Source organism: Eubalaena glacialis, chromosome 9, assembly GCF_028564815.1.
Source record: "Eubalaena glacialis isolate mEubGla1 chromosome 9, mEubGla1.1.hap2.+ XY, whole genome shotgun sequence".
Classification (NCBI taxonomy): Eukaryota; Metazoa; Chordata; class Mammalia; order Artiodactyla; family Balaenidae; genus Eubalaena; species Eubalaena glacialis.
The window spans coordinates 26,518,023-26,590,111 of record NC_083724.1 but is presented as its reverse complement, the minus strand read 5'-3'; the positions used below and the strand labels follow the sequence as shown (position 1 = coordinate 26,590,111).

At 44.9% G+C, this 72,089-nt stretch overlaps 1 non-coding gene across 1 annotated transcript; it reads right to left on the bottom strand.

The window, feature by feature from the left end:
• Positions 1–42,465: 42,465 nt before the first annotated feature.
• On the bottom strand, positions 42,466–42,538 carry TRNAW-CCA (transfer RNA tryptophan (anticodon CCA)). Its single transcript has one exon. It is a non-coding gene; the product is annotated as a tRNA-Trp (tRNA).
• Between the last annotated feature and the right edge of the window lie 29,551 nt (positions 42,539–72,089).

Sequence of the window (72,089 nt, the reverse complement as noted above, 5' to 3'; positions counted from 1 at the left end):
CACTTGCAAACTCCCTTCCAGCACTGGCCTCCTTGCAGCTCCTCCAGCACTCCTGGCATCCTCCCATCTTAGGTCTTTTGCACCTGCAATGTCCTCTCTCTAGAAGGCTCTTCCAGACACCCAAATAGCAGACTCTCTAATTTCAAGTCTGCTCAAGTACCAACTTATCAGCATAACTGGCCTTTAAAATATTGCAATCTTCTCTTCCCGCACCTGGAAATCTCCATTCCCCTTGCCAAGCTCTTTCTTGGCACCATCTGACGTATTTTTTCTTTGTCTCAGTTATCTTTTTTCTTGTCTCCCTAGAATGTCAGCTACACAAGAGCAGGACTCCTGTGTGTTTCCTTTACTCTGCATCCTCATGCCTAGAACAGTGCCTGGCACATGATAAGGGCTTAGAAACTATTTGTTGAGTAAATGAATGAATGAATGAATGACTTTGCTTTTCCTGTACCTTCAGGCTGACATGCCTTCCCTTCCTGCGTCCAGCCGCTTCTGAAGGGCACATTCCTTCTTTAGATGCCTTTAGCCTAAATCAAATTTAGCTTTGCTCGGGAAGAGCCATCCTGGCCCTTTACAGCTTTGCTTATCTTTGTCCTAATGCTTTAGGGCATCTCACTGTCACCTCTAACTCCAGTCCTAGGACTGGCCTGCGTGAGTGGAAAGCTGCCCTCTGACACCCACGCAGCCTAGGGCCCTGGAAGTGGGTAACAGAAGTCAAGGTGGCTGTAACAGCTCTAGGAAGAAGGTGGGGCAGGTGGGGTAGAAAGAGGAGAGCCGAGTAACAGGGAGCCGGGCTGGGTTAGAGATTCAGGAGCAGCGGGCAGGTCATTCGGAGAGTGCTGTGTCCACAGTATTCGTTTCTGTGAAGGCCGAGCTCACTTACCAGAATGAATTCGAATAGAGCAGCTGAAGCTGATGTGCTTTGTGAGGGCAGGAGCGGTTGGGCCTAGTGGCCTGCAAGCTTTACTTGAAGGGACTTCTCCAGTGAGGGTCGGGGACCCACTGAGATGGCCACGCCCAGGCTGCAGGCCTCCCTGCAAGGAAGGGACTCACTGCCTCTAGAGAATCTTCTACCCTCTGGGCTGGAGAAAGGCCAGTCTGAGACGCCTGAAGCTGCCTATGTTGTTGTCGAGCTCTCTTAACACGTGGCTTTGTAACTGCTGGTTTGTCTCTCTATGTCCTCAACCAGACAAGGAGATCTCTGGGGACAGGAGACTCCATTTGCACCCTGCCCCCTTTTTCTGTAAAGACTTTTTTTAGACTAGTTTTAGTTCACAGCAAAATTGAGGGGAAGGTACAGAGATTTCCCATGAGCCTCCTGTACACACAGCCTCCCCCATTATCAACATCCCCACCAGAGTGGTACATTTGTTACAATCGATGAAACTACTTTGACACATCATCATCACCCAAAGTCCATAGTTTACATTAGGGTTCCCTCTTGGAGTCGTACATTCTGTGAGTTTGAATAAATGTAGAATGACATGTATCCATCACTATGGTATCATACAGAGTATTTTCACTGCCCTACAAATCCTCTGCACACCACCTATTCGTCCCTTTCCCCTCCCCCAAGCCCTGGCAACCACTGATTCTTTTCCTGTATCTCCATAGTTTTGCCTCTTCCAGAATGTCTTATACCTGTAGTTGGAGTCATACAGTATGTAGGCTTTCAGATTGGCTTCTTTCACGTAGTAATATGCATTTAAGCTTTCTCCATACCTTTTCATGGCTTGATAGTTTATTTCTTTTTAGCACTGAATAATAGTCCATTGTCTGGATGTACCACAGTTTTTTAATCCATTCACATATTTTTTTAAATTGTAATAAAATATATATAACATAAAACTTCCATTTTAACCACTTTTTAAGGGATGCTGTAGATGTATATTTATTGATGTAAAACCATTTTAACCATTTTTAAGTGTGCAGTTCAGGAGCATTAAGTGCATCCTCATTGTTATGCAACCATCACCGCCATCCATCTTCAGATCTTTATCATCTTCTCAGACTGAAACTCTATACCCATTAAACACGAACCCCCCATTCTCCCCTCTTCTCAGCCCCTGGTAACTTCTACTTTCCGTATCTATGAATCTGACTAGTCTAGGTACCCCACGTAAGTGGAATCATACAATATTTGTCCTCTTGTGTTAGGATTATTTCACAGAGCCTACTGCCTTCATAAAGGTTCATCTGTATTATAGCATGTGTCCGTATTTCATTCTTTTTTAAGGCTGAATAATATTCCATTGTATGTATACAGCATATTTTGTTTAGCCATCGTCTATCAATGGACACTTGGGTTGCTTTCCCATTTGCCTTTGAGTTATGTCCAGAATATTGGATAGGTGTTCATGAGCAGTTAATGGATGAACGAAGCTCAAATAGCACCTTGAGAAGGTCTGGGGTGGTGGAGAGTTAAAGAAATCTCCCCCCTTGAAGAAGAGGGTGCTGTCCAAGGAAGGCTGCTGTCACTTCAGAGCAGGGGGATGCTGATGAGTGAATGTATATAGGTTCTGAGACCTTTGTCACCTCCCATGTCTGTGTCTGTTGTCTCCTGTTCTAGCAGTGATTAGCAGTCACAATGTCAACACTCAAATGGCCTGTGGATCTGTTTTAAGGGATGACAAGGAACTGAGTAATGGGCTGAGTCTATCCAACTTTTAGCCTGCTCCAAGAAGATGAGGAGCCTCAAGGTCAAGGGCAAGAAGTTAGCATTTATTGAGCACCTATGGGCGCCAGGCATTGTGCGGGCCCTCATCCATCTGGTTTCACAGATTCCTCCTAACAAGCCTGTGAGGTCAGGCTGATCCCTCCCCCCCAGGTGCTCCCTGAAGTCCAGCCAGGGTCAGAGCTGGCCCAAGGTCACACAGCTCTTACAGCTGGACTTGGGCTGCTGCTGTGTACTGTGCTCTTGCCTCCAAACCCCACTGTCTCCAGGTGGGCTGAGCCATAGTTATGATTGGCATTTGGAAAACCCCTGGGGCTGGTGTAAGATCAGTCAGAATGGGGTCTTGGACATTGTGGCCCCAGAGTGAGCCAGACAGCCTCTGTGGCCCTTCAACCAGAGTCCCTTAGCTCAGTCCTGATAGCTTCTGGAAGGTCCAGAGAGGCTAGTGGGTCTGGGTGCTGACCCTCATTAACTGAGTACTTCTTGCCTATCTCAGGAGGCCCCAGATGACATGGAAAAGCTGAGGGTCAATTGGAAGTTGACTTGTCCTAGAAAAAGAATCTATCTCCTACTCCCTCATCCTGTGTCCTCTTCCCAATGCTCACCCCTGTGTCCTCCCCTCAGGCATCAAGAAATGAGGGGTGGGACTTCCCTGGTGGTCCAGTGGTTAAGAATCTGTCTTGCAATGCAGGGGACTCCGTTTCAATCCCTGGTTGGGGAACTAAGATCCCACATGCCGCGGGGCAACTAAGCCTGCATGCCGCAACTACTGAGCCCACACGCCACAACTAGAGAGCCTGTGTGCTGCAACTAACGAGCCTGCATGCTCTGGAGCCTCCGCACCGCAACTAGAGAGAAGCCTGCACACCCTAACAAAGAGCCTGCACGCCGCAACGAAAGATCTCGCGTGTGCCACTAAGACCCAATGCAGCCAAAAAATAAATAAATAAGTAAGCAAGTAACTAAATAAATAAATAAAAAGAAAAAGAAATGAGGAGTCACTCCAGCTGATATTCTCATTCTGGAACCTGTCAATTCCCAGCCATATGTCTATGGGCAAGTCATTTATCCTTTATGTGTCTTAATTTCCTCTTCTCTAAAATGGGGATAATTACTGTACCCACCTTATAGTGTTGTTGTGGGATTTAAAGGAGTTAATAAGTGTAAAGTGTTTAGCATGGAATCTGTATGCTGTGGCTCAATAAATGTTAGCTTACATTATTAGTAGTCCCTTCTCCATTTGCAATGTCCTTACTGTCATTTCTACTGCAGACCCAGCTCTCCCACAACCTCCTCCAAGAAGTCTTCCCTGATTCTGGTCAGAGGGATGAAGTGCTCCAAAGACCCCAAAGTGCTTTTCACCCTCTTACTCATGGTGTTTATCTGTGGGCATGAATCCTCTCTCTTGCTGATTTGCAAGCTTCTTTGGGCCAGGATGACGTGCAGGCTGTGCAGCGCCAAGCATGTTTCCCCTTCGATCTTGAGGCCATGTGGAGATTACAAGTACTGCACAGGGTGAGGAGACCCAGGACTCGGCAGAGAACTCCACGTGTAGTCGGCGTGGACACATCTTGTTCTGGGCTCCAGGTTCTCCATCTGCACGATGAAGACTCTGGATAGATGCCTTCCGAAGTCCTTCCAGGCATGACCATTTTATAAATAAATAGAAGGCACTAAATCCTTCAGAAAGTAATTTCTCCCATCTGCCAAGCTCGACTTCCCAGCCTCCAAAGTTCCAACTCAACATCCATGTGTTCATTGTTGGGTTTAGAGCTTGGGTGCTGGAGTTAGTGGAGACCTGGGTTGAATCTTGGTCCTTAGTAATGGCGGCTGCATGCAAGTTACCTCCTCACTTCCGGGAAACTCCCTTTCCTTGTCTGGACCTTGGGGATGATAATAACAACCTCAGATACATTACAGAGCATTATATGAAATGATTTTTAAAGGTCTGCCTATGATGGAGTCAATCAACTACAGCTGTTATCTCATTCTTTGAAAAATATGAGAAGGAAAGACAAACACTTTTGACTCCACTTCTGACCAAAGCTTTACCTAAACACATAAACAGTTGTGTTTAAAAGTGGGGTGGGAGTGGGGGAATACATGTCACCATTAATTAATATGCTAATGTATTTTACTAATGGTAGCCCATTGTTCGTGGGCTTTATTGCATAAGTATACCTGAAAGTATAGAGGCTCCCTAAAGAAAACATTTTCTAGACGAGTGCCTTCAACCATTTGACCTGGAAACCTTCCCATCATCTTGCCAGTTCCACCTGTTCCCCTAACTGCTCTGCTCAGGCTCAGACCCATGCAAAGGGAGGACTGAAGTTTTGTTCCACTGAGAAACTGATGGTCACAACTTCCCTTGAAAACCAGGTGATAACGATGTTGACTACATGAGTTCAGTCTGTGCCAGCCACCAGGCTAAGAGCTGCATATGACTTTGTTCCTTAAAATCTCCTTGATGTGCTCTGCCATAGGTGTTACTATGATCCCCATTTCACAGGTGGGAAGACTGAGGACCAGAAATATCAAGACACTTGCTTGAGATCACAAGGCTGGTGTAAGTTTTGAAGTCAGGATTTAAATGCAGGAACCTGATTCCAGATTCTCCAAGATTAGCTACTGGGATTAATTATTCCCTCGACTGACAGTTGATAAAGCTTACAGGTGGGGAAAGGCAGCTAGATGAGGTGATTATAGGGGACGAGAGGGAGGGGACAAGGGCAGTCAACCCCCCTCCTCACCTCCGCCTGTGCCTGTTGTAATTCCGCTGCTCAGCTGTTCTCCTGCACTGTTGCCGCAATTGAGCCTCCCACTGGTCCACACCTCCACTCTGGCTGCTCGGGGTCAACCTGCCACCTGGACAGCCAAGGAGATCCTTCCACTAGTGAATCTCACTATTCAACTATATCATCCAAAAACAGACAAATGAGTAGGGAAAGTATACATTCTTCAATAAATGGTGCTGGAACTACTGGCTGCCATTCATGAAAAAAAATTTACACACACACACCACACAGGACTGGAGCCCTAACTTCTGCAAAATAAGCTCCAAGTGATTTAAGTATTTAAAGATAACAAATGTAACCATATTAGAAAAATGTATAACCATTTTTATAATTTTGAAATAGAAAGCGCTTTCCTAAGTACTTTGCAAAAATACAGAAGTTATAACAGATGGACAGATTTTTTGCTATATAAACATTTCAAATTCATTTGTGTAGGAAAAAACCCTATAAATAAAATTAAAGGGGAAACACGAAATATTGGGGGAAATATCTGCAGTGTATGTAACACTGAAAAGTTAGTATCCTTGCTACATAGAGCCTTCTTTCAGAATTATATGAAAAATTTAATGACAGCATGGACAAAATATGTGAACTGCTAATTACAAAAGAAGAAATAAAAATGACCAATAAACAGATATTAAAAGTTCAGCTTTATTAGTGATCAAAGAGCTAAATGAAACAAGATACTATTTTTCACTGGTCGTGTTGATAAATGGGACATGTGTCCACCTCTTGTGGGAGTGAAAGTTGATCCAAACTTTCAGGAGGATGATTTTGCAGCTTGAACCTGTACGGAAATAAAAATGAGCATAGGGCTTCCCTGGTGGCACAGTGGTTGAGAGTCTGCCTGCCAATGCAGGGGACACGGGTTCGAGCCCTGGTCTGGGAAGATCCCACATGCCGCGGAGCAACTGGGCCCGTGAGCCACAACTACTGAGCCTGCGCGTCTGGAGCTTGTGCTCCGCAACAAGAGAGGCCGCGATAGTGAGGGACCCACGCACCGCGATGAAGAGTGGCCCCCGCTTGCCACAACTAGAGAAAGCCCTCGCACAGAAACGAAGACCCAACACAGCCATAAATAAATAAAATAAAATAAATAATAATAATTTTAAAAAATTTTATTAAAAAAAAATGAGCATAACCGTGAGTTCTAGGAATTCATTTTGCGGACATATTTAAGAGGCATCAGAAAGCTTTGGGTCTTTGGATGAGATAAGAATTACATGTTGTTTGTAGTATGTGCCTGTTTGTTTCTCCAGGAGCTCGTGAGGGAGGCCAGCATGGTCAGAAATGAATCTTTTTTTCTTTTTTAAAACTAAATTTTATTTATTTATTTATTTATTTATTTATTTATTTATGGCTGCGTTGGGTCTTCGTTAGTATGTGCGGGCTTTCTCTAGTTGTGGCGAGCAGGGGCTACTCTTTGTTGTGGTGTGCGGGCTTCTCACTGCGGTGGCTTCTCTTTTTGCCGAGCATGGGCTCTAGGCGCGCAGGTTTCAGTAGTTGCAGAACGCGGGCTCAGTAGTTGGGGCTCACAGGCTCTAGAGCGCAGGCTCAGTAGTTGTGGCACACGGGCTTAGTTGCTCTGCTGCATGTGGGATCTTCCTGGACCAGGGCTTGAACCTGTGTCCCCTGCATTGGCAGGCAGATTCTTAACCACCGCACCACCAGGGAAGTCCCAGAAATGACTCTTATTCCTAACGGTGCGCACAGGTTCTAGCGAAGGGCCAAGCGGAAAATACAGCTTAGGGAGTGCGTGAGACCCGGGTGAATGGACAGAACGAAGAAAAGGAATAAATAGAGGTTGGTACATGCTTTCCAGCCACACCGGCCCACTCCAGTCCGCTCTCCTGGGACCAGGGAGGAGGGAAAAGTTGGTGCAGACCCTGGTAAAAATTCAGTGGACGGACCAGTATTTACTAACTAGCCCCAGCAGTGTAGGAGAGCTTGGTTACTCCATATTCTTGCCAACACCGGCTATCAGCTGACTTTCCATTTTAGCCCTTTTCTCAAGAGTCCAGAGGTGTCTCTTGGTAGTTTTAATTTGCATTTCCCTCTGCACCTTTTCATATGTTTGTTGGCCATTTGGCCATTTTGTGTGTGTGTGTGTGTGTGTGTGTGTGTGTGTGTGTGTGTGTGTGTAAAGTGCCCATTCAAATTTCTCCTTTTCCTCCTCCTCCTTCTCCTTCTGCACATTTTTCTATTGGTTCTCTTTTTTGTCATTGACACGTAGGAGTTCTGTATACATTGTTTACAAGTTCTTTGTTGGGTATATTTTTGCAAATATCTTTCTCAGTCAGTGCTGTGTTTTCAGTCCCTAATGGTCGCTTTTGAGGAACCATTCTTATTTTTAAAGTAGTCCAATTTATCAAAAGTTTCCTTTATGATTAGCGCTTTTTGTGTCTTATTTATAGGAAATTTTTGCCTACTTCAAGTCATATTCATATTCTAGTGAATTTTATATATATATATATTTAAAACTTATTGTTTTCCTTTTAACATTTAGATCTATAATCCATCTGGAATTGATTTTAATGTGTGGTTAAACATTCTTTTTCATGTGTTTATCCAATTGATCTGGCACCATTTATTGAAAACATGGTTCTTTCCCCTCTGCATGGCAATGTTACCTCTATCATAAATCAAGTAACATATATTTGTGAATCTGTTTCTGAATTCTCTCTTCCAAGCTATTGGCCTATTTGTGCCCAAACTACCCTGTTTTAATTCATGTAGTTTTATAATATGTAGTGGTGTAAGACCTCCAGTTTTGTTTGAGATTGTCTTGGGTATTTCTCAGCCTTTTGTATTTCCATATAAATTTTAGAGGCAGCTTGTCAGTTTCCACAATCACCTTAAAAACTGTTTGGCAGCATCCACCAAAGCTGAACAATAGGACTCCTAGGTAAATACTTAACAGAAAAATATCCAAGAATGTTCATAGCAACTCTATTCATAAGAGCTCCAAATTAGAAACAAAGTGTCCATCAACAGTAGAATGGATAAATAAATAACTGCACAACCACAGTGGAATGCTGTGCAGCAAATGAGAATAGATTAACCAGCGCTCTACAAAACGGCATGGTTAAATCTCACAAGCATGATGTTTAATACAATAAGCCCAAACCAAGAGGGGTCACATAGTGATTCCATTTATACAACATGCAAGAAAACAAGCAAAGTTAATGTATGGTGTTAGAAGTCGGGAAAGTCTTGTCTTTGGGGGAGGAAGGGTCATGGTGCCAGCCTTCTGGGGGGCTGAATATATATTCTTTCACTTTGTCAACATTCAAAGGCTTATGATCCTGCGCCTTTTCATATGCACATTATACTTCAATAAAAAGTTTACTTAGAAATTGACTCAATGCAATGACTTATAGTGAAGGCTTACTGTATGCTGGGAACCTGATCCTGCCTGAGCTGGGGGTAAATATCAGGACAAATATAAATACAATGTGGTTATTGCCCTGGGGAGAGTTCAGGGTTTGGGGGCGGTGGGGGGAAGGGTTGGAGGCACAAACTTCAATTTTACGAAGCATTATGGGAGCAAAGGGACCATTCTTGTAGCCTTGCCTGGGGGTGGGGGAAGGTATGTTGGTTATTGAGTGCTAAGTAGGATTTCAACTACTGTAGTCAAGGAGCTCTTAGTGTTTCTGAGGCCAGGAAATAGAAACATATGAAACTAATGTGGCAAATTGTATTTTTAATTTGAAACAAGGTTAAAGTTTAATTTAAGGCCTGACTAATTTCCTTGGAACTCTGGAGTAATAGGTATGTTGTAATCAGGATGGCTAACATAAAAAAAAAAAACTCTTAAAATCTCTAATATGAAGAAAATTGATACATGGATCCCTTTATCCTCTATTCTTGGGTATACTGAACAATTGCTCACCAATCTCATTGGTTAGACGTGGCTTCACCAAGGAAGTAGTGAAAGGTAGTTGTATTTGCTAAAAAAACAACACCCCAAAACAAAAACATTCAAATTTCTCCGGATAGTAAGGAGTTGCCAAAGTAGGAAATCTACTCGTAGGTAAGGTAGGGGAAATGTTGGATACTATGAAGCAACCAGGGAGAGGGAGATGGAATTTTCTGTCTAATCGTTGGCAATTTGAGGACGTCCCAAAGGACCAAATGTTCTGGAAGAAATTTTGTGTAGTAAGAATGTCCCCAAATTAAACCTCTCGGCTAATTCAGGCCTTCTGGAACTCCCTGGCTTCGTGAAGGGTAGTTTGATTGCTTCCTTAGAAATGTAAAGGAACTCGATTCCACCAAGTGTGGGTGAGGGCCAGGCAGGGGAGGACTGGTTTCCTTGTACAATGGACTGGTTCTGCGCAGTTTCCAAGCTACTTTTTTGCGAAGCATCTCAGCCTTGTGGAAAAAGTGTGTAATGGAAAGGACTCTGTAGGCGGACAGATAAAGGTTCCAACCTTGCCATGGCCATTTGCAGATTCCATGACCTTGCGGACGCCACATCGCAACTTCCCTTTGCCTCAGTTTCCTTTTCTAAAAAATGAGGGTCATAACCTTCACCTCCAATCCCATAGACCTTGTGAGCATGAACTTGAATGTTTTTAAGTCTCTAAGCACAGAGTCTGGCAGAGTCTGACTCTAAGGCCAGAGTGAACAGGCCTTCACTCAATAATCATAATATTATTTTCACAATGCTTTCTGGCTGATGTCATGCTTGACAATAAATGCAGCGTTGAGCATCTCCTTTCTAGGTCATCGTGTCCACAGTTAGGGTTCATACTGTGATTCCATTTATACAAAGTTCAAAAAACAAGCCCAGCTAACGTGCACCATGAGAAGTAAGGAAAGTCCTGTCATTTGGGGAGGAGGGGTCCTGGTGCAGACCTTCTGGGCCCACCCTCTTTCACTTTGGGGATTAGGTCTATATATTCATGAGCCAAATCACGGGTTCACTTGGAGCTGGACTCAGCCTGCAGGCAAACAATGGGAAATTGGCAATTAGGCCAGGAGTAGAATGGCCCTATTAGTGGGTCTGTCTCTGCTACTGGCCTTGAAAACTCAACATAGTATGTTTTGAACTTTTTTAAAAAACAGTAATCCACAGTGAGAAATAAATTTTGTTTTGATCTCAGCACAAGCATGTCGATAGATGAAATAAAAGTTTCACAAGACAATACTTACCTATTAACTGCAATGTACCCAGATATTTTATATTCTAAACTCTTCTATTTCCCTTTAAAAAAAAATGTTAATTTCATTACATATCATTGGATTAAAACTTGCAGTCTGAAAATCATTACTCTCATCCAGTCCCTCCGATTACAGATGAGGAAACTGAGGCACAGAGAGGGGAAGGAGAGTTGCTTAAGGAAAGTGATGGGTGAAATAGGACTGAAGCCAGATGTGTGGACCCCAAAGCTCTGGCTATTTCCACAAACCACTGCACCCAGGTGTGTAAACAGTGGCACTCCGAACACGATGGACTGGAAGAGACGTTTCTTTTTTCTTTTTTTTTTAAATGATTAAAAAGATTCACAAAGGCTCTTAGGTACAACCTTTTCAGGAGCAGGCCTATTGCTAAAGGAGACACCAGGATATTTTCTCCTGGAGCTCAGAGCCCCGCCTTCACCTGCCAAGTGTAAGCAGCAGCCCCTAGAACCGCCCAAGCTGTGGTCAAAAGAACTGGCCGTTCTTTCCGAGGAACTGAGTGGTTTAAGATCTTGTCCTGCTTTCTGCAAATAGCAGGAAGCAGTTTGTCAATCTGCCCCCCAGGCCTGCCACTGTTTGCAGAGCTAGAAAAGGATGTCAGACCTGGCGGGGCAATCTTTGCAGTGATAGCAGGGAAGACTGGGGAGGTTCTCAAGGGCTGTTTTTGTTGTGAATTTCCCTACAGGTAGCACTTTCACCTCTACAGGAATGGAAAGCCTGGACTTAGCTTTAGATGGAGCTTCTGAATCCCTCCTCCGTGCTCCTGGAGAAGTTAGTGCTATTTTAGTACTCTTTTCTTACTCTGCTTTGTTAGTTATTCCCATTGTAGTCCTGTCTACCCTACGAGATACACTCTGAATCTTGTTCATCCTGCTACAGGACTTGGCCCAGTAAATGTGGGATGAATCAAAGTGAGCTTGTGCTATTTCCCAAGAATTTGTTTCCCTTGAGCCAGATTTTGTCTTTTTTTTTTTTATTATTCAGGGAAGGACATGGACTTTTGGCCTCGTATCCACGGCTGCACTAAAGCCCAGACATCAGATCTAAGTGGCTATGTCTGACCAGTAGTTCTGCCTAAAGTTACATGAGGCTGATGTTGCTGAAACTTACAGGTTTCTGTTGTGGCCGGAGCCTCTTGTGCCAATTGCTACCTACACCTTGGTCTTGCCTGCCATCTGCTTGTTGGCTAAAATGCCTGAAATTCTGCCCAGGTATGTGTGCATGCACAAGTCAGTCAGCTGGGAGGTGGGGCATTGCTTATCTGTCCCTTACTCATCCCCCTCATCATTAGCAATTGACACGTGTTCATTTGTTCCTTTGTTCTTAAATACTGATTGAGTGCATTGCCAGTGTTCCATTGCTGGAGATACAGTGGCCAAGTGAGACAGATAAAGTCCTTGATCTGATGGTGTTTATTTTCTAGAGAAAGAAAGGCACATAATAAACATGTAAACAAATGAGATAATTTTAGATAGCCTATAAGTGTTATGAAGAAAAGAAAAGAAAAGAAAAAGGGTAATGAGATAGAATGATCAGGGCTGGGCTCTGGAAGGAGATAACATTGATCAGAGACCTGAATTGCAAACAGGCAAGGATCTGGCCCAGGTGAAAGGAGCCTGGGGGAGTGAGAGTCAGCTGCTGACCAGCTCGTGGTGATGCTGGCGGAGATGCACGTGGGAGAGTAAGGTGAGAGCCCAGTCCTACCTTGAGTACCTTCTCTGTTCAAGAAGGTGCTCTTGGGCCCCTAGGAAGGAGCGTGGATTTTTTTCCCAAATGCAATGGGAATCTAATACTTTAACACTTTCTGACTTTTCTCCCTGCAAACTGCAGATTTCTGTTTCCACCTGCCTGAGACTTATAATCTTGAAGGCATCCTCAGAGCCAACTGCCACAACATTTTGTGCCACAAAAACCACAAGGGTAAGGTTTTTATATAAATATATATGTGTGTATATATTGGGTGGGCCAAAAAGTTCGTTCAGGTTTTTCGTGAGATGTTACGGATAAAGCCGAACGAACTTTTTGGCCCACTCAATTGTATACACATTTATATTAATATATATGACAAAACTGTATTCTTTGTGCAAACAACATTATGACAAGAACTGAAGAAAGGAAAAACAATCACTCCACATTTCTCCACCATAACTAGCAAGACAATTCTCATCTTCCATATGATGGTCCAGTTCTTGCCAATATGTATACTATTTATATATTTCATTAGGTGAGAGTGACCCACCGTACGAAGCAAAATATAAATAATTTACCAGTTACTACTTCTGTCTTCCTTTCTCCAACCCACCTACCTACTGAAACTGACATTGTTAGCTATTGCAGGGAGCCAGGCATTGTGTGAATTGTTTTAAGCGCATTATCTCGAATAATCATCATGACAATCCTGTGAGGTAAGTGCTATTATTATTCTCAGTTTACAGAGGAAAAACCCGAGGCTCAGAAAGATTAAATAAATTGCCTAAGATTATGCAAATTGTTACCACTAGTGACGCAGGCAGGATTCAAGCCTAAAATCTCAAAGCTACTGTGCTCTTGACCCTGATCCGGACCCCTTCCCTGCAGCTCCATCCATTATAGGGAGACTTCTCCAAATCAGGTTCTTTGAAAAAGAACTTCTGCTTCTGCCTAGTGGGGTTTCCTTCATATTCATCTCACACACTTACTGTAGATAATGCTGATCATTAACATGCATACGGGGCTCAGTAGATAGTTAAATGTTTACCAACGTTTTTTCAAATATATGAGCTCACTTAATGCTCTCACAGTAACCATGTGGCAAGGGCTCTCTCAGTATATCCAGTTGACAGATGAAGAGGGAGGACGGGGAGCTGAAGGGACCAGCCCAAAGTCATCCCGGAGCGCATGCCACACCAGGAGGACGAAGGCGGGCATGGATGGTGGGTGTTTCATAAGTAGATGCTGAAGTTCTTGCTTGCTTGCCTGTGGATCTTCCTGTGGTGGATATTACCACGGGAGGGGAGGTAGGAATAAGTGTTCTCAATTTGCTTCTGTATAAAGGGTTACTGCTGTTGAGTGCCCCCAAACTTGCCCCAGATTCTTGCCTTTTGGAAGTTATTTGCCATTTCCTAGATCACTATCTCCCAAGGAATCCTGTGAAGTAATGCAGGCATCTTGTGTCTAAAGTGACCCAGTTGGGTCAAGGCAAAGGTGCTTGATTCGCAGTCCTAGTTTATAGCTCATAGGGGCCTTTCACATCTATTATCCCAACAATCCCCAGTGAGGCAGGCTTGCTGTTATTTGTGCCCATTGTATAGATGAGGAAACTGAATCCCAGAGAATACACAGCACCAGTAAGTGGTACTGTCAGGACCAGAGTCCAATTTGTCCAAGATGAATCCAAGTTTAGTCCATCCTTTTTCCAGTACACCATGCTTTTCTTTTTTTATTTTCTAAAAAATAAATATGAAACATTCAGCAGCCCTAAAATTGTTTATTTACTGCACGCCTTCTCCTCCCCGCCGGCCCCACCAAATGCGCCTTATAGATCTGTTTTCCAGGCAACATCTGAGCATCTGGCAAATGGTAAGATCTCTCCCCATGGCAGCTGGAAACCAGTGAGTGAAACATTTACCAGGTTATTGACATAATGGCTCTGGATGTTTGTGTAGGTATCAGGCAGTTATAGATTGCTTTTTAACACTCGGTTTTAAAATGAAAATAAATGCAACAATAAGTCCCAGATGACCCTCATAGAATGTCAAGAGTAATCAATACTCGAGTGTGATAAAGTTTATAGTCATGGGAGGGAACCCAGAGGGGGACCCATTCTTCCTGCCTGAACTGGGGCTGGGGGCTTGCAGGATGGGAAAGAACTCAGGAGGCCTTTGAGAAGAACTGGAGGAGGGAGCTGGAGCAGGGATCGGGGGACAGAGAGTCAGTGGGTGGAAAGATCACTAACTCCAGGTGGATGACCTCATGCCAGTCACAGACCCCTTGCTGGTGATGCCCAAGCAACAGCATGCCAATGTCATGGGCACTTGTAAATGAGGAGAACTATAAACTAGCCAAGTAGGAATGGGACCAGAGGTATGCAAATCAAAAAAAGAGATAAAACAGCTGACCAGGGCAAGACTGTCTGGAATTTTAACATATCTAAAGAAGGATTGTGTCAATCTAAAGGGAACCAGGTCATTACTGGAATCTTGGAAACTGGAAACTGCAGAGGCTCACAGGGTCTCAACACCAGACTTGACGTCTTTCTCTGTTAGGGGTATGTGGAGGTGGATTCTCCAAGACACGTTAGCTCAAACCTCCTAAACTTTCGGGTCACATGACTGTATCTGGGACCCTCCAAGATTCTACTGTGCCTTCCCACGGGCAGGTGTCTCTATAGGCAGACTATCTGCTGGTCATGTTCAGGGGGCTGCTGAGGCCAGGCACCTGTGTGAGCATTTGGGGGTTTGGGGATGAAGTGTTAGGAAGATAATGGAGGGAGCAATGGCTGTGAGCGGGCAGGAGGTTGGGTACTCAGACTGACAACTAGGTTTGGCCAACAAAAGATCTTGGTGACCTTCAGCCTAAATGTCCATCAACAGAGGAATGGATAAAGAAGATGTGGTACATATATACAATGGAATATTACTCAGCCATAAAAAGGAACGGAAGTGGGTCATTTGTAGAGATGTGCATAGACATAGAGACTGTCATACAAAGTGAAGTTAAGTCAGAAAGAGAAAAACAAATATCGTATATTAACGCATATATGTGGAATCTGAAAAAATTGGTATAGACGATCTTATTTACAAAGCAGAAATAGAGACACAGATGTAGAGAACAAACGTAAGGATACCAAGGGGGAAGGGGGGTGTGGGATGAATTGGGAGATTGGGATTGACATATATACCCTAATATGTATAAAATAGATAACTAATAAGAACCTGCTGTATAAAAAATAAATAAAAATTCAAAAATTCAAAAAAAAAATAAACAGCAATGCCTATTTAAAAAAAAAAAAAAAAAGATCATGGTGACCTTGGTAAGAACTGTTTTGGGAGCAGAATGGGCCTGATGCCAGCTTGTGGGCTGTGCAGGACTGGAGGGGAGAGGTGAGCCAACAGCAGTGAGAACTAAAGTAGTAGCTGGAGGGGAATTGGGATGAAGGGACTTATAATCTTGTGAGAGATATGAGCACGGTTGAACGTTGACGGGAAGAGCTGGTGGAAAGGAGCCCATTATAGACACTGCAGGGAGAGGATATAAAGGCAGCAGGCTCAGGTGGAAGAAGAGAGACAGGACTGGATGGGCGGCTGAGGAACACTGAGAATGCAGGACCGGATGTCTTCTTTGCTGAGGACAAGGGAGCCAGCTTGGGTAGGCACAGCTGTTAGTTTGGGGAAGGGGTGGAGATTTAGAACCAGCTGCTGAGAGAAATGGGGGTGGGGGCATCCTCACCAGTGATGGAGGAAAAGGCTGATCTGAACGATGTTTCAGAGCCATCACCCCCCTCCCCAAACAACACATTTGCGAGGGCCACTCAGTGTAGGGAACACAATCTCCACCCTCAGTGATGCAACAGTAAGTAAGAGTCACCAAATCCTGTCTCTGATGTAAAAATGAAAGTGATATTAGAGATGGAGCCATTATAAAAATCTAGACACATCTTTCTTTCCCTATGTATCATCCAGCACATGGCTTTGCCAGCCCTGGGTCTTTAGTTTCCCCGAAGTGGTACCACGCCAAGGGTCCAAGGCCCCTCCTCAGCTCACAGGCCGGGACCTCAGATCTGCACACACGTTTGAGGAGGAAAAGGAAGCAGGGAGAGGAAATGAAGCTCCGATGCCAGGCAGTGGGGAGCCGGGAAAGATTACATTTCCAAGTACTCTGAGCTTGGAAGTGGGAGCTGGCGGGTCCTTCTTGAAGCAAACCCATTAGGTATAAATGAATTCCTCTGGCCAACTATTCTCCTTATAGAAGGAATCTTCACTTTGCCTTATAAATGCCCGCAGGCCTCCTCTAAATACCAAGCTTCCTCGTGCATTTAAATTAAGATTTTAATGTCTGCAAAGTCACTTGCAGGGACACCTCCTGGGCGTGATGAGCATGGGGCCCTCGGATGAGCCACTTCCCTTGGGTGGCAGATTAGAGTTCTGGGATTCTTAAGGCCAAACGTTCGCAGGAGGGGGGTTTTCTGAACTGGGATCTGCCTTCTGTAGCAGGTAGATCTGTGCTCTCCCCTCCCCAGGACGTGCTTTGGGCTTGGGTAGAAGGAGAGAGCAGATGACCAGATGGTCCTGGTTTATGTATAAGGATGAGCACAATCCAGGACCAGAGCCTATTGGTGACAGCAAATTAGAAATAGCAGATAGAGGGCGAGGCTGTTCTCGTAAGCGTGAGTTGTACGTTACCTAGACTGGACTTGTGACGTCCATGGCAACATGTGAGAAACAATACATAACACAGACTTGTGAGCGTCCCTTGAGGGCCGGCTGTGTGCTGGAGGGGCGGGGCAGGGTGGGCAAGGAGGGACCCGGAGGCCAGGATCCCAGTGCCATGTCTTCTCATCGTGTGACCTGGGGCCATTGTCGCTCTCTGAGCCTCAGTTTCCTCATCTGAGAATGGTCACCGTGATAACCCGGATCCTAGGGCTGTTCTGAGAATCAGGGCAGGTTATGTCATATGAAGTCCTCTGCAAATTGAGGTACCCATTACAAACATGAATTCTCATAAGTGGAGGCTACAGGTAGTTATACATTTGTTTATTCTGCCCATTGTGTGCAAGGCCCCAGGCTAGGCACTTGGGAGACAAAAACAATACGATGTCAATCTCTGACCGGAAAAAAGCCCCCCTAGCGGGGAGGCGGTGCAGGGGGCCGGGGGGCGGTGGGTAGGAAGCAGTGATTTCACTAAATCATTGTGGTAAGTCCTCTGAGAGCGAGAGGAAGATGTACTCTGGTTTGGGGGCAGGATCCTTCGTGACTGAGCTGACTTTGAGAGAGTAAATTGCAGGCTGAGGAGGGAAGAAAGGCTTTCAAGGCAGAGAGAAGAGTGTAGGGGCGTGGAAGAGCAGACTCTCTGGAGAACTTGCCAGAAAATCTAGAGGAATGGCCTAATTCCCCACCTGGACCCCCTGAAATGTGAGGGAAGCTGTGAGTCCCGTCTGCTCCCTTTTACTCTTTTCAAAGCCTCCCTGGGCCCGGTGGGGGTGAGGAGTGATTAAGAGGAGACAGGGAGACGAGGAATTTAAGGTGTCGGAAGAGCGACCCAGGAGGCTGGGAAGGATGGAAGGGGGTCCATGTACGCGGCAGATCCCAAACTCAACTGCTTAAGGCTGGAAATCTGAAGGAGGGGAGGGTGGGCTCCTTTGTACAAGCTGCAAGAAAGAGCTTGGTAGTTTTAGCTGACAGAACTTTAGCTAACAGGTTAATACTGTATAAATAAAAAACAGTCCTTTTGTTTGAATCCAAACACAGTTGCTATTTCAGTGCAGGCCCTTCCTTCCTCATATCTCCATAAGCTCAGCTCAGCCCATGTCAGCCAGCATGGTTCGTCTCTGTTCCGAAATATTCCTGACCTCTGTGTACCTAAACCCTCTACTTCTACGCAAAATACGTGTATGATTGTACATTTGGGATATACATACATAGTTATTTCTCATGGTTTTAACTCCATCTCGTTAGTTCTGATGGCACCAGGCTGAGGGCATGAGGAGGTCATGGCTGTGCAGTGAGAAAGGATTAGCGCCTGCGCTCTGGAACCAGGTTGGCTTGGAGCCATACAGGCGCCATCACTGTCATTTGATCCCCGTAAGCTGGGTTCCTTATCTGGAAGGCAGAAATGATAGAACCGACCTTATAGGCTTTTAGAGTTAAATGACATAACGGATGTGAAAAATCACTTGGTACATTTGAAGGGAGGAGGAATTTATGATTGAATGAAGACTTCAATGCTTTATGCAACACATGTATTCATATATATAATGATCATATCGCATACCTATATATCCTCCCCTCTATATTACTCTTTCTCCTCCTATTTTGCAGTTCCAGATGGAAGAAACTGTCTAAAAAATCAGCAATATGAAAAAAAAGTTGTATTTAAGTTTCATTTCATAATCTCATGTCCTGAATATATGACCAAGTTACAGAGGTGGTATCAAATATTCAAAAATATTTGATGAAATACAGCATGGTGATAAAGAATGTGGACTATAGCATCAGACAGACCAGAATCCAAACCCCAACACTTCCTAACTGTGCTTAGCTGCTCTGAGCCTCAGCTTCTGAATCAGTGAAGTGAGTATAATGATACAGGCTTCATGGATCACTAATATGCTGTTTTGCACAGTGCTTTGTATGGGGCTGGTGCTGGTAAGCCTACAATATACACCAGCTACTAATCATCATTTTCATTATCATCATCATCTTTTTGAAGGATTTTTATTGTTTCAAATTTTCTATTAACTGAGGTTTCTTTGATGACCTTGAAGGCTGTTTGTTCATGCCTTCACTTATTCAACAAATATTCACGGAATTCCAACTGTATGTTCCGACTGTATGTAGGTACTGTGCTAAGGTCCGTAAAGTTTTGAATGAGAGAGTGTTTGTTGGAGATCATATCTCTAATGTGAGTAAAGCGATTATTCTGCTTCACAGCCCTTTGTCAAGTTTCAGGTGCTCAAAATTAGCAATTAATTTTGAATCCTCTATTTAATCCAGAAGGCAGATGTGATTACCTTTAAGAAAAGGGCCGGGTACTGGTATCCTCTTTTATCTGTCACTAAATTATTATGCTCTGCTTTATTTTATTTTATTTTTTTCCAAAAGAGATTTGAGGTGGCATAGAATAGAGCTGTCAAAACAAGGAAGACAGATCAAGAGCCATGAAATGTAACGGGGAAGTAAGTTGTCCAGATCCATAGTGTAAGAATATCTATTGTAATAATACATACACCTTAGAACTGAGCTCCCTAGCAGTCAAGGGGAAAATGGAAAAGGATGAATTAAAGGTCATATCAGACAATAAATAAGAGTGAACAAGCCCATCAATTGTCATTTTCTTTTCCTTCAATGGTAAACTCTGAGAAGTTATGAGAAAAAACTTTAAGGAACATTGAAATGAAAAGTACCCACCAAATCAGGGCTTCCCTGGTGGTCCCGTGGTTAAGAATCCGCCTTCTAATGCAGGGGGCACGGGTTCAATCCCTGCTCGGGGAACTAAGATCCCACATGCTGCGGGGCAACTAAGCCTGCACACCGCAACTACTGAGCCTGCGTGCTCTGGAGCCCACGTGCCACAACTAAAAAAAAAAAGGAAAGAAAGAAAGAAAAGTACTCCTCAAATAAAACTGTTACCAGAGAAATAAGAATGTTCTTTGTGTGGCTATCTCCTGCACCAAGAAATGACAGGTGCTAATGCATTTAGATGATGAATTAAAGCATCAAAGATAAGTTATGTGGCTTTCTGTTGTTCTGTACGATGTATGGAACAGTTTGAAGAGACTCCAAGGAAATGAAGTGTTTGCATTGTCTTAGATTGTTTCCTTTCAAGTATCAATTGTCTCAACTGGGCTTTTGGCAAGGGCTGGCAAGAAGAAAATCATACATCCGATTACAGATCAGATATAATAATGTTGCTGAAATAGGCAAAAGCACAGTAGAATAAAAATACTAAAAAACAAGCAAAGAAACAGTCTACCAGTCACTCTGTTGATAGAAGAAACTTTCATCTTCCCCGCTGTTATGACTTTAGTGGGATTTGCTAACAACCAGAAAACTTAAAGACTTTCATACAGCCTATTTTTATTATAATTATTTTTATGGTTCATTGTGTGTCATGTATCATTACGGTGACTTCTGGATCTGTGGTTCCACATCTGCAGATTCAACCAACCACGATGGTGTAGTACTCTAGTATGTATTTATTGAAAAAAAATCTACCTATAATTGGACCTGCACAGTTCAAACCAGTGTTGTTCAAGGGTCAACTGTATATGTTAGTAACTACTTTTCCCATGTGGCCCTAAGAGCCACTCCTGGAAGAGCACAGAGTGATGGTCTGAGTGAACAGAGGTCCTGGTTTTGAAGCGCCCCTCCATAGGCGGTGAGATCTGGGACCAACTTATCTCACTCCTCTGGAGGCTTCCAAGCCCTGGCAAAATGAGCTGATAACCCAGAGTACCTGTCCTTCCCTGGGCTGACATTGGAATTAGCTGGGGCCTGGACCCACTCCATCCCCGAGATTCTTATGTAATTGTTCTGGGCTTTGACCAGGGCATCAGGATTTTAAAAACTCTCCAGGTGATCCTATCATGCAGCCAAAGGGGAGTACCTCCTTAGAAGGCTCCTGGGGAGATCAAAATTAAAACTATGTGAAAGGGCTGATCAAGGCTGAAGGTCCTCACAGTTTTCCTGTGCTAGCTCTGAATTCTTTCTCCCTTTAACTTTAAAAGGAAAGTAATTCTTGTACTTAAAAAAAAAAAAAAGAGATTCCCCTTTCAGCTCAGGCCATCGTAGAAAGCAGACTCTTGCTGATACTTCATCTTTGGCTCCAAAGGAAATCCAGTCCCACCCTAGTAATCTTGGGCCAAACATCGGTCTGGTCTCCAGGGAGCTCTCTCCAGCGCTCTGGAAGGTCTGGAGGCACGGATGTGACAAGCCACTGAATACCTTCTGCATGGGGAAGGAGGAGGAGAGGACCATAAGGGTTGAGGGAGGGGAGGTAATGTGAATACCGGGTTTCCAAGGAGCAGTGCAATGTGGGACACAGCTGTCAGAAGCCTCTGGGATTTGGGAAAGCCCATGGTAGAGGGAACGTGCCAAGTGATTGAGGAAGAGGCAGGCTGGCTTAGGACCTGATCTGTGGGCAGAAATTGCATGTTGAAGCCCTGATATTAGGAGAGGAATTGCCACCTTGTTTTAGCAGCAGTTCACGCATCCTCCCTCTACTTGCATCTCTTTTATTTATTTATTTATTATTTATTATTTATTTATTTTTGGCTGTGTTGGGTCTTCGTTGCTGTGCGTGGGCTTTCTCTAGTTGCGGCGAGCAGGGGCTACTCTTCGTTGTGGTGTGCGGGCTTCTCGTTGCAGTGGCTTCTCTTGTTGTGAAGCATGGGCTCTAGGCACGCGGGCTTCAGTAGTTGCAGCACACGGGCTCAGTAGTTGTGGTGCACGGACACACGGAACCTGTGTCCTCTGCATTGGCAGGCGGATTCTTAACCACTGTGCCACCAGGGAAGTCCCTGCATCTCTTTCTTCGTTGTTGTCTTGTCACAGGAGTCACAGAAATGTCTCTCAGCTCCCGTAAGCCTCAAGGTCAGATTTCTATACCTTGACCTAACCTTGATGGGCTTCCATTAAGTTAAGTCCTGTCAGTCAGTCATTCAACAGACAATCAAGCCTGGCATCATCCTCAGGGATTCACCTGGAACAGGAGATTCAAATTTCCTGAGGCCTTTGTGCTAATGGTTCCTTGTCCACAAGCACACTTTACATTTGCTAGCGAGATTTCGGATATTTTTTTAATACCAAGCTCCACAGTCCCACTCTTACCAGTTCAACGTCTGCCCTTTCTCACTGCCTGAAGACTGGCTCCCCAAATTCCTTTTGATCAAGTTCATGCAAGTTATTTCATTCATCCAACTATCCATCCATGAAGCCATTCTCCATCCATCCACCTCCTAACCCATCCTCAATTCATCCAGCCGTCCATCCATCCACCTGCCCACCCATCTAACCATCCACCCCCTTATTTTTCAACCAAGTTCAAATTCCTAGTTCCACACAGTTTGTATGATATTTCTATTATTATCCCATGGAGACAGAATATACTCACAATACGCTAGCTATTTTATTATTATTAATCAATCAAATCATTAATTCCAAAAAATTGGAAGCTTTCTTGGTGCCTGGTATGTGCTGGTTATTACTGAGGATACAGTAATTGCCTGGACTGAGTCATGAAGGTTGAGTAAGCATTTTTCAGGCGAGGAAAGAGGAGTGAGGAGGGGGAGAAGCCTTTCAGGCAGAGAGAACAGCTAGTGCAAAGTTTTGCCGGTAAGAGAGGAAGTACAGTTATAGGGAACTGTGTGGCTCCCAATGTCAGACTAGCAGGAGGTCTGGAGCCTCCAGCAGCCAAGACTGGAGAGAGATAAGCAAGGACCAGGTGATGAATGGTCTTGGGCGTCGTGCTAAGACGTTCTAGAACTGTTGAAGGGATTTCAGCTTTGCAGTTGCATCTGAAATTGACTTGGCTGTTTTGTCTAAAACCAGGAGTAGTTGCCCCCTTCAGAGTCCCTGAGTTCAGTCAATGGACAACCTCAGAGCCACAACTCATAGACTTGGCCTGGAGGCCAGGTCTTCTGACCCCAGGGCCACTGGTCTCTGTTCACCACTGTACACGGCCACCCTTCCTCCTCTGACTCATTCTTCTCCTCCCTGTATCTAATCTTTTTCATCCGTCAGTTTCCAATACAAGTCTGGAAACCCAGTCAATAAATGTTTGTTGAATGAATCACTAATTCTTGTTGAAGGGGTGTGTGTGTGTGTGTGTGTGTGCGTGTATGCATGTATGTAAGGCCTCTTGAATTTCTTTCTCCGTCCCAGGCCTGCTTTAAATTGCCTTGGTAGAAAGGGACTAGATTAGCAATTTAAAAATCAAGCTATGGGAAAAGAATCTAAAAAAGAGTGGATACAGATATGTGTGTAACTGATTCACTTTGCTGTACACCGGAAACTAACACAACATTGTAAATCAACTATACTCCAATAAAAATGAAAAAAAAAAAAAAATCAAGCTGAGGCCCTGGCGCTCTCACTGACTAGCTGTGCCTCTTGGTCAAATCTCCACATACTTTTGGGCCTCTATTGCTGTATCTGTGAGATGGAGTTGGTAGTTCGGACTGGCCTGATGCTTACAGGGTGATTGTGAACAGTGGGGAAGTCCGTGACTCTGAGAGGACTTCGCTAGCTGTAGAGTGCTGGGCATTCATAGGGTAACGTCCCTGCTTCTCCCCTGGTTTAGGCTATCATCATAACGCCTCTAGACAATGGATCTCTTCCATGCCGACTATAACAGGCATGGTCCCAGCAGGACATAGTACACTTGGGGAGTATTGAAAAAAATGACTTTTACAAAAGACTGGGTGGGGTTTGGGGAAACCCAGTAGCATTAGGGTAGTGTTTCAGGTCTAATAACAGGGGGCGTCTTGCCTACTCCCCCAGACTGGAAGGGTCAAGAGGAAAGAGGCAGGGGATCAGTTTACTAGCCTCTCTCCCCACTTCCTCCCATCTCCTGCCAGCGCCTTCCATAGGCTGAACCCAACCAGAAGTCAGGGTCAAGGTTACACTGATGTAGTCCATGAAGGTCAGCCTCCTGAGGCACAGAGCAAAGTGAAGAAGTGTGCAGAGTGGGTCTGGGGGTCAGACGGGAGGTGTCTGGCACAAGTACCCAGCCCAGCTTGGCTGTCTCTCGCCTCCAAGGCTGTTCCCATTGCTCTCAATGCCCTGCCCCCTCGCCCTTTATCTGACTCACTCCTATTTATCATCTGGTCTTTTATTCAGGCCTCATGTCCCCCAATAAGCCTTCCTAGAACTCCTTTCTGTCCTGATACTGGTCGTACTGTGGGGATTGTTTGCTCTCTGGAGATGGGGGCTCTGGCTTCTTTCTCTCTCTTACCACTCCCCAACCTCTCACCTCCCAGCCCCCTCCCCCTGACCCTGACCCAGTGCCCAGCTCAGGACCCATGTGGAGCAAACCCAGAAGGTGTTGGTTGCCCTGAGCTGAGCTGTGTGAGCCTGAAACACAGTGCTCGATGGGTTTCTCCTCTCCCACAAAACCTTCAGTGGCTCCCCATTTTCTGTGAGTCAGAGAAATTCCAAACCTCTTCCTTTGCTATCTGAGCTGCTCCACTATCTGAGCTCGCAGTCACCTACCTATCTGATCCCTGGCACCTGTGCCAGCCAGACTGCTACTTTGGGGATTCCTGTCTTCTCTTGCTATGTCCTGGATTGTTTTGTGATTCGCTCCCATTCGGTTCATTTTTGGAAGTTAGTATTTCTTGGTGATGCACGTGAAGTAGGTTGCTTGGGTAACTGGCAGCCTCTGCAAAGTTCTGGGAGAATCAGGACACATAATCCTGGGAGACTTACACACACTTTCTCGTCTCCCCTTTCAAACAAGATCCTCCATTACCAGCTCTGAGTTGATAAGGTGCAGGGGTGACGGAAGGTGCAGGAGAGGTCTGCAAATTCATTGGTGATGGAAAGTGCAGGATGGAAAGGTGATGAAAAGTGATGGAAAGTGCAGGAGAGGTCTGCAAATTCATTGGTTCCTTCTTTCACTAACTGTGACCTTGAATGAGATCCTTCACTGCCCACCTTTTCAAGAAGAGGGTCATGCTCCCCTCTTTCTGGGAAATCCTGGAGACCATATGACAATTTATATGTGAGCACTTTAAATGAAAAAGCCTTAAGGAAATGTCAGAGGGAGAATTCTGTTCTGAACCCAAGGCAACCCCTTTTGCATTCCCATTAGCCTTCTGAAGAAGGCAGTAGATTCCATTCCACCTGGCCTCTGCTGATGTATGGTAGTTGTGTGTGAGTGTGTATATGTGCTGTATCTGGATGTAACAGGTATTTTCATATCAAATGATAATTGTTACAGATTTCTCTAAATCATTTATGCTCATCATACTTAGAAATTAGACTCACATTAGACCTTATATTTAATGCATTAATAAAGAAGCCTGTATTATTCTACCACAAATTTTCTTTTTAATATTTTGATAATTGGGGCTTTACACAATTGCTTTCCTTTGTAATCATATGCAATTTATTGTATGCATGTAAACACATTATTCTGAGAAGGTATTCAGAGACCATAGTGCACACGCCTGCACACACATACCACAACCTCTAAAGAATCCAGCCTTTATTTATTTGCCTGTTTGTTTATTTATTGGCTGCACATTATCTTAGTTCACTGATCAGAGATTGAACCGTGGCCCTTGGCAGTGAAATGGCAGAGTCCTAACCATTGGACCGCTTGGAATTCCCAAGAATCCAGCCTTAGACTCTAGGAAATACCCTCCAGGGAAACTGCCAAAACTCAAGGCTACTTATTGCTGTTATCTATAGATGCTCCAGGAAAACAGAGGAAGGAGCTTGAAAATACAAAGCAGGGGGCATAAAGTGTGAAAAAGTAAATTCAAAGAGGCAGGGGGAAGAGCAGGGAGAGCTTTGGGGCTTAAATTTCACTTCTGCCACGGACTTGCTCTGTGATTTTGGACAAATTCCCTCCCCTCTCTGACCCTCAGTGTCCCCACCTGTGAAATAGTGATAATGATGATAAAAAAAGAAATATACATGCAATGTGCTTTCCACGAAGCTCGACACACAGAGTCGTCACGCAGCCCATGAGAAACGAGGGAGAATTGGGAGCAAGCTTTATGTGCTCTGGGGAGTGGAAGGGGTGGTGAGCAGCCTGGAAAGTGGGCCTTCACCTGCCCTCGTGCGTGGCCAGCCTGGGGAGCCTGATGGGGTGCCGACCACCAGGAGTCCTCAGAGATGGCCTTCGGGGTCTGAAGAACGGAGAAATGTTGCTGGCAGTGCCAAGCCCCAGCTTCTTCAAAGGACCCCAGTGCCCTGAGGTGGTCAGACTTCGTGGGGCATGAGGCTGGAATCAGTCTGCTTCTTCCCCACTTCAGGGAAAACAGACTGTTAACAGGGCTGTAGTGGTCGGGCCTGGAATTCCAAAGCTGTGAGGACACCTTGTCCTCAACTCACCTGGATCTGCCCATGGCTGGCAGCTGAGGTCCCCATGCGGCCGGGTTCTCATGAGGGCTGGGTACAGACAACGGTACACCCCGGACCTGAGCCTGCTTTTCTGGGTGGTCAAGACAGGACCAGCACTAGGGTGCAGCCAGAGGGCACCCGGGGGCACAGTTTTAAGGTTTGAGGGCCCTCTCTCTCAGGCTCTGACCCTGCACTTCCCTGACCTTGAATGTGCAGGCCTCCTTGAATTTTACACTGAGTGTGTCTCTTACCTCACCCTAGTCGGGCCCTGGGTCAAGGAGTGTGAGATGAACTTCACAGAGCCTCACGGGACAACTGTTTCCAGAGGGGGCTTCATACTGAAACCACCTGAAAAGCTTGTTAAAATGCAGAATTCCTCCCAAATCAGAATCTCTGTGGGTGGGACCTTGGAATCTGTATGTATCAATATCCCTTCAGGTCATGATCATGGGGCTATAACCCCAGGCAGAGCCAGGGATGGCCCTCGGGAAGTGCTGGGCTTACAAAGCACTTTCCCATGCACAAAGCTTATTTGATATTCACAATGTCCCCATGAGACAGGGCATCTTCCAAAGAGAAAAGTCACTTCAGTGAGTCTGTGGTGGAGCCAGAGGTAGCACTTATTCATTCATTCTTTCATTCACTCATTCATTCATTTTCGTTTCTCAAACATGGATTAGACATCTACTGAGGTACCCGCAGGAAAGTGCCACACCCATGTGCACATAGACTACTTAGCCTATAGACTAATAGACTACTTAGCCTATGAGGGCCTCGGAGACCAGAAGGAGGAGTAGGGAGTGTCTTGGGAGGAGGAGTCCCACAAGGCTTCCTGGAAGAGGTTTTGAAGGCTGAGCGTGATTTCACCATTCATGGAAAGGGCATTCTTGCAGTGGGGAACTGCACATACAAAGCTGTGCTGAGTTGGGCTTGCGAAAGCCTAGTGTACTCAGAGAATGTCGAACCCGGGGGATTAATTAATTGAGAAGAGGCTGAGTAGGTAGTCTGGGATGAGATTGCTGAGTTTGGATGGTTTCCTTCAGGCCACAGGGAGCCACTAAAAGTGTCTGGGCAGAAGAATGACATCAGCCCTATGGTTTAGCTCAGTGCTTCTCAAATGTACTGTGCCTGTGAATCACCAGGGCTTCTTGTTAAAATGCAGATTCTGAGTCCATATGTCTGGGGCGTGGCCTGTCATTCTGCATTGCTAACAAGTTCCAGAGATACGCTGGAACTTGTTGCTAGTCCCTGGAACACACTTGAAGTAGAAAGATTTTAAGTAGCTGTCCTTCAGATCACTGTGGACCGATGCAGGGAGAGTCTGGAGGCAGGAAAAACATCCAAGCAGACATTGGGGAGCCGAGAGTTGGTTGCTCAGGAAAGCTGTTGCAAATGCTGGAGAGGGTGTGGAGAGAAGGGAACCCTCCTGCCCTGCTGGTGGGAATGTAAATTGATACAGCCACTATGGAGAACAGTATGGAGGTTCCTTAAAAAACTAAAAACAGAACTACCATACGACCCAGCAATCCCACTCCTGGGCATATAGCCTGAGAAAACCATAATTCAAAAAGAGTCATGTACCACAATGTTCATTGCAGCACTATTTACAATAGCCAGGACATGGAAGCAACCTAAGTGTCCATCAACAGACGAATGGATAAAGAAGATGTGGTACATATATACAATGGAATATTACTCAGCCATAAAAAGGAACGAAATTGGGTCATTTTAGACACGTGGATGGATCTAGAGACTGTCATACAGAGTGAAGGAAGTCAGAAAGAGAAAAACAAGTATCGTATATTAACGCAAATATGTGGAACCTAGAAAAATGATACAGACGAACTGGTTTGCTGGGCAAAAATAGAGACACAGATGTAGAGAACAAACGTATGGACACGAAGCGGGGAAAGTGGAGGGGGGTGGTGATGGTGGTGGGATGAATTGGGAGATTGGGATTGACATATATACACTAATATGTATAAAATAGATAACTAATAAGAACCTGCTGTATAAAAAAATAAATTTAAAAAAATTCAAAAATTAAGAAGAAAAAAGAAAAGAAAGCTGTTTCTTCTCCCGTCAGCTTTGGGAACTCAGACCCCATCTGGGTTAAGTCATCCTCTACAGGAGAGGTCAGAACTCAGCTTTGCCCAAGTCTTTCAGATGGTGAGTCTCAGCAACTGACATCACAGTGCTCTTGGGGGATAGTCATAACCTGTTGATATTCACACCAGTGCAAGATTTGGAACAATTTTGCTAGCAGAAAATATGACTCTCTCTTCCATGCTGGGGCAAAATAGTAACAACCACAAGAGCAGGATCCATAGAATGTTACCAGCTGTTTCGATGGTTTTCTGGTACTATTTGTGAAGTCTTCATTCTTGTCATCTGCTAGCAGAAGACTGGTGGCAGTTGCCAGAGGCTGGAGGAAAAAAAAATCATGGGAGAATTTACATTTGAGAAAATTCCATTCATTGACTTAATTATTTCTGGGAATTCAGAAAAGACCACCATGATCCTTTAGCTGAGAAAATGCTGGGGCCGGCCTTGGAAATGCTAGAATTTGTCGGCAGGAGCAGCTTTTGAGAAGTCCTGTCGTGTGTCATTCTGTAGCCTGAATATTTTGCCTGCGTTCGAAATTTTTGAAATATTAAGTAGTGCTATAGCAACATAGGGTGAAATTAACACAGAAAATGAAAATAATTAAAACCAGAGGGGCAGTGATAAATCTTGAAGTCATCACCCTGCCACACTGATCCTTACATGTCAATGTTTCCTGTTTTTTCTTTTTCTTCCAGTCCTCATCATTATGCAGACCTACTTTTTTTTTTTTTCTTTTTAACGCAGCGGCAATTACATTCAATTCTGTTTTCTGCTTGACACTGCAACATAACTATTTTTTCATGTTGTTACGCAGGCCTCATAATCAAGTTCACTGGCTGTATAATTCACTGGCGAGATGTATGATAGTTTATTTAAACCTTGCTATTGGCCATTTCAGTCATATGATGCTATTAAAAATGGAATGTGTTAGTGGGAGTGTGAAATGGTACAGTCCTTTTGGGAAAGCAATTTGGCAATGTGTATCACAGGCCTAAAAAATCTTAGAGCTGCCTTAGAGCTAGTCATTTCTCTTCTGGGAAGCTCTCATAAGGAAATAATCTAAAGTGTAGACCCGGATTTCTGTGTCAAGATGGAAACTTTATGTATCATAGAGAAAAGCTTGAAACAACTAAATGTTCAAACATAGGGGAAGCATTATGTAAATTATTACATAGCTGCTCCATGGAATATTATACAGCCATCAGAACTGTTTATGAAGAGCTTATAAATGGAAAATGCTTATGTTATTATTGAAATAAGCAGGATGTAAGACTATATTGATACTATGACCCCAGCTGTGTAGAATTAGTTTCCCAAGTAGGCATAGAAAAAGACTGGAGAGAAATACACCAAAATATTAACAGTGGGTGGGAGGACTAAGAGTGATATTGTTTTTCTTGCAACTTCTCCTGTCTTAAGAAAAGTTTACTTTGTTCTGATACAAATTTAACACACATTTATTGAATAAAATTGCAAGCATTAAAGAAATATGTGATGGAGAAAGTTAACCCTTGTTCATGGCCCTCTCTGCATGTATCTAAAACATGTTTCCAAAATCAGTTTAGTATAAGAATATCAGACCAAACTATTTGAAGCAGTTGTATGTATTTCTCTTTGTCTTGTAGAAATTTTTTGCCTTTTTAAAAAAAATATATGTATCCTGGGCTTCCCTGGTGGCGCAGTGGTTGAGAATCCGCCTGCCAGTACAGGGGACATGGGTTCGAGCCCTGGTCCAGGAGGATCCCACATGCCGTGGAGCAACTAGGCCCGTGTGCCACAGCTGCTGAGCCTGCACTCTAGAGCCTGCGAGCCACAACTACTGAGCCCGCGTGCCACAACTACTGAAGCCCGTGTGCCTAGAACCCATGCTCCGCAGCAAGAGAAGCCACCGCAATGAGAAGCCTGCGTACCCCAACGGAGAGTGGCCCCCGCTCACCGCAACTACAGAAAGCCCGTGCACAGCAACGAAGACCCAACACAGCCAAAAATTAATAAATTAAAAAATACATGTATCCTAAGACAATTTAATTTCTACATAATGCAATTTTTGAGTAGTCTGCATTAAAGTATCTGGAAAATTTTTTTTTTTTTAATCATAAAGGAGGATGAAGTCAGCTACCAGGAAAACTTAGCACTGCTATGCACATTATCAGATAGGCGTTACTATCAAGGTCTGAATTTCTTGGATGCCTTCTATGTGAAGTAAAATAAGTTTGTTTATTAGGTCCTTGTTATTCTAGATAATTTATATTGACTGAAATTTATTTCTTATAAGAAAAATAGAAAAACGTCTACATTTCTATACTTTCCAAGTAGTCTATCTGACCAAATTTTTATTTTATAATAATTAGAACAATCTTTAAAACACACACATCCATTTGTCAAGCAAGGATGGGTTAAACAAATTATTGTACATACATTCAATGGAATACTGTATAGTTGTGAAAGATAAGAGTTCCATATTTACTGACATTGAAATCATGTCTGTAACATGTTAATCAAGTGATAAAAAGTAAGCTCTAAAATAGGCACACATTAGGATCCTAGTTTGTAGATGTCATGTTCCTCACCACCCCCCTGCCCCTTTCTCATTCTCACACACACACATAATATTCTAGAAAGGGGTTTGTCTCTAACAGTGGTTACCTCTAAGGAGTAGGAATGTGGGTGATCGTAATTTTCTTTTTGTTTGTTTGTTTGAATTTTCTAAATTTGCTAATTGAACAATCAATATTTATATAATCTAGAAAATAAATTTTAAAATTTCTCCCACTTCAATAAAGAAAAAAACAAGAGAAGAAGTAAGATTGGCTTTGGCATGGCGGGTGAGGAATTGCAGAAAGAAATTTAACCCAATGTATTTTCACTGTGTGATTTCCCACTCAGGCCCTCAGGGCTCAGATACACATTCCTATGAAAACCAAGTGACTCACTTTTTTCTCCCATCTCCCCCGCTTTCTCATCTCATCTGTACTTCTCTGAATCTTGGCCCTATTCAAGGCTTATGTGGAGCATTCCTTCCTCCAGGAAGGCTTCTCAGATTTCCCCACCCTGACCACCATGCAAATAATATCTTCTGTGGAATGTTTACAGCTCTAGCCCCAATTCCTTGAGTATCTTATCATCACTCTGTTTGTGTCATGAGGGTTATATAAGATACTAAGATATTATTATTTACAATATGAAGTATTATCGTGGACCCTAGAAAGAGTTCCTTCAGAACAAGTTTACGTGAACTTTATATATCTGCTTCTCCAGTATCACACACGGCTTGGTAAGTAGTAGGTACACAGTACAACTTTGCTAAAGGACTGAAAGTTTGACACAGGGTCCTTTCTTCCCTGGGAAAAAGGGTCGCTGAGAGATGATATTCACAAATAAACGCGCACTTGAAAAATAAGACATCGATGTCGAAGATCCTTAGTTACGGAGTAAGCCAGTCAGTATGTGCTAGGGATTGCAATAAGCACTTAATTTCCCTCAATAAGCATTCAATAACCCACGGAATAGGTACTATTAGCTCCAATTTACAGATGAGGATACGGAGGCTGTAATTTGCCCAGCCAGGGAGTGGGGCAGACAGGATTTTAACCCATGTCTGTCTGACTCCACAACCCCTGACCTCTCAACGGGGCAGAAGAGACGCCAGATGAGTGACTCAGGAAATAGAGTCAAAAGTTTCCCTCTTCCAAGGCAAGTGTCCTTTCATGTCAGGTAACTAGTAAAAGCTGCCCATCTCATTTATTATTGTCCGGATATCTTGTACTGGATTCCATGTGCCAGTACTCCGGTAAAGACACATTTTTTTTTAATAACAAGACATTTAGAGCCTGTCTGCTCAATTAAGGGTTTAATTTCCATTCTTTAATCCACGTAACTGATGCCTGTGTCTGACCAACATAACCCCTCCTCTGAACAATATGAAACAAATCAGGGTGTTTTCCTACGTGCAACATTGAGAAATGATCAGCTCTTCCTTCTCTTGCCTCAGCTGAGCACATCTGCTAAACTTTATTGGGTTATATGCTGGTGATTGTCAGTTCAAAAGAGGTGAGACCAGAGATGTCGCTGCATGGAAAGAGCAATGTATCAAAAGAGCAGAACTCAGAACTCATTTACTTAAAAGACATTTACAGCCGATGAAAACATTTTTAAAATTATTGAGTATAACTGACATATAGCATTGTAGTAGTTTTAGGTGTACAACATAATGATTTAATATATGTACATATTGTGAAATGATTACCACAATAAGTTTAGTTAACATCCATCACCATAGTCACAATTTTTTTTCTTGTGATGAGAACTTTTAAGATCTACTCTCTTCGCAACTTTCAAATATGCAATACAGTATTGTTAACTATAGTCATCTTGTTGTACATTACATCTTATAACTGGAAGTTTGTACCTTTTGACAACCTTCATTCGTTTTGCCCAGTCCCTTCCCCATGCATCTGGTAACCACCAATCTGTTCTCTGTTTCAATGAGTTTGGTTTTTTTAAGATTTCGCATGTAAGTGAGATCATATGGTATTTGTCTTTCTCTGTTTGACTTATTTCACTTAGCGTAATGCCCTCAAGGTCGAGTCATGTTGTTGCAAATGGCAGGATTTCCTTCTTTTTTATGGCCGAATAATATTCCATTGTATATATATACCACATCTTTTTTTTTTTTTTTTTTTTTTTGCCGCACCACGCAGCATGTGGGATCTTAGCTCCCTGACCAGGGATCGAACCCGCGCCCCCTGCAGTGGAAGCACAGAGTCTTAACCACTGGACCACCAGGGAAGTCTCTGTACCACATCTTTTTTATCCATTCATCCACTGATGGACACTTATGTTGTTTTCATATCTTGGCTATTGTAATTAAGGCTGCCATGAACGTAGCAGTGCAGATATATTCTCGAGATAGTGATTTTATTTCCTTTGGGTAAATACCCAGAAGTGGAATCGCTGGATCCATTTGCTGGAGTTACAGTTACAGTCTATAGTCACCATGAAGACGGAATTAGTGACTATTGTGCTGTAGCTCCTACAGGAAATACAGGGTTAGGTTCCTTCAAGCCTCTGGTCACAACATTTTCATCAACTGATCAATACACAACCTGGTGGTATGTGTTTCTGTTTAGAGGCACCTTATTTAATATATAGTGCTGACTCATTGACATTGAACTCACAGCCAAAAGCACCATAACTCACACCTGGATGAAGCTTATCTAACTTGTATTTTCTTTGTAAGGCACATCACAGCTTCCTGTGCTTTGGAACATCAGACAGCACTTCAGCACTGCTCTTGGGGCTCATTTTAAACAGTGAAATCATAAGCACAAAATCATAACCAAAAGCACAGAAATGTGAAGAACGTGGCACTATATAGACCATGAAAAGGACCCTTGTTGACAGCCTGAGAGCTCACACACGATCCCAGCTGGGAACATTTGTGTCATAGTTTGCTAGGGCCACTGTAATAACAACAAGCAAAACCTGGGTGGTTCCACAGACTTTCATTTTCTCACAGTTCTGGAGCTGGAAGTCTGAGGGCAAGGTGTTGCCAAGTTTGGTTTCTCCCAAGGCCCCTCTCCTTGGTTTGTAGATGGTCACCTTCTTGCTATGACCTCACATGATCATTCCTCCTATCTCTCTGTGTGTCCTAAACTCCCCTTCTGATAAGGATACCAGTCAGATTGGATTAGGATCCACCCTAATGGCCTCATTTTAACTTAATTATCTCTTTAAAGGCCCAATCTCCAAATACAGTCACATTCTGAGGTTAGGGCTTCAACACATGAATTTGGGGGGACACAGTTTAGTCCATAACCGTATATGTCAGGGAACAAATTTTTTGCTACTCTGCAGTTATCTGCGAATGAGGTGAAAAGCTCTGTGAGCATTGATTTGGGGGTTACAAATACATTTTAGCAAGTAGGTGAATTCATAAATAAGGAATAATAATTTGAGAATCAGGTTGACTGTAATTGCATCAAACACAACTATTGAATAAGACATCTGGTCGGCTGTTGAATTTTTTGATACTTGCAAGGCTGGTCTAAGATGAACCTGCGACTCTAGGAGGATAACGTTCCCTCCAGTTCCTTAGACATGGACCGAGATACACTGTCTGGGTAACTTAAGGGGAAGGGAGCCTGAGCTTTTCTGGAATGCCTTGGTAGCCTCCTCTTTCTTGAATTCTTCTCTTTGAGAGAAAGCAAGTTTAGTTTTAAAACGAGAAAAACAATAATGCATGTAAAGCTTCTGGCCTCACCTAAAACATTGTAAACCGAGCTATAAATCCTGGGAACACAATGTCTGCACACTCTGTAGCTTTCTAGAAAATCTAAGCCAGACAACTGGAGGGATGGGGCTGGGGAATGGAGGGTAATTTCTCACACCCTTCCAATGCTAGCAGTTGCTGCAGTAGGCTCCTATTTATTTTCTCATTCAGCTCTCATAAAGCTCGTGGAGTGGGCACGGCAGCAATTGTTGGAGTTAAGAAGGAGGTTGAGTTGTGTGAAATCATCTGGCTGCTTAGGGCTCAGCATCAGAACCAGGGCCTTTAAACTCCCCAAACTTGTCCTCTTTCTTTGACTTTGAGTTGGAACTAACTGAATTGGTCCCAGATGTTGATATCAATGCATCCATGTTTAAGAAGATCAACACTTCTTTCTAAGCCTTGAGGTGTTTGTGAATTCTTTTACTTTTCTACATTCATTCCTTGCATATCTATTATATGCAAGAGAGGGGATGGGTGTAAGGATCCAAAAGTGAGTGAGCCCTGGCCTTTACCATGGTGGAATTCCGAGTGTCTAGAGTACTGCCCCATAGAACTATAAAAATGAGCCATATAGGCAATTTTAACTTGTCTAGTAGCTACAACAGCAAACTGAAACAGATGAAATTAACTTGAGAATATATTTATTTAACCCAATATTTCCAAAAAATGATCATTTCAACATATAGTCAATGAGATAATGTTAATGAGATATTTTACATTCTTTTATTCCTATTACTTTTTTTTTCAAATGCAGTATGGATTTTACACCCATAGCCCATCTCGATTTGTACCAGCCGCATTGGCAGTGCTCAGTAGCCACATGAGGCTAGTGGTTGCCATATTGGATGGTGCATGTCTAGGGGCACATGTCTCTAAACTAATTCATATGCCACCATGGGATGCTGGCCATAATGAAGCCTCTCCTCTGTACCCTGGGAACACGGAGAGGGAGCATTTCTGGGAATTGCTTCCAAAGTCTTTCCAGGGAAGGAGACTTTTGAGTTGGGACTTGATTGCACCCAGAAGGGAAGGGCATCCTTGGCAAAGGTAGGAGCACCTTTCTCGGGGCTGGTGAAAGGAGGAGGCCCAATTCCCTGAGCCGGTTGGTTCTGACACTCTTCAGGTTGGCTTGAGTGTTGCAGAGGGACTTGAGTTCAGGAGGGACAAACAATTTTCAGACCTGATGAGTTTGCTCAGCGCTTAGAACTTAGTAAGCTTAGAACTAAGTTAGCCAAACCCTGTTCTCTAGGAGCTGATCTCTAGACCAGTGCTTCTCAAACTCAAGTGGGCATCAGAGTCACCTGGGGGGCTTGTGAAAACACCAATTCCTTGGTCCTACCCCAGAGTTCCTGATTTAGTAGACTTGGGAGGGGGCCTGAAAATTTGTGTTTCTAGCAAGCTCCAAGACACTGCTGCTTGGAGAAACAGTCTTTGAGAACCATTGGTCTAGCAGATGAGTAAAGCCATCAAACATTCATTCAACAAACATTCCCAGTTTAGCACTTTGGGGCAGGCACTGCTTCAGCACTGGGGATATAGTAGTGAGCAAGACAAGTGAAGTCCCCTTCTTCAGTGGAGCTTTGGGCAGGGACACAAGTAACAGACGGTGGTGACCTCAGGGATCTGGAGTTGACCAGATAATAACATCCTACCATTCGCCCTAAAACTCTGATGTTTATAAAAATTACGCGATTGTTTCTACTCCCCAAGAGAAACATCTGTCAGAAGGGATATACCATTTAATGAGAACCTACTATGTGACACACTTTGTGCCAAGGACTTTACAAATATAATCACGTAGTATTCTGACTGTGGGATAAGCACCGATACTTGCTTTTTGTCGTGGAGTAACTGATTTTCAAAAAGTTTGGTGGAATAACTTGGCCCTATTCCCACAGCTGGTTTATGGTTTGTCTCTGATCTGTCTGTTGGTTCCTGGTGGTTCCTTTGGTCTGGTCCTCTTAGCAACACTTCCCTCCTCCAGTTTTTCTAGTTAACTTCTCTTGTTTGTCTTTCAGATCCCTGATCAACCACCCGTTCTTCAGAAAAGTCTTTCTTGACCTCCCTGATGAGTTTCACTGGAATATTTATTCATGATTTAATTCACAGGGTCTGTCACATGGTGGCTGCTTAGTACAATTTGTTGATTGAATGAAGGAGTTAATGCATTTGATGAAATCAGCGACGGCTTCTTGCCTTATTGGGCTGAAAAGAAGTCATTCCAGGAAACTGGAGAAAGGAGAAAAGCTGCCTGGCAGTTAAAACCGGAGACAGCCTTGAACCTGGAGGGGTGGAGGCCCGAGGTGGGGACCAGGCATTCTGCACAGACCTGGGATTTGGGTAGATAGGGAGGGGTCATCCTGGGGAGAGATTGTAGAGGTAGACGTGGAATCCTGAAAAACAAGTTCAGGAAATCGGGAGCCCCTGAATGTTTGCGGGCAGCCGAGCCACATGTAGCTTTTTTTCTGTTTTGGAGGAAAAACTCAACTCCTCAGGCACCTGTGATGGGTGCTTGTTGTGGGGGGGGGTCAATAGGAGGAATCATAGTTCAGATTCAAGCTCCAAACCCATATTATTAGGGTCAAGTCCTAGTTCCAGCCCTTAATAGCATGTGACTGTGGGCAAGACGCTTAACCTTTGTGAAGCTCAGTTTTGTCCTCTGAAAAACAGGGAAAAACAAACAAACAAAAAACCATTACTGAATCCATTGTGTTGGCTTTGAGGATTAAATGATTTACAATAGGGTGAATTGTCTGAGATAAAGTCTGACACGTGGAGAGCACTAGCTGTTATTAAGGAGATGAATCTCTTCTCGTCTCTCTTTTCTCCTTTCCTTCTCCTTCTCTTCCTCCTCTCTCCGTACGTTGCCCACAAGAAGATTTTTAAGGGCTCCTGGGTGGATCTCTAGAACCAGCTCTTGGCATCCGGGTAGGTGGCATGTCACCAAGGGGCTAAAAGACATGGTCCGTGGGTGGCAGGGCAAGGCGTGAGGCCAAGCTGGTCACAGCCTGTGGCATTTGGTTCCATACCTGGTTCCCCACCGGTGACAAAAGGCAGATCATTCACCTCTTGGTGTCTCAGTTTCGACGTCTGCATCGGGGGACTACAAGCCCAGCTGAACCTCGCCGCTACTCTGATCCCCTCACTGCCCCAAGTTTGTAGTCTCCTCCCGGGAAATAATTTAGCAACTGCTGCGGCCAGTGAGGGGCTGAGTCCAAATCAGATGAATGCCAGGGTACACGCTAATCTCAAGGGAAGTCCCTGCCTGCAGTGAGACCGCATGGCACTCACCTCCACAGAATACAGAGCAACAGATGATGCTTCAAGAAGGAAAAACAAACTTTCTGAGTTCACTTGGCTGCAGAACCTCTTAGGAGACCGAATTACAGTAAAGCTAAAAATAAGACCTGGGAGGACCAGTGCGCTTTTTTCCTTAAATGCACAAAAGGTTTCTCTTTTCTACCTGACTGAGAACAATATAATTCAACAGGCACGTTTTGCCTTATTTTGTCGCGTAGGACCCAGAAAAGCTCAGGGGAGAAAGAGTTCCTGAGATTGTAGCTTATTGCTGGAAGATCAAACCCAGGGGAAGTTATTTTTATACCTAGTGGGTTTCTTTTTCTTCCTTCTCCTTTCAGCTGCCTGGTGTTTATCCTCACAATTAGGGGGTCTGTCTTGTGAAGCAAAGTCTTTTTTCTTTCTTTCCTTGATTATAAAAGGCATACACGTTCATTGTAGAAAATTAGAAACTACCCAAAAAAAAAAAAAAAAAAGAGAGAGAGAGAGAGAGAGAATCTGTCGGTTCAAAGATAAACATGGTTAATACCTCGATACATTTTCTTCTGGTTTGGGGTTTTTTTTTAATGCTTCTTTTAAATAGTTAAGTCCATATGATACATATAGCTTCCTATCCCACAGTTGTAAGGAAATATTTCTGACACATGGCAGAATGCACTGCATGGCCTTTCCCATCATCCCTTACCCCAGAGGTAAGTTTGTTCATTATTCCCTTTCTTTTCTTTATTGTTTTTCACATATTCAGGTGTCAATAAATAATATAGTGTTACATTTTGCATGTTTTTGATTTGTGTAAATGCCAGCATAATGAATGTTTGTTAGAGCTTAACAATGCCAAGAAATCTATGGGGACTGGTCACCTGGTGACTCTGGGTGGATCACTCCAGACTTCAAGTTGATCCTGGTGTGCTATGAGGACAGTAGAAGTATTATCATTTTCTATGTGAGTCAAGACACAAAGAATAGTTAGGAAACCATTGCTTTTATATTTGATTCCTCATAAGTTTGTGATAGTCAACCATGACAATGAGTTTATTTCTAGTTCATTCATTTTTACTGCTGTATATATATGAGTGTATCACACATTACGAGATTTATCCATTATCCTGTGGATGGCCATTTGGGTTGTTTCTGGTGTTTGGCTATTTCAGACAATGCTTCTGGGAATTCCCTGTTAGTCCAGTGGTTAGGACTTGGCTCTTTCGCTACCATGGCCTGGGTTCAATCCCTGGTCAGGGAACTAAGATCTCGTAAGCTGCATGGCGCAGCCCAAACAAAAAAAACCAGACAAATCAAACAATGCTTTTATGAACATCCTTAGGCCTGTCTCCTGCCTCACATGTGTAAGAATTCTTTTTTAAAATTTTATTTATTTATTTATTTATGGCTGTGTTGGGTCTTCCTTTCTGTGCGAGGGCTTTCTCTAGTGGCGGCAAGTGGGGGCCACTCTTCATCGTGGTGCGCGGGCCTCTCACTATCGCAGCCTCTCCTGTTGCGGAGCACAGGCTCCAGACGCGCAGGCTCAGCAATTGTGGCTCACGGGCCTAGTCACTCCGCGGCATGTGGGATCTTCCCAGACCGGGGCTCGAACCCGTGTCCCCTGCATTGGCAGGCAGATTCTCAACCACTGCGCCACCAGGGAAGCCCAAGAATTCTTAATTTAGGACATACATCTATGCTGGGTCATAGGGTATGTGCATTCCCAAACATATGGAAACATACTGAAAAACGGCAAATCATTTTCCAAAATTACTGCCCAATTTAGTGCTCCAGATACTTGGCTCTGCTGGGGGTATTGTCAGACTTTTCAATGTTTGCCATTCTGGAGGACGAAAATATCACATTGTGATTTGAATTTTCTTGATTTCTAATCATTGACTACATTTTAAATTTTAAAAATTTTGCCATTCAAGTTTTCCTCTTTTTCAAAAGGTCAATTAACATCTTTTGTTCATTTTCTTCCTTCTTTCCCTCCTTCCCTCCCTCCCCCCTCCCGCCCTCCCCCCCTCCCTTCCTTCCTTCCGTAAGAATTCTTTATATGCTCTAAGTACCATTCCTTGGCTGGTGGTGTAAATATTTTCTCCCAGTTTTTGCATTTTCACTTTTCTGTATTGTATTTTGATGAACAGAAGTTGTTGAACTTACCAATTAGATAAAGGTTAATGCTTTTTTAGTGTTTGATTAAGAACTCCCTCTCTACCTTGAAACCATCAATACATTCTACATAGTTTTTCAAAAAATTTTACAGTTTTGCTTTTCATTTTAGTCACTAAAATACCTGAAACTGATTTTTTGGTAAGGGTGAGGTGGGGATCAACATTTTTGTTATATCTTCCATATGCATAACTGATTGCTCCGTAACCATTTATTGAATAGTCCATCTCTATCTGCTGACCTGCATTGAAATTCTTTCCTATTATCTATAAATGCATGGGTCTGTTTCTAGGCTCAGTTCTCTCCCAATTGGCATATATGTCTCTCCATATATCAATAGTATCCTATCTACTTTTATAATTTTATAATAAGTTCTGATATTTGGAAGGGCAAGTTTTGTTATTTGTTATTCTTCAATTACAATGGTAATTGTCTGAATTACCATTGGCTCTTTGCTCTCGGTCATACATTTCAAATGAGATGTTCAATTTCCCTGGATAACCCTGCTGGTATTTTTACTTCAATTGTATTGAATCTGCAGATCAGTTTGGGGACATTTGACATCTGTCTATTGAAACTTCCTATCCATGAACATAATCCCACTTTCTCTTTCCATTTAAATATTTTAAAATATCTTCTAACGAGTTTTATAGCTGTATTCATAAAGGTCTTGTACATTTCTTATTAGAATTATTTTTGTTACCATGGTAAATTGTATTTTTTAAATTTCATTTTAAACTGATGATTGTTGGATTATAAAATTATAATTTTTTTAAATGCAATTTTTTGTTTTGTTTACTGATAACAATTTTGCTAATTTTCTTATTCTTTCTAATAATTTATAGTTTCCATTGATTTTTTTGGTAGATAATCATATAGTTTGGGGATAAAGAAAATTTTTATACCTTTCTTTTATTTATATTGTCTAATTGCATGAGGTAGGACCTCTAAAAAAAATCAGATTTAAACCAGGATAGCAGCTTCTTTGCTGACTGTAAAGGAAATTCTTTTAATAATTCACCATCAAGTATGATATTTACTTTGGATTTTTGTAAATATCATTTTTAAAGTTAAGGTAATTTCTTTCTATTTCTAGTTTGCTAAATTTTTTTTTTCAAAAACTTACTAGTGTTGAATTTTTAGAGAGCTTTTTGTGTGTCTACTCATATTACCTTGTGATTTCTCTCACTTAATATATTATGATGATGAATTGCATAAATAAATATCTAATTTAAGTCAACATGGCATTTCTTGGATAAACCACATTTGGTCATGTGTATAATCATCCCTTATAGTTTCTGGATTTGATTTGCTAATATATTGTTCAGGGACTTTGCATCTAGGTTCATATGGATTGTGATTTTTATTGGCTGGTGATTTTCCTTTTTTATATTATTTCTGCCTCATTTTGATATCAAAGCTGTACTTTCCTCATCAAATGAATGGAGAAATCATTCCCCTCTTTCAGTTTTCTGCAAGAGTTTGAATTATCTGTAGTTACCTGTTCTTGACATTTAGTTGGAACTTGTTTTTGTAACCAGTGGGCCTGTGAGTTCTTTATGGGGTGGTTTTAAATAATAGATTTAATTTCTTTAACAGTTAAAGGAAAAGCTAGGTTTTCTAATTTTTTTTAGTCAATTTTGGTCACATACTTTTCTAGGAATCTTTCTATTTTATCTAAGCTTTACATTTATTGGCAGAAAGTTGTTCATAGTATTTCTTATCTTTTTAATCTCTGCCTATCTATAACTTTTTCCCTTTTATTATTCCTAATATTATTTATTTGAACCCTGTCATTGTTTTCGTGATCGTTCTCACCGAAAATTTCTCAATTTTATTAGACTTCATAAAGAACCAGCTTTTGACTTTGTTAAAGCTATCTTATTTTTATCTTCTATTTCATTAATTTCTGCTCTCATTTTTATTTCTTTCTTATGGTCTGCTCTCCTTGGGTTTATGCTGTAATTATTTTTTAATTCCTTAAGCTGCATATTTAGCTCACGGTATTTCACCCTTTCTTCTTTTCTAATCTAATCATTTAAGGCTACGTATTCCTCCCTGAGTGTTGATTTAGCTGTGTTCAATCCATTTTGTTTTTGTTTTTTTTTTAATATTTTTATTTATTTGGCTGCGCCGGGTCTTAGTTGCGGCACGTGGTATCTTTTTTTTTAGTTGTGGCATGCGGGCTCTTAACTGCGGCATGCGGGCGGGATCTAGTTCCCTGACCAGGGATCGAACCTGGGCCCCTTGCATTGGGAGCATGGAGTCTTAACCACTGGACCACCAGGGAAGTCCCAATCTATTTTGATATGTAACATTTTCGTTGACATCCAGTTCTATCTGTGTTCACATTCCTCTTTAATTCTTTCTTTGATCTTTGACTTCTGTAGAAGCATGCTCATAAATTTCCAAAACCGTAAGGCTCTCTGTTATCTTTTCATTATTTATTTCCAACTGAATTGCTTTGTGGTCAGAGAAAGCAGCATACATGCTGTGCTTCTGAATTTTGTTGGACTTGCTTTATGGTCTGCAAGACAAGTTTTCATGTATTAAGTGAAAACCATATGGGTGGCACTTTATATACATTATCTTGACTCCTCCCAATACTGATTCCAAATACAAAATGATGTTTATTTAACAGATGAGAAAACTGAGGCTCAGAGAAGTAAGTGCGCGAGGCAGGAGTTAATTCAGTTTCGTTTACTCAAAGCAGTTTTTCTACTCATGTAACAGCTTACTTTGTCATTTGGAAAATAAGGTTAAATAATAATAATCAGATTATTATTATTATATAGCTATAATATTTTTCATATTAAGAAAATATGAATTTAAGGGCTATCTAGATATTTCACTTTCTGATCTTAGTGTTCCCTCTTCTTTAATTTCTTCAGTCATTCACGATCTCTATTGAGGCTGCCCTGGGCCAGGCTCTGGATCTATATCTTGTCCCTGAGAAGTCCATGTCCTAGTTGGACAGGGAAGACAACTTGTTTTACTTTCCCCTAATATGACTTGTAGCATGGGTGGGATCATTTGTTCTTTTAATGAAATATATAAAAATCCCTTAGAAAACACTTGGAAGGGAATTCCCTGGCGGTCTAGTGGTTAGGACTCAGTGTTTTTGCTGCTGAGGGCCCGGGTTCAATCCCTGGTCGGGGCAGTAAGATCCTGCAAGCCATGCAATGCGGCCAAAAAACCCCCAAAGCACACACACGAGCGCACATGCGTGCGCACACACACACACACACACAAAACCACTTGGAGGGCTGGTGGCCCAGTGGTTAAGAACCCGCATGCCAATGCAGGGGACATGGGTTCGAACCTTGGTCTGGGAAGATCCCACATGCTGCGGAGCAACTATGCCTGTGCGCCACAACTACTGAGCCTGCACTCTACAGCCCACGTGCCACAACTACTGAGCCCGCGAGCCACAACTACTGAAGTCCGTGCGCCTAGAGCCCGTGATCCGCAACAAGAGAAGCCACCACAATGAGAAGCCCGTACAACAAAGAGTAGTCCCTGCTCACCGCAACTAGAGAAAGCCCGCACACAGTGATGAAGACCCAACGCAGCCAAAAATAAATAAATAAATAAATAAATATTTTTTTAAAAACCCAAAAACCGCTTGGAGGAAAATGTTGAATAAATAGAGCTGCTGTTTCTGGGCTGATGGTTGGGGTGACCATTCTATAATCACTGCTGTATCTTTTAGGTCCCTGCCCTTTCCAAGTCTCTTCCCCCGCCTCCTGGTCCCAGGTGCACCTCTGGTACCACCCTCAGCTTTCTCCCTAGGAAGTTGCACCCAGTCCCATCACTGTGGCTTCCTCGTGGATGCTGGCTCCCCCAGACCTGTGTCTCCAGCTCCAATCTTGCCTGCACTTCCCGTCTTCACTGCCCTGTGCCTTTCTGCTGAGGATGCCATTTGCCCTTGCCTGTAGGAGTGAAGGCTGTGAAGGTCCCAGAGCCCCGGGGTGGAGGCAGAGGCTGCCTACTCCTGCTTTCCTGTGCCACTTCCACATCCCTGCACACCTGCCTCTGCAGCCTCCCTCTCCTCCCATCCCTTTGCTCTTGTTTCCAAGGCCAGGCAGGGGCCGAACACTTTCTCCTACAGCAGGTGTCTCAACTCATCTTCCCAAAGCACCTTGCAAGAAAGTCATTCTTTCTTCTGCTTTACAGATGAAGAAATTGGGAGCTTAGAGGGGTGAAAATTTGCCCAAGGTCAAGACCTTGGGGGTGTTCTTTCTCCCCATTCTGCTGTCTTGGATGACTTAAGATTCTATTCCTGTAGCTGCTAAGTGGTGACCACGGGCGAGGCACTGGCTTTGTGTGGACCATGGGTCCTTCATCTTAAAGTGGGGGCAGTCATACCTACCTTCTCTTTTTCATAGAATTGTTGTATGTTTCAAAACAACTAGGAAGCTCTTTTGAGAAGACAACAAACTTGGAGAGTCTGGTCACTAGGTCCAGCTCTGAGCCTCACACACGTTCTCTGCCCAAACCAGGGTAAGTCTCTAAGGACGGAGCCCCTTTGTGGGCACGTCTCCGGTTTGCTGGGTGTGCATGTCTGGGTCCTGAGAGGCAGAGAAAGCAGCGTGAGGCAGAGAGCTGAGGTGGAGCGAGAGAGGAGCATTTGGGAAATGACAAGGCCTTTTGTGGCTGGACTAGGGAGAGTGGGGAAGGGGTGAGAATTGAGGGTGGGAGGCCAGCAGGCTCAGGTTTCACGAGCGGTGCTAAAGAGCTTGGCTTTTAATTCAAGGACAATGGGAAGACAGTGAAGGTATTTTAAGCAATGATGATGATGATGACAATAATAATTATGCTGCTGCTGGTAGCTAATGTTTATTAAGCGTTTGGCATTCCTTCATCAACTCATACTGCAAACGATAACCCCTGTAAAGAGGTAGATACCGTTATTATTTTCTTTTCGTAGACGAAGAAGCTAAGATTCAGAGATGTTAAGTAACTTACCCAAGGCCACACAGGTGGTCTGTTTGGACCCAGACTTCAAACCCAGGCTGTCCCTGTCTTTTTTTTTTTTTTTTTGGCCGTGCGGCTTGTGGGATCTTAGTTCCCTGACTAGGGATTGAACCCAGGCCCCAGCAGGGGAAGTGCCAAGTCGTAACCACTGGACCACCAGGGAATTCCCCAGGGGTCCCTGTCTTAACCAGGAACTTTCTCCTTGGTGGTCAGAGCTGAAGTGTTACCTTGCTTGCTTTTACCATTTGCTTTGTAAGGAGATAATTCTGTGTGGAGGCTGAGAGGAGGAGAGACTGGAAACAGAGAGAATAATCTGAGGCCCTGGTCCAGGCAAGGGACGATGGTGGCCTTAATCCGAGGGGTGGCTGTGGATTGGACACATCGGACAGGCTTTAAGACACCAGAATGAACAGTACATTGATTCATTCATTCAGCAGCTAGCAATGGGTGTGCCTAAGACGTGCCAGGTCCAGCAATGGCCAGGTCTTGGTGGGGCGTGGTCTGGCAGGGCTGGGGGTCTGTGAATGAGAAGGAGTGACTTCACTGGATCAGGAGGGTTCTTCCTGGAAGTGAAAGTGCAGCCCACAGCGCTGCCCAGAACCGTCCAGTCATCTCCTCTCAGCCCCTACTGCTGGTGGGAGGTATGGGCCATGTGGAAAAGGGGCCTCCAGCAGCTCCCACCCTGCTGTGACGGGCTCCCTTTGGGCAGGGGGTGAGGTTTGCCTTGGCTTTGATTCCTCATTAATTACTCTCCAAGGGTAATTCTGTAAGTGCCAGTAATGACCACGAGTTAATTTCTCTCTCTCTCCTGCCTGCCTTACTTCTTCAACTTTTTGTCTCTTTAATGGGCCATCCAAGCTTGTTGGAATGTTTACCAAAGCAGGAGAGTTAGAGATGTAAATAAATGAATTTACCTTGTCAAAAGGATCTGGAGATAGAATTAAGGTGAGAGGAGTAATTTACAGGTGAATAATTACTTGGAAACCTCAGCAGGGAGACTGCTGGGGTTCTCTAATTATTTATCTTCTCCCAATTTTCTTTTCTGTGAACTGCTAGCGTGAGGGTGTATGGGGGTGGCATGGGGAGCAGGAGGTGTTATTTTGGATTTCTCCTCTTGATCGTGAAATACCTTTGGGGGCTGGGGAGTGCGGCATGGGAGGGCTCGACCAGGATGCGGGGTTGCTTGTCAAGCCCTTTGCAATTTGCAGGGCACACTCATGCCTTCATTCGGATCCTCTCGTGTGCTCTCTGAGGGAGACAGTATTGCTAGCCCCGTTTATGGACGGAGAAGCTGAGGTTCCTATGGGTGGGCTGAATCCCCATGAGGAAGAGGTGGTGTATTGTGGCTCAGATGAGGCTTCCGCTTCTCCCTGGCCCTCCAGCTGCCTCGTTCACACCAGGAACGCAGTCTCATGCTGCTCTCACCTGCCCAGCCGCCTTCCCTGTTGCCCAGGCACCCCTGGCTGGCTGGGTCCCTTCCCGTTCAAAGCTGTATTGGGAACAACCTGCTCTGTCTTCCCTGTGAGCTGGTGGCCGCGCCCCTTCCTTACGCAGCTCATTTTCCATTTTAAGATTTCCTGTCTGAACTAAAGGGCAAAGATCTCGGCAGTATCAGCCTGGAGCCGGGCTTCTGTGTGTATAAAGGGGAGCCTCAGCCCCTGCCCTCTGTTTGTCCACTGGCCTTATCGACGGAGCCCAAGTCCCAAGTTCAGAGGTTCCAGTTCCTTCCCGATTTGCTGGGTAAAGTCCGGCCCTTCCGTGAGGGCAGTCAGGGCGGGTGGCCAGCCTGGAGCCAGCAGTCATTTACAGCCGGGCCGTGCTTCCGTCCTGCCTGGAGGTTACTGGCTGCAGTAGACAGACAGATGGATGGATGGACATGGGGACTCGGGTGATTTCTCTCTTTCCCTTCCTCCCCTTTGCTCTCTGCCGTGGACTGACTCAGCTGGGCCCTGCTGACCCGGGCAGCCGGTTCTCCTCGCAGCATCTCTGGGCCTCGTGCACATACATATTCCTGCACCAGCACGCACTCCCTGCCAGCTCCAGGATCGCCGCCTTTCCCAGAGGGAGGCACTTAGCTGGTGCCATTTTTTATGGGGGATAATAAGAACTATCGCTTGGAGAACAGCTCGCTGGTTCCAAGGTCCTTTCATCTCCTGTCTCATCTGAGCTGTGGGGCAATCAGGAGTCGTCCAGATAGGGATCGCCTCTGTTTTACAGATGAGTGATCGGAGCTCAGAATCAATGGCTTCATTCAATCAGACTTTTATTCATCAAGAGGTTCCAGGGAGCTCCCGTCTCCCAGGCGCTGGGGACCAGAGGAGACGTCGCGAGGCAGGCCCACTTCAGGTTGTTCAGACAGTCAGCGAACAAAATCGGTGATTGCAAGGCAGGGCAAAGGGTGTCAGCTGAAGCACCCTGGGCGCGGTGGGAGCAGGGGGCCTGGGTGCAGGGTGGTGGCTTAGGAAATACTTTTGTGAGATTTGTCCGCGATCCCCTGTGATGCACAAGGAGGCCCAGAGAAGGGTGTGGTTCTCAGTGGTATGGACGGGACATTCCCCACCCACCAGAGTCTGGGCACAAATGATACACAAGGGTCCTTCTGCATAGATAGACTTCCACAGTCTCTTCAGTGGAATGTCAGCCCCCCGAGAGGAAGGGCTTCATCTGTTTTGGGAACTGCTTTATCTCCAGGGCCTGAAGTGGAGCCTGGCCCAAGGCCCTCGATAAATATTTGCTGAATGAATAGACACAAACACACACCTGGTGCATGCCCGCCACTCTCTATCTCAGACCTATAGAATCTACAAGCTGAAGGACGCATCTAGAAGATTGCTAGCTGGGAGCAGAGCCAGAACCGTGGAGTCCTGACTCGAGTCTCATCTACTTCCCCAAAGACCATGGGTCTGGGCGTTGATGTTGGAGCACCCAAGTTCTGGTGTCATTTACACCTTCAAAATTTGGGTGACCTTACTCTCCTCCACTGCTGAATGAGAAGGTCCCGTTGGCTGACCTTGGGAAGCCCCTTCCTGCTCTAATGTTTGGCGAGTCTGGGAATAGGAAAGTGGCACAGGCAGGAATTTCTCCGATCTGAAGAGACTCCTTCTCTTTCCATTCCGAGAAGGCAGTCTGGTTGCCCTTTGCCAACCCCTGTGGCCAGAAAGATGCCTGGCTTGTGGTCACAGCTGCTGGCCCTCTGGGCTCCTGCCCACCTCCCCACTGGCCTGCCTGCTGCCTGCTGGGATGCGTAGGGATGCAGCCTGTCTACCCGCCCACGTGGCTCTGCCTCCTCTGGGCCCAGCCTCCCCATTCCCTTAGCCAGAATGAAATGTCTGGGACCCAAGGAGCCTGGCGCTGTCCTTGAGCTCTAGGGCCTGCACAGGGAACTGACCCAGGGCCGCCCAGGCTGGCCCGCCCTTATTCCTTCCTCCTTTTCTCCTTCCTCCCTTGTGGCTGCTGATCTGTGGTGTGGTCTGCAGTAGGATTTCTCTTGAGCCTCAGAGGCTGCAGCCTTGCTGGGAAAGACCTGTAGTGCCCAGAGGCCCTCAGCCTGCAGCCAGCATCCTCCCTGAAGGCAGCACTCATGGCGGGAAAAGATGTTCCATCTACCTGTCCCACCAGCCAGCCTCTCCCACCTTGAGCCTTTCCCGGTGGCACTGATTTCCCTTCATCATTTTTCTTTCCCTTTCCCACAACCTTGTACTTTTCTATCCCCTCCCCCGGGGAGGGGACCTGGTATGGTGGAACTTAAAGTTAGAAAGAACAAGGGAGCCTTTGATCCCTGCCCTGCTACAAACCAGCAGTGTGACTTGAGCCTCAGCTTCTTCATCTAGAAAACAATTATTTCTTCCCAGGCTTGTCCTGAAGATTCTATGAGATAATAATGTAGGTAAGCCTCGGGGCAGGTAATAGCAGTGAAAAATACCATAGAATTAGCTCTGTGCTAGCACTGTTCTCATCATTCCATGGCTCTAGAAGGCAGGTACTACTTCCTCCCATTTTACAGGTAGGTTAAGTCGTGGCCCAAGGTCAGAAAAGTTATAAGCGGCAGAGCTGGGATCATGAATCCAGCAGCCTGGCTCTCACCCAGCACCCACTGCCCTGGGGAGATGTGTGCTTGCTGAGCACTGGTTGGGTTCAGCGGCTCCCAGCTAATTTGGGCACTGCCAGCCATTTGCCTGATGAGACTTATCCTTGGGCCATCTTGCGGACTTCATCCACCCCCTTGCTCTCCCTTCCCTGCTCTCCCACACACCCTCCCACATATCTTGGGCTGAGGCTTGGCTCTGTTTTCTCTTTCTGCACGCAGGGGTAGAGGCACAGATCCTTAGGCTAAAGTTTACTTAAGAGGCATAAACTAAAGTTGTACCTGTCTTTGGGGTCTGCCATTTAAAAGGAGGTCAGAGTGAGGCTTCTGAGTGATACAACTCAACAGACATTAACAAGGCAGGCCAGAGGCTGCCCCCTCAAAATTTACAGTGCAGGGGCTTTACCAGAAGCCCCTGCCCAGGTGGAGCCTGCCAGGACCTATGGAGTCTTGCCTATAGGCCTCAGAGGCCAGGGTGGAAAGGAAGTGGGATACCAGGTTCAGAGATAGGAAAGGGCTGTGCCCATTTCACGGACAACGAAGGATGAGGGTCAGGGCTGAACCCAGCACTTCTGATTTCTGACTGGGTACTTTCTTTGAGGTTTTTCTTCCTTTTATATTTTGTTTTTTGGGGTTTTTTGTTTGTTTGTTTGTTTTTGGCTGTGCCTCAGCTTGTGGGATCCTAGTTCCCTGACCAGGGATCGAACCCACGCCCTCAGCAGTGAAAGTGTGGAGTCCTAACCACTGGACCGCCACCTTTTATATTTTAAGAGTTCAGGAGAGAGAAGGAGACCCTTGAGGGCCCATGATCTCTATCAATCCCACATTTGAGAATGGAGGCCCTTGAAGGAGGCCAGTTGTTTATCCAGAGAAAGAGCTTGGGGCAGGGTGAGGCTGGGGGCTTTTGAGTCTCCAGAGAAGCCATAAGTGACTTGCCCAGGGGCACACAGCCTGTTCTGCCTCTGGGAGGACAGCATCACCTCTCCTGGGCCAGCGGGAGGGTCCTTCCTGGCAGGGAGATTGAGAGAAAAAACCGGAGGCAGCATAGTGAGAAGCATTCATTCTGGGAACCCAGAGCCTCAGGTTTACCACCAGCTTCTGCTGTGGCATTGCTGAGGGGCCTGCCGTGTCTGGACTCACATGTCCCAGCTGCACAAAGACCTGCTCTCCACTGACCATACTCCTCCAGCCTAGGACAGGCAGAGCCAGGCTCAGTCAACCATTCCCATGTCTTTGCATCAGGGATCAGAGTGTAGAGGGTGTCCTGGGCTGGGGGAAAGAAGATCTCTATTTTTGCTTTCCCCAACCACTTAATTCTTCCACGAGTCCCCTAAGAGAGTGCTGGCTATCTCTTACTCCTAACAAGGGGTGCTCAGTTTTCCTCTTTTGACTGGAGAGAGGGAAAGGAAGGCAGGAGGAGGGGCAGGGGACTTCACCTAGGACAGAGGCAAGAAGCAGGAACTTCAATTTTCAGGCAACATCCGTTCTCTGACACGGTCTCCATTCAATACCAGCTTTTTTGGGGGGAAAGAAAGACACAAATTCAACATGCATATCCATGGTAGCTGCACCTGGACTTCAGAAATGACCACATGTGGAAAAAAAAAAAAAAGGTGTGTTTTAGGATTGAGGAAATATTATATTTACTTAGAAATGAAAATTGATTGCCTTTAACTTACGATAAGATAATTATGCTTCTCTGAGTCATTGTCATGCATTTGTGTTCATAAACCTCCCTCATTAGGTAGTAAGGGTACATATTTTATCTTAATTCATTTTTTATAGGGCTGTGAATTCCTGCATTTATCTACTTTTGTTTTCCTGTGTAGACACAAGGCTGCCTGGCCTCCCAGAGGTGAGATAACTTGTTATCCAGCAGCTATTTCCCTGGGACCCAACCTAGGGCTGAAGTGGGCTCTCATTTCTCTTCTTACTGCCTGACCATAACCTTGAATGATTCACTTCACCGCCCTGCCTCTGTTTTGTCGTCTGCACAGTGAAGTTAATATATTACATCTCTCACAGAGCTGTTGCAAGGAGTCGATGAGATACGACTGCATCACCTCTAGGAAGGAAGAGCTGGTATTGTCTAAAAGCCATGCATGGTCTTAGTCATTCCTCTACACTGTCCCAGTTACCATGAATGACTTTGTTATCTTGAACTGGTGTTGGGGTGGATTGAGTGATCTCTTGAGAAGGGGCAGCGAGAATGGAACCAGTTCAGATGGAGGCTCTGAGATCTCACTGTCCGGCTTCAAATCCCAGCTTGACAACTGCCGAGCTGTATGACCTGGAACACGCACTCCTGTAACTCTTAAAGCCTCAGTATCCCCATGTGCAAGATGGGGCTAATAACGAGGTCTATCTCACAAAGTGGTTACGGGGATTCAATGAGAATATCAAATGCATGTATAAAGTTTAGCACAGTAAATAAGAGCTTTGATGATTATTCTTTTTAAATAAAAATATGTGCCTGCCCCTGTGCTGGATACTTGCTGTATGTATCTGGTGCTCTGATCTCTGTAAGGTTGGTGGTATTTGCTTCATGTTGCAAATGGAGAAGCAGTCTTGGAACAGTTAGAAGCTCCTTCTTGGTAAGTGCTAGAACTGATTTTAGGCTCCCTCCACATCCGTCTGCTGCTTTCTTGACTCCACAGGGGTAAAGTGTGGCTCTCCTTGTGGTTGAGTGCGGTACCCTCTCATTCATTGCCAAGCTGGGGTCCAAGGCTCTTTTGAAAGTTTCTTTTTGCCTCCGGGTTGACTTTGAGAGCCATTGCCGCTGACAGGGCCAAGGAGACTGGAACCCCCCCCCCCGCCCCCAGCCCACCTCCTGGGAGCCCTCCCGATTCCTCCACTTAGCCACTGAAGCCCCCATCCAGCTCAGAGCTGTTGTCGGGCTCCAGCTCCCCTGTAGCTGATGCCAGCAGGTTGCCTTAAAGCTCAAGTCACCTCTACTGGGTCTGTTCTGTAGGGGGAGTCCCAGGACCTGATGGGAACTCCAGGGAATGCTGGAGAGTTCCACAGGACAGTTATTCAGTGTTGTCCGTCTCTCCCTGGGACACACCTCACCTTGAAGTCTGAAAAAAATCCCTTCCAACAGCAGAACCCACTTTAAATTTCAGGGGCGTAGGGGTTGTAGGCTAGGTACCGTTTGTTGGACACTATATTCCAAACACCAAGGTGCTTTATGTACACTAGCTCCATCAATTCTCACAGAAAACCCACTATGCAGGCGTTATTGTCCAATTTCATACTTGTGAGACGTCATAGTTGTAGTTGTAGTTGTAAAGACCATAGGCTCCGGATCCAGACTTCTTGGGTTTAGTTTTATTTATTTTTGGCTGCGTTGGGTCTTCGTTGCTGCGCGCGGGCTTTCTCTAGTTGCGGTCAGCGGGGGCTGCTCTTCGTTGCGGTGCGCAGGCTTCTCATTGCGGTGGCTTCTCTTGTTGCGGAACACGGGCTCTAGGCACGCGGGCTTCAGTAGTTGTGGCTCGCAGGCTTCAGTACGTGGGGCTCGCGGGCTCTAGAGCGCAGGCTCAGTAGTTGTGGCACACAGGCTTAGTTGCTCCGCGGCATGTGGGATCTTCCCGGGCCAGGGATCGAACCTGTGTCCCCTGCATTGGCAGGTGGCTTCTTATCCACTGCACCACCAGGAAGTCCCAACTTCTTGGGTTTAAATCCGGGCTCTTTCATCAACTAGCTGTATGGGCACTTGACTTCAACTGTCTGAGCCTCAGTTTACTCTTCTGTAAACTGGTAATAACGGAGGTGTCAATTGTCATGGGTGATGGTGAGGATTCAGTTAGATATTGGATGATGCTCCATAAATGGTAGTAGAAGGCTGATGCTCCTGGAAAAAAAAAAATGGTTAGGGGGAGAAGCCCCACCCCCCAGGGCACTTAGCCAGGAAGAAGTAGAAGTAAGTCTGTCTGGAATCAAGATATGCTTGAGTCTAAAACCTCTGCTTTTATTAACAGCATCGCATTTTCTCCTTTCACCAAGCTTCCAGCTCTGACCAGTGCCAGACAGAGCCCAGAGCCAGCTGGAAGGCCGTTGAGAGGAGAAGGCCACGGCATCAGCCTCTAGGGGGATACCGGCCACCAGGGACCTGACAAGGGCCCGATGGCTCGGGCTTGTTCAAGGGAAAAGAGATCACAAACCATCACAAGCTGATTCTGTGGCCCTTCTAGAGGGAGAGAGAGGAAGGATACGCAATCCAGGCTGGAAGCATAGAGCATATGAGTTGGGGATGGAGATGGAGGGAAATAATATCTGGGTCCCACTCTCTGCCGAACACAGAGCCAGGAATCCCGTGAGTAAGGAATGGGTGTTTCACCATCGCACTGTGTAACAGCTCAGAAAGCTGGAGGGACTGGTCTAAGGTCCACAGGAAGCCTTGTGCACACGCTACCCCCTCTCCCCGGAATTCTTCCTCTTCCAGGCGTGCTTCTGCATTCTAAGGGATTCTTTCTTTAAGTTCCATATTTGCTTCATGGTCTCAGCACACTTGCATTTATTTATTTATTTGCCTTAAATTAAAAAAAGAAAAGCTTGGGAGCCAGATTTCTCCAATAAAACATAAGTGCCAATAGAGCAGGACATTATCTGTCTTATTCATTGCTGTGGACCCAGCACCTAGAAGAGGGCTTGGCACTTAATAGGTCCTCAGCGTTTTCTCAATGAAAACATCAGAGCTAAGGATCTGACCTAGAATGCAGGCATGAACTGCTATTCCACACTGTTTTTTTTTTTTAACGTAACAGCTTTATTAAACTATAATTCACATATCACACAATTCACCTGTTGAGTGTACAATTCAATGTTTTTTAGTATAGTTACAGAGTTTCATATTTTAATCATCTCCAAAGGAAACCCTGTGCCCATTAGTGGCCACTCCCCAGTCCCCTGTCCCCCAGCCCCAGGAAACCCTAATTTACATTCTGTCTCTATGGATTTGCTTATTCTGGGCATTTCATATAAATGGAATCATAGCATATGTGGTTTTTTTTGCGACTGGCTTCTTGCACTTAACGTAATGTTTTCAAACTTCATCCTTGTATCAAGATTCCGTTCCTTTTATTGCTGAATAATATTCCGCGTGTGGATATACTGTATTTTGTTTATCCATTCAGCAGTTGATGGGCATTTAGCTTGTTTCCATCTTTTAGCTCTTGTGAATAATGCTGCCATGAATATTTGTGTACAAGTTTCTGCGTGGTCATATGCTTCATTTCTCTTGGGTATAGATCTTCACCTTGCTTTAAAAATTTTTTTTAATTTTTAAAAATTAAAAATTTATTTTTTATTTTTAATTTAAAATTTAATTTTTTAAATTATTTTAAACTTTTATTCTTGCTTTTTAAAAAAATATTGATAGGCACCATCATATCATGTTTATTCTTCCTTTTGAACTCTCTTTTGCCAGTCAGCTACAGAGGACTCTCATTTGACTGGGCGGAGCCTGGCTTCCTGGGAGGAGCTAACCTGCCTTCCCTCCCTTTCCGCCTGCACCTGCTCAGCTGTCCCCTTCAAGGACTCCAAGAATGCTGGGGGCTGCAGGAGCCGGAGGCTTGCTGTGCAGGTGGCCAGGCAGGCCTGCCATCCTCTCGCCTCAGAGTCACCACCTTTGGGAGCACCTCACCTTTCATCTAATAGAGGGAGAACAAAGATCGACATGCCTCATCCCCGGACAAAAACACACACAGCATTTTAATGATTAACATCGTAACACTGTTATTGGCCTGTGCCAGCCTCTTGCTATCATGGGGCAGCATGCCCTGCTGTCAGCTCCCTGGTACTCTAAGCCCCATGGTGAAGAATAATCTCATCCGGATTCAGTGCTTCTCTGTGAAAGTCCCCATTCATACCACCTTCTGCCATTGAGAGCCTACCTGGATGTTCCGGGCAGTTCTAAAACTCTACCCAGAGCCCAGGAGCACCTTTTACCTGCCCTCAGGTGCTCTGCTGGGCGCTTATCATCTGTAACCTCACTTTTATCCTCTCAGCCACCCAGCAAAGCAGCTGCTACTATCTCCATTTCACAGATGGGGAAACTGAATCCAAGCCTTAATCCCTTATTCCCAAATGCTATTTTAAGGACTCTAACAATCCTGAAAAAAAAAAAAAACGCCTAGAAATAAAAGATGCTGCAACACAGCCGGCAGGTCACCCACTTCTTTGTCTCTTCTTTTTGGGGTTAATTTTCTTTCTTTTTACCTTTCCTTATAGAATCCTCCTACCTCTTAATTCCTCCTCTTCTTCCTTCTCCTCCTTATCCTGAGTGGTTGCAGAAGGACTAAAATTTGTCAAGTTGAATAGCATGATTCACTGTCTAGTCTTTCATTCAGATGCTGATTCAGGTGTTCATTCATTCATTCATTTATTCACTCCCCGCTCATTTATTGAGCTCCTTCTTCAGCACCAGGCGCCACGCCACACACTGAGGATACACAGGTTATGGCCTGAATCTTCAGAGTCCTCATTGTCTGGTGGCGAAGGCAGAGTCCCAAGAGAGCAGTATCTAGTTAACACGGAGAGTGTTCCTGTAGAGGGATGCGCACTGCACTGCAAAAACACAAGGAAAAAAAACCAACCTGGATGAAGTAAGTCAGAAAGAGAAAAACAAACACCGTATGCTAACACATATGTATGGAATATTAAAAAAAAAAAAAAAAGGTCCTGAAGAACCTAGGGGCAGGACAGGAATAAAGACGCAGATGTAGAGAATGGACTTGAGGACATGGGGAGGGGGAAGGGTAAGCTGGGACGAAGTGAGAGAGGGGCATGGACATATATGCACTACCAAATGTAAAATAGACAGCTAGTGGGAAGCAGCCGCATAGCACAGGGAGATCAGCTCGGTGCTTTGTGACCACCTAGAGGGGTGGGATATGGAGGGTGGGAGGGAGGTGCAAGAGGGAGGGGATATGGGGATATATGTATACGTATAGCTGATTCACTTTCTGATACAGCAGAAACTAACACACCATTGTAAAGCAATAATACTCCGATAAAGGTGTTAAAAAAAGAAAACAAAAACCAACCTGGAGAAATCATGGAAGACCTCCCCAAGAAGGTGTCAGCAGAGTTGGGAACTGAAGGATGAATAGGAATTCATTTATTTCTCATTTATTCCTGACCAGACCACATTAGCAGTGTTGGCCAGTTTGCTTACAGCGTCCTTTACAGAAGCAGACATTCTCCATATCACACGCCTGGCCTTTCCTGGCAACGGCTGTTGAGACCAGAGATTGACCTTGGACCCCAGGAAAGCTGATTCTCAGGTAGGCTGGTGACCACTGATTAGCAGCCCAGCTTAGCGCTCAGCCAATCAGATTCCTCTTCCAGGAAGTTAGACTTGGGAACAGAGATGGATCTAGTTGGCGCTGGTGCTGCATTTACAAAGTTGCGAGGTAGAGTTGAGGTTGGGAGGCCACACTGATTGTGTGCGAGTGAAGGTATAGGAGCAGGAAAGCAACAGGTAAGGAGAGGAGCACTGGAGAAAAAGGAGATTGGGGCAGACAGGTGGAGAGAAGCTAAGATATAGCAAGTGCGAGAGAGTCCAGTAGTTTCCAAGAGAGAGGGAGCAAGAGGTGCCTGGGTGGCAACAGTTTTCCAGTCCCCAGCGTGCTCTTCTAGAGACCCCTGAACAGCCCCACTATATATCCCACCCCCCCTTTTTAAAATAAATAAATTTATTTATTTATTTTTGGTTGCGTTGGGTCTTCGTTGTTGTGTGCGGGCTTTCTCTAGTTGCGGCGAGTGGGGACTACTCTTCTTTGCGGTGTGCGGGCTTCTCATATTAGTGGCTTCTCTTGTTGCGGAGCACTGGCTCTAGGCATGTGGGCTTCAGTAGTTGTGGCGCACGGGCTTAGTTGCTCAGTGGTATGTGGGATCTTCCCAGACCAGGGCTTGAACCCGTGTCCCCTGCATTGGCAGGCGGATTCTTAACCACTGAGCCACCAGGGAAGTCCCTATTCCCGCCCCCCGCCCCTTTTAAAATGAGCTTGGATAATGGAAAAGAACCTGAGAAAGAATATATATATAATTGAATCATTTTGCTGTACACCTGAAACACTGTAAATCAAATATACTTTAATAAAAAAAAATCCAAGAGAAAAAATATTAAAAATCTAAGGGAAAATTCATAATTATTTCAATAGATGCTGAAAAAGCCTTCAATAAAAACTAACATCCACTGAAGATAAAAATACTCAAGAAAATAGGAATTGAGAGTTTTTAACAAGAGCAAATATATATGAACATAGAGATTTCATTTTATTTATATATAAATAAATATATGTAATATATATATATACAAATACATTTGATCCTTGAACAATACAGGTTTGAACTGCACAAGTCTACTTACATGAAAATTTTTTCAATAAATGTAGTACCAGTTAAAAAATAATAATTAAAAATATAAAAAAGTAAAATGACTTGAATGCTTCTTAGTTCTTGAAACCCAGAGTGTTGATATAACAATAATCTACTCTAAAAATGTCTTCAGGCAGAGCAGAGCTTTTCCAGTTGGGGAAAGGGAAGAGGTCATGGTAGAACATTCTAGGAAGGGCCAAGCTCTGAGGAGGTGGGTCGGTCAGCTGGGTTGGCAGTGATGGGGCTGGTGAGTTCTAGAACCAGACTGGGAGGATTTTAAAAAGAGTTCTTCATGATTTGTGGAAGTGAAATTTCAGTAACAATTAGTAAGCCTATCTGTACAGCGGGATGCAAAAGACTGGCCTTTGTCAGGAATGAAGCCATCCATTTCCCTTTTATTCCTGGCCTACCTTTATAGGTAGTTCTCCCCTGAGGCATCTTAGCTGAACTTTTGGCAAAGGCAGAACTAGAGGAAATTTTCTTTTTTCTTCTTTTTTTTAAAATAAGCCTCCATATTTTTACAACTCCTCTTGCTAACACTTTCTGTTATCAGGAGCTGAGAGATTTCATAGTTCTCATTTGTTGTCGAACTAGAGAGTCTGCCTTTCCTGCCTCTTACCCTTGTTGATGGTGACCTTGGGCGAGTGACTCAGTCTCTTTGAGTCTCATTCTTTTCACCTGTAAAATGGGAGTAATTATATCTACCCAGCCAACGCTAGGGCAATGCTTTTCCAACGCTCTGTGGTAAAGAACCGGGGTTTAAAAAATTTATTAATTTATCTTCATTAAACATTTTTAAAATTCATCAGAGATCAGTACTAGAATGCAGCCTGTGCCAGATGCAACCTGCATTCAACACTCAAACAGACCCTGTTCCGTGAAAGAGTCCGCTGATTATGTGCTTGAATATCACAGCCATGTCAAAGCATTTTAAAGGTTTCTAACCACTAGCTTCCATTTCTGTATTTATTGTGAGCTGGAAACAGTTTGTGGCCCAGTGTGGAACCGTGGACCATACTGTTTAGAGGTCTTGTGAAATCCATTCGTGATGACCCATGGATAGGGCTTTGGGAGCAGAGGGTGCCTTGTTTGGAACTTGTGTGTGTGACCTGTGTTTATGAGGTCATAATGTGATGCCAGTCTCTGGGTTCCTGAACATTATTAACTCTTTATTCAGCTTTTCTGGCAATGTTCCTACACTGACTTCATAATTTCTGCTGTGTCTCTTTCTCATCACTCGTGGCTTTGGTGCTGCATCTCGCACTGGAGGGTAACATGTCTGCATTCAGAGGCTGCAGGTTTTAGAGTCAGGCAGCTCCGAGCTTGAGGCTTGGCTCTGCCACTTTCTAGCTGTGGGATGTTGGCAGTTGTTTAATCATGCCTCAGCTTCCTCATTTATGACAGACTGCCATAGATACTCAGCTGGCAGTTACCGTGAGAATGAAATGACCTGGTGTGTGAAAAAATGCTTTGTGTCCAGTAGGTACCCAGTAAAGTGGCTCCCTTTGCCCTTGTACCCTGACTATATTTTTTCCTATTGTATCCTCTGAGATGTGGAAATCTGGGAAAGTGGCATAGATAGGCAAATAACCAGTGGTGACGGCAGCGCCAGAAATCATCACGCCAGTGCACGCCCCCCACATTTTGCTGAGGCCCCCAGAGGAGCCAGAAGCAAACACCATGGTTGACCCAAGTGCCTAAGCCCTTCCCTTCCATGGCCTCCCTGCCTAAAGGGTGCCCTGGAACCCAGACAGCATCAAACTGGAAAGGCCTCTCTTTTTTAAAAAAATATTTATTTGGTTATGCCAGGTCTTAGTTGCGGCAGGTGGGCTCCTTAGTTGTGGCATGTGAACTCTTAGTTGTGGCATACATGTGAGATCTAGTTCCCTGACCGGAGATCGAACCCAGGCCCCCTGCATTGGGAGCATGGAGTCTTATCCACTGCGCCACCAGGGAAGTCCCCGGAAAGGTCTCTGTTGATGGGGAACATTTTGTACAGGTCCTGTTAGTTGCCTGGACTTTGCCTACTCCCCCTTTCTTCTCTGCTAACAAAACCACAGTTTGATCACGGAAGGTGTTTATCTCCAGTGAACTGTCATTCATTTACTTAGTTACAGTAGTTAGTAATCCCACTTTCCCTCTTCAGCAATGGATTTTAGGGCAGGTGTATCATCTACTATGGTTTAAGAGATAGAAGTAAAGAGGGTGCTGAATGGAGGCATCTGGAAAAGGTTTCTTCAACTCTTCAAAAGGGGAAAACTAGAAGATTCAGTCTCTCTAGATGTTGTCCTGTTCAGGTGTGATGCCTGGAACTGTAGCAGCCCTCTTGTGACCATAAGGGGAGTCAGTCTGGGAGCAAAGTTAATATATTGAGACATGGAAGAATTCTGGATCCTTGATGAAGTTGTCAAATCAACCTTGAACTCACCCTACCTCTCACTATCATGTTATCTGAATTGGGGAAAATGGATTTGTCATCATTGTGCTAGCATTCTGTATCAAAATCTCAAATAAAATGTGAGAAAATGGGGTTTTTGGTATCCTGCGATACTGAAGGCAGAATGATGTTTGAGGATTCCTGAGCACCGACTCTGCTTTCTTCCTGCAGGTGAGGAAATGGACTCACTCATGATTGGTTTGAATACTCCCTTGAACAGAAGCCATAGATGTTAGGGTAAATTCCTCTAGTCTAGTGACATAAGCCATGAATAAGAAAGGTGAGTGACACAGCCCTTTAAGTGTCATCAGAAGTTTAGCAGAAACCTCACTGAGACATGTGCTCTGATCTATGCCTGCCTGGTGTGGTTATTCTGAGTTCGATAAGATTCTCTACCTTTGGGTGATGAAACTGAGGACTTACTTTAATGGGCACTCATGTATAAAACTGTGTGTGGGTGGGAGGGATCTCTTCTGTAACTTACCTGAAACCCCTGTAGTTGCTGTATTTGAGATCATACTTTTCCTAATTCTTTAAGCCACTTTAAATTGGGTGGCTTATTTGTTGCTGTTGAAAACACCCTAATTAATACATGTTCTTTAAACTGTGAGTGCTTGACCAGGAGTCAAGCAACCCTAGGATTAGAGACATAGAGAAAGGATGTGCTTTTTTTTTTTTTTGCCGTGCTGTGTGGCTTGCAGGATCTTTGTTCCCCAACCAGGGATTGAACCTGGGCCCCGGCAGTGAAAGCTCTGAGTCCTAACCACTGGACTGCCAGGGAATTCCTGCAAAGGATGTGCTTTTTAAATTCAGCTTTAAGTTTTCACAGTGAATCCTAAAGATAACCAGGCTCATGTTTGAAAATGATCTAGTCCACCTACTCATTCATTCATTCATTCATTCATTCGAACCTGTTGCCTTCCTCCCATATGCCAGCCTCTGGGAACATGATGGAGACAGGGACCTCCAGTGGGGAATTATGTTCCAATTGACAAACACTCTGGCTGCTCTATGTGCCAAACTCCCTTATAAGATTCTCAATACCTCAGAGACCACACATGTGTCATTTCAATATTTTTAAGTCATCTGAGATGTGTCAGGGAAGGAGAGATTTGTTTCAACTGTCATTAGAAAATCTAGGTTTGTATGGCACTGCTTTCAATAAATGTGTCCACTGAGTTGGCCACAGTGGGAAATGAAAGAGCCACATCTTGCCTTTACATAGTTAAAAAAGAGAAAATCACATCGAGGTATGAAATAGTTAGGTATACATGATATATCTGGGTCTCAGATCATTTATGTAGAATGATTATTGGTACTCAACTGAGCATCTGTTCAGCTTTGTGACCCACCCTAGTAACAGTGGTGATAATCTTCAATTCTTCTGTACATGTTCCAATGTGCTTTAACTGGCTCTTACCTCCTTATCTGCAAAGCATTGCAGAAGATAACAAATAAACCTAATCTTCAGGAAAATGTCTTTGCAGGTGGAGAGGGATAATCATATCAAGGCTGCAGGCTTTACTATTTACAATAGCCAGGTCATGGAAGCAACCTAAATGCCCATCGACAGACGAACGGATAAAGAAGATGTGGTACATATATACAATGGAATATTACTCAGCCGTAAAAAGGAACGAAATTGGGTCATTTGTAGAGACATGGATGAATCTAGAGACTGTCATACAGAGTGAAGTAAGTCAGAAAGAGAAAAACAAATATCGCATATTAACGCATATATGTGGAACCTAGAAAAATGGTACAGATGAACTGGTTTGCAGGGCAGAAATTGAGACACAGATGTAGAGAACAAACGTATGGACACCAAGGGGGGAAAGCGGCGGGGGGGTGGTGGTGGTGGTGGGATGAACTGGGCGATTGGGATTGACATGTATACACTGATGTGTATAAAATGGATGACTGATAAGAACCTGCTGTATAAAAAAATAAATAAAATAAAATTCAAAAATTCAAAAAAAGAAAAAAAAGGCTGCAGGCTTTGAGCTTGTGATTGATTTCTGGGGAGAAATGAAGTTGTGAGTTGGGGGAATAAATCTGTTTTTTTGTCATGAGCTAGTGACTAGCATTCTTGTGATAGTGTAATTCCCAGGACATGGGTCTTTGTTTCCACCTCTCTGGAACTTGTGTTTTTGCTTCTCAGAGGAGTGCCCCATTAAGATCTGGTCCTTCTTTCTCATCCCCTACCTCCATCCCTGCAAGTTGAGACTCAGAAAGAGTAGTTGGAAACAAATAAATAAAAAAGAGTGGTTGAAGGGCCTTTGGGGCTTGGGGGATGGTGATTTTGACCTTGACCATGTGCAGACATGCTGTTTATTCTGCTTTCCTTCAAGCTCAGGCAAGGAAAGCCAGCTGGGTAGAGAGATGGCATGAGGCCTGTGTATGTTCATTGAGGGGGCACCCACGGAGGGGTGGAAGGCAGGAGACTTGACTCCACCCTGCTGGGCAGAACTGGGGCTGGTTGCAAGGAGCAAGGCTTCTTGGTAAGTGCAGGGCCCTCGCTCTAGACCGCTCGCCCATTGCTCACTCTCTCTTTAGTTACGTTTTACCCGTATTGCTTCTACCACCCAATGCACGGTTTATTATATTTCCATTCAATACAACACAGGTTGGGCTCAGCGAGAGAAAGGAATCAGATGCGAGTCTGCATAGGACTCAGGAACTAGTGGGGGAGACTGACAGCTAGGCGTCCCCTGAAATCTAGGTGTCTCCCAAGTGTGATACACAGGTGCTGAGGGAGCACAGAGATGGGGCCCCTACCCAGTCATGAGAAGTCATGATGATTTGGGGGAGCAGCTACGGGTTCGGTGTGAATGGAGCCGAGTGTCCAAGTGTTCAGAGTAGCAGGAGGAGAGGCTAGGAGGGAGGAGCCCTGTGGTTGGCATTATTTCTACAGCCCAATGTCTCACAGCATTTTATTCCAAATCTTGTCTTTTTGCACAACTCCACGTTTCCTGTTTATTGTTAAATCCACTTGTAAGGAGATAAGAAGCACTGTTTAAAAAAAAAAAAACAAACAAAAAACCCTGGATCCATACACCTTCCACATCACCTGTTTATTTTTGCACCTCCCTTCCTGTACTTATCCATGTGTGTTTAGATTTTGATTACAGGTATGTATTTGTCTTTAAATATAAGTGCAATCCATACAATGTTTTATCCTGTCTTTGTTACTTGACATTATTTGGGGACAGTTTTCTAAATCTTTATCATTTTCTCAGACTGCAGTAACCACTTTGTGGCTACGGCCTTATTCACTTAAAGACCTTGATTTTGGAACAGTTTTGTTTGCAAGGACTATCTGTGTCTCTATTATTTAAAATATTTCTTTTGAGTTGCCTTTTTGGAATAAATTGTCAGGAGCGGGGGATCTGGGGTCAAAGGGTGGTCAGCCTGTATTTATTGAGCACCTGCCATGTTCTAGGCTGGGTTTAGGAGCGAGACACACAACAGCTAGGGGAGCTGAATAGGACAGACATGTCCCTGTTCTCCTCAAGCTTGCCTTCATTCCCCTGGGGGAGACAGAACAAAGGGATACATAAGTAAGGGAGATAATTATGGACTGTGGCGATATGCCGCGAACGCGTGAGCAGAGAGATGGGATAGAGAAGAATCGGCGGAGTCCACTTAGGTAGATTTCCTGGAAGCCACTCCGAGAAAGGGTCATTTGAACTGAGACCTAGAAGATCAGAGTGATCCAGGCAGAGGGAGGGAGCATGTGCAAAGGGCAGACGCCTCCATGCGTCAGGAGAACTTGACCTGTGAGCGGGGTGCAGTATACAGATGGCCAACACTTTTCAGTGGAATCAATTGCTCCAAAAATCTGGATGCTGTTTGGTGCAAGGTTTTTTTTTTTTTTTTTTAATTTATTTATTTTATTTATTTTTGGCTGCATTGGGTCTTCGTTTCTGTGCGTGGGCTTTCTCTAATTGCGGAGAGGGGGGGCTACTCTTCGTTATGTTGCTCTGGCTTCTCATTGCGGTGGCTTCTCTTATTGTGGAGCACGGGCTCTAGAGCACAGGCTCAGTAGTTGTGGCGCACGGGCTTAGTCGCTCCGCGGCATGTGGGATCTTCCCGGACCAGGGCTCGAACCCTTGTCCCCTGCATTGGCAGGCGGATTCTTAACCACTGCGCCACCAGGGAAGCCCCAATGGTGCAAGTTTTGATCCTGCTCTCTCAAAGCCTGGATAACCTCCTGAAGGGTCTACTTTTGGCCCTCCTCAATTTGCCACCCAGCAGCCAGCATGAATGTGTAAAGGTGGATCATGCGTGAGTGAGTTGCAAGTTAGAGAAACTCTGTCTCAAACTTGGTTGAGGAAAAAAAAAAAAACATCTTGTGGCTCACATAGGGGAGAAATTCAGGTATACCTGGATCCTGGGGCTCAAACAATAGCTGCAGGATTCCTTCTCAGCTCTGCTTTGCTCTGGGCTGGCTTTATTCCGAGGCATGTTCTCCTCTTGTTGTGATGAGATGGTCACCAGCAGTAGCTCACGCTTACATCTTTACCAACAGTTCTGAGGAAGTTTTTTTTTTTTTTTTGGAAGTCTTATTTATTGGCCCAGTTGAGTAACATGGTGTCCAGGCTGGTGCGTAGGTGGGTGGGTGAGTTGGTTGGGATGATGGGGGGTAGACAGAGGCAGGGAATGATGACCCAAGCACGGATTTTGCATGCATTTCTGGTGCTGGGAGTGGGGTCAACCCACCCAAACCTCATGGGATGAGAATACTGGAAGGGTGATTATTCAAAGGAAAATGGTGTTCTGCTGGCAGAAGAAGGGAGTGGGAGGCTGGGCAGGTAAAACCAAATGGTCTCCATCAACATCCACGTCTATATTGACATTTACCTCTATATCCACAGAAAGATTCTTCTCTCTGACTCATACTCCAGTCACACTGGCCTCCTTCCTCACCCAGGACCCCTGAACTCTTTAGCACCTCCAACTCTTGACATGTGCTCCCTCCTTCTGCCTGGAATGCTCTCAGAAAGACTGGCTCATTTTCATCCATTAGCTTTTGGTTCATATGACCATTTCTCAGAAGCGTGTAGAGCTACCCATCCAAGTGGACTCCCACAATTATTTTCTATCCCATCACCTTGCTTCTCTTTTTCATGGCACTCCTCCCAGTCTCGAATTATCTCGTTTATATCTTTGTTCAACCCTTTGGTCTTTGGCGAGGACAGGGGCTGTGACCATCCTATTAACTGCTGTGGCTCTAGCTCACAAACAGCCTGGAACATATCAAGTGCCCATTACGCAGGTGTTGAGTAAAGGAATGAATAGATGGACATTGTTAGTTTCTCCAGTCTTCCTAGATTGTGATGGAGTCACTGGCTTACATCGTGTAGATTTAGTCCAGGGGTTCCAAGACCGTAGACTAGGAGCCACCAGAGCTTTGACTTCAAAAGTTTCAGTTCCCAGCTCTGTTCCTTTCCACCTGGGACAAGCCAGCAGATCTTTCTGGACTTTAGTTTCCTCTTCTATAACATCAGCACAGAGACCCTTACCTCTTGCAGGGGGTGAGAATCAAGAGTGATGTGGGCTGTGGAGGGGTTTTGTGATCTTGAAAGTGTTACGCAATTTTGTTTTTGCCAATAGACTGCTGAGCTCTCTGGGTGCAGGATTTCAATCCACATCTGCTTTGTACCCTTTCCTCTCCCTCTTCCTCATGGGTCTGGTTTCTAGCTCTCATTTATATCCGTATTTGTTAAACAATTTATTTGCCAAATAGTCACTGAGTAGTTGTACTATCCCAGCCCCAGTGCTAGGTGCTGGGTTATGATGGTGGAGAAGGCTTGCTTGAGCAGTCACACGTGTGTGGGCGTGTGTGCATGCGTGTGTGTGTCTCTGTAGGTGCACCTGCACGTGTGTGGCCATGTGATGTGCATACTGGGGAGAGCAGGAATGAAGGACCTCCTCCCCAACCCCAGACTCCGAGCTTCAGGTCTTCTCAGACATTGTTCTACCTGTTTATTTACAAAAAGCTGGGGGCCTCTGGCTTTCAGTGATAATGAAATGTGCAAAGATGTATGTGCAAAGAACTGGCAGGTCATCAACCGTAATATTATTTTCAATTAAAAAATGAAAATGCCCTTCTAAGGTACAAAATTAATAATACCAGGAATGGAAGTCACTAGGTTTCTAACTTGGTGTGGACACAATGGCCTGCTTCCTCCTTCTTTCTCCCCAGAGGCCCAGGGTATTGGGCAACTTCAGGCCAACCCTTTTGACTCTTCCTCATTTGGCCAGGACGCTTGTGGAGTGGGAAGCCGTCTTCCAGGACTCTTCATGTGGACAAACTGTGCACAGTCCTCGATTTCATCACTGCCTTTAAGGGCTCGGAACCCTCCAAGTGTGCTTTCAGCTGGGTAATCGTCATACTTTTGAACGCTCTGTTCTCAAAGCGTCTGTGCCCAGTAATGTGGTATAAAACGCTAGAGGTTTTGTCAGATGTCACCTTAGCTTTCTGGTGAAGACTTAAAGAATATATGCGCAGCTGAGACTGGGACTGTCATCCTCCCGGATAATCTGGTGATTGGCTTTGGGGATGTGAGCTCCGCACTGGGGCCTCTCTGAAATCTCCATACTGAGGCATTGATGGGAAAAAGAAAACATTCTCAGAGCCGGTTGAAGGGTCAAGAAGAAAGAGTATTTTTATTTGCTCTGAACCTGTTCTTTTCTGTCAGCTCCATTCACCCACGCATCGTTCGGTGGCTGCCATGCTCTGCTTCTTTGGCTCATGAATACTTTCTAGAACATTTCTCAGTTGGCCTCTGTTCTAGATGCGTTCCCTATCAGGCTGTAGTTCCCATCTGTGATGGTTTGTTTTTGTTTTTGACCACGCCATGTGACTTGTGGGATCTTAGTTCCCCGACCAGGGATTGAACCTGTGTCCCCTGCAGTGGAAGCACGGAGCCCTAACCACTAGACCGCCAGAGAAGTCCCCCATCTGTGATGGTTAATTTGATGTGTCTGCTTGACTGGGCTAAGGGATGCCCAGATGGCTGGTAACGCCTGATTTCTGGGTGTCTGTGAGGGGGGTCTCCAGAAAAGATGAGCATTTGAATGGGTAGCCTGAATGAAGAAGGTAATTTTCACCAGTGCTGGTGGGCATCACCCAATCCCCTGGGGCCCTGAATAGACCAAAAGAGGGGAGGAAGGACAAATTCTCTCTCTGCTTAAGCTAAGACATCTATCTTCTGCCCTTGGACCTCAGTGCTCCTGGTTGTCAGGCCTTTAGCCTCTGACAGGGATTCATGCCATTGGTCCCCAATCCTCAGGCCTTCGGACTTGGACTGGATTACACCCTTGGCTTTCCTGGGTCTCCAGTTTGCTGACCGTAGACTGTGGGACTTCTCGGCCTCCATAACTGCGTGAGCCAATTCCTAGAATAAATCTCCTCTTATATATATACCTTTATATAGATATCTCCTATTGGCTCTGTTTCTCTGGAAACCCTGACTAACACACCACCTCTGAGTTTTCTCTCGCTCCTGCCCCTCATAATTATCAATTTATCTAGGTTATTCCAGCTTGGTCCATGGCATTCCCTCAGGACTTGTCTCGGATTCCATCCTCTTGGCCTCTGACGGGATCCTCCAACTCCAGTAGCATCTTCCAGACTGCACTCCTTAGCCTATGTCTGTTTATTTATTTATTTAGGCCGAGCCGCATGGCTTTCAGGATCTTGGTTCCCAGACCAGGGATTGAACCCAGGCCCTTGGCAGTGAAAATGCCGAGTCCTAACCACTGGACCGCCAGGGAATTCCCGCCTAGGTCTGTTTAGTTGGCTCATGCTGGACGTGGATGCCGGCTCTGGAACTGGCCAGGGCACTGGTGGTTTGTTTTATCTGGTTGGCTCACATGGGGTTCTTTGCTCTTCTGAGGGTTTCGTCTTCCTGGAATTCTGGAGGCCTGGATCGCCCACCTCTCGTCCCCAACAGGTGTCCAGCATGACTGCTGCCGGTCCGGAGCAGTAAAACAATTCTTCAGCGCTATAAATTCCAGGGCTCACCTGCTGAAGGTCAGTGTGTTCAGAGATGTTTTTACAGCCCGTAAACAGAGCAGCCGTTTACAGTGGAGCACATTGGGTCGTAAATTATTTCACCGATAGCACCAGCCCCTTATCCACAGAGAAATGGGGGGGAAATGTCACATCTACTCTGCACAGTGAGAAAGCGCAATTCTGGTTTTACCCATGGGCTTCCTATCATTCTACTGATAAATTATTTGTTTTCTTTCCCTGGCCTGTTTAACATTGGCATTTTGGCTTATAGGCCCAAACCATATTTGCCAGGTCATTTTCCGTTGCTATAACTGCAGCCTTTGAGAGGTACTTGTTTGGCCCAAGTTGGCCGTGTGAAGGGTAGTTCCTAGATCTGAGGCTACATCAGTGACAAGTCGTGAACTTTAGAACTTCTGGATATTCCAGGCACTGATGGGGATGGCTTCTGTGCCCCATTCTGCTATGGGGTGACTTCTGGGAGCCGTGGTCAGTTCTACCATAGGTGAAGGCTGGGTGTTCCTGCCTCATGACTGTGCAGAAGAAAAGCCCCCACTCACCTGCCAGCATGTGTATTCTGCTGGGTGGCACCTTGTGCTTTCTTCCGCTTGCCCTTCAAGCTGGCCCTAGACACTGGAAACTTGGGAGGAAGGACTGAAAAATTACAGATCAGGGATATGGGTGTCTGACAGCTCCCAGGGAGTGGAAAGGCCACTGGATAGAATGTCAACCAGACACGCATTTGAAACCTGAGTCTGCTATGCTCCAGCTGAGTTCACTTGGGCATGTTACATCCTCTCTGGGCCTCAGTTTCTTCATCTGTAAAATGGGCCCAGTAGGGTCTACCACAGGGGAGAGGTGATGAGATGCCTGTGAAAGAGCCCAGTGTGTTGTAGGCAGAGAACTGAGCTGCTCAGGCCATGCTCAGTCTCTCAGCAAGCCCTTCAGGGCTACTCAATAGTTCCTCTTCCTCTCCCCGTCGTTGAGAACTGACAGACTGGAGAAGATAATGGACACTGCCCAGAGCCCCAGTGTGCGTGAGCCTGGTCTTGATGTGTGCCGCTCCAGGACGCAGGAGGGCTCACACAATGTGAACAGGTAGCTGGCCACTGCCCCACGGAGCTGTGCTTTGGAGGTGGAATCAGAGCCCATCACAAGCCTCCCCACTGCTCTTCTGCTGTGAGAGGTCTTCCTGATTACAGGCTTGCCCACGGTTTGGGTTGAATTGAGTTGGGGGTTTGGGGAGAATCATTCTGGGCAAAGAATGTCTCTTCCTGGGCAACCGATGTCTAACGGCCTCTAGACAGACAGCAGCTGGGCGAGAGGGATGCAGACCCACCGGGCTATCAAGAGAACAGCTGCTGGCCCTTCCGGCCGAATCAGCCTCCTAGCCCTTGTGGAAGGCGCCAGAGGCTTGTAAAATACCAGGATGTTTCTGTAGGCGTTTGCAGTAAAGGGCTTCCATCCAAGACTGGTTTGGGTCTGGGGATTTCTCACTTCCCCTTCTTCCTGAGCAAATGAATCAGATCCACTGGAGCTTCTTCTAGCTGGATCTCCGCGCACACACACAGAGAAGAGAGAAACTATGACCTGCCAGCACCTACCACTGCAGCTGTGATATCTCACTGACTCCCGACAGCAGGCCCTGCTCCTAGGCTGGAGTGGATGGACCCCGGATACAAAGGGGACTGAGGTCCAGGGAGATGAACTGACTTGTGGGAGGTCACGGCATCGGATTTGAATCCAGGACTCTGGCCCCAAATCGCTGAACAGCTTGGCCACCTCAGGGGATAGGAGGGAGGTAGGCTGAATCAGGGGGCTATGACGAAGGCAGTGGGGGGCTTCCCTGGTGGTGCAGTGGTTAAGAATCCGCCTGCCAATGCAGGGGTCATGTGTTCGAGCCCTGGTCTGGGAAGATCCCACATGCCATGGAGCACCTAAGCCCGTGTGCCACAACTACTGAGCCTGTGCTCTAGAGCCCACGAGCCACAGCTACTGAGCCCACATGCCACAACTACTGAAGCCCGTGCGCCTAGGGCCCGCGCACTGCAAAAAAGAGCAGCCCCTGCTCCTCGCAACTAGAGAAAGCCCACGCGCAGCAGCGAAGACCCAATGCAGCCAAAAATAAATAAATAAATAATAAATAAATAATAAATAAATAAAATTTAAAAAGAAGGCAGTGGGTTAGTGAGGAGGCTGGGGAACGGGAGGAAAAGGGAAATACATAAATGCATGCAGTTGTTGCCTCATTGAGGCAAATGAAGTTTGCTCATGTGATGGAAAATTGTGAAACCTGGCTTTGAAAGCTTTATGTTCTGTAGAGCGCTGAGCTGTGAGGCCTGCATGGTGAGAATTCTCCCAGCACGGCCCGCTCCCTCCCAATCTCTAATTAGAGATCTGTTTGTTGGATTATGCTTTACCGCACAATTTGATCACATTTATTGAAAATAAATTTTTCTTTAAAATTTAAGTAAAATTTCTTTTATTTCTTTAAAAATTTTCTTTTAAATTGAAAAGCAATTTTTCTTATCCGACTACCTCTTACTGGCACTTCCATCAATGTAGACGCCATCAAGCAACAGGGCGCAGGGGGCTTAAGTGAAGAGGATGCGTGTTTGGCAAGCACCACACTGCCCACGTCTCGGTGCCTCCTTCAGAGCCCCTGGGAAGGGGTCATTGCCATCCCCGTTACTCAAACAGGAAGCAAGCACAGAGAGTTGACGGCGCTTGAGCAAGGTCAAATAGCTGGCAATGGTGAAGCCAGACTTGGGCTCAGCTCTGCTTTGGGACCCATCCCTTTCCACAGTCCTAGTCTGAGGGCTGCTTTCTCCGAAAATATGTTTACGTGTATTCTCTAATTCAATTGTCACAATAAATAGAAATTCAGTTGTGTGTGCTTAGTGATGCCATCTTACAAAGGGTAAACCAAGACTCAAGGTTAAATGCCTTGACTGAGACCTCATGGCTATCTAGTGCAAGGTAGAGCCTGCACCTGAGTTTTCTAGACTCTAACTTCCTGTTCTTTTCATTTTACTATATTTAAAGAACAGCACCTTCCTTCTTTCCGTCCCTCTGTCTATTCATCAGTCTATCCATCCATCCATCCATCCATCCAACCAATCATCATCTTTTCAGTGTCTACTTTTACCAGGTCTAGGTATAGTACCACAGTGATGAAAACCCACCATTTGCCTCCAGGAGCCCGTGGTCTGAAAAAACCAGCGATCAATTACATGATAAAATGCGGAAATAAGTGTGGCAGTAGAAACGTGTAGCTGGAGGGAGATAATTCTGCCAGTTGGTTGGGGGAGGTGGTGATCCTCTGCCCCTGCCTGTTGAGTACCTTGTTTTGAAGAGTGTGCTCTGCGTGTGTTTTTCAAAATCTCCTAATTGAACAAGGCACCTGCCTCTGCGGCATTCTCGTGGGCAGTGGTTGAGCAGGAAGTCATCCTCCATGTGAATTAGGTTAATTTGGTGAAAATGAAATGAAAAGCTCTGTAATCTGGGGTGATGGGAAAGCCCAGGGAGCACAGAGCTGTACTTGCTGCAGAAACTACTAATTGAATCGTGACCTTGGGCTCAGGCTGGTTACATAAACCGTCTTCAGGTGAGAACTAACTGGGGCTGGCCGGGCTGACGGGAGCTAGGCTGCCTCTTCTCATTAGGATCCTGAGTGCACTTCTGTAACTGCCCAGACACGTAGAGAGAGCTCCTTTTTGCAGTTCACACATCCTAGGAGCACCCTGGGTGGACTTCTCTAAATTCCTGAGATTGGAAGTAAAATGTGTATATACATACATACAATGTGTATATATATATATGCTTCTCTATGAGAAGGACCACAGCTTTAATGAATTTCTCAAAAAGTCCCTGAACAAAATAATATAAAAAAACTAGAGATGTGGCTTCTGGTTCCTACTCAAGCAGAATTTTGATTCAGTAGG